This window comes from Nicotiana tabacum, chromosome 6 (genome assembly GCF_000715075.1).
Source record: "Nicotiana tabacum cultivar K326 chromosome 6, ASM71507v2, whole genome shotgun sequence".
In the NCBI taxonomy this organism is placed as follows: domain Eukaryota; kingdom Viridiplantae; phylum Streptophyta; class Magnoliopsida; order Solanales; family Solanaceae; genus Nicotiana; species Nicotiana tabacum.
Window position 1 is genome coordinate 111553800 of NC_134085.1, and position 72089 is coordinate 111625888.

General features: G+C 39.2%; 2 protein-coding genes across 2 annotated transcripts; one reads left to right on the forward strand and one right to left on the reverse strand.

Annotated features, from left to right (window-relative positions):
• The first annotated feature begins 3958 nt into the window (after window positions 1-3958).
• LOC107799323 (transcription factor MYB61-like) lies at window positions 3959-5467 on the forward strand. The gene is made up of 3 exons (XM_016622422.2): window positions 3959-4307; window positions 4481-4610; window positions 4724-5467. Exons 1-3 carry the CDS (start codon window positions 4160-4162, stop codon window positions 5250-5252), a joined length of 807 nt encoding a protein of 268 aa, XP_016477908.1. The 5' UTR covers window positions 3959-4159; the 3' UTR covers window positions 5253-5467.
• A 24468-nt stretch (window positions 5468-29935) lies between these two features.
• On the reverse strand, window positions 29936-30418 carry LOC142181990 (uncharacterized). The gene has a single exon (XM_075255744.1). It carries the CDS (start codon window positions 30416-30418, stop codon window positions 29936-29938), a length of 483 nt encoding a protein of 160 aa, XP_075111845.1.
• Between the last annotated feature and the right edge of the window lie 41671 nt (window positions 30419-72089).

Here is a 72089-nt window from a genome sequence, read left to right on the forward strand (position 1 = left end):
GAATGATATATAATTATTTTGGTATAAGTGTTTCCTCTCTGTATACAAATGTTGTATGGATGAGAAAAGTAATTTTAGGAATACACATGCCTCTTCTCACTTTTTATAATTCTCAAAGTTTCATCCCTAAGAAATATCCAACAGTGTAACGTAAAATCAGGCCATACTATTTGTGATATGAATAATCTCAACGCTAGGAAAATGTTTCTTTTCTTGGCATAAGGAAAGGAACACTACACGGTAGAAATGTGAACCGCATGCAAATCACGCAATGTGCAAATAACAGGTATTCAGATTGAGTTAAATTTTTAAATTTTTTTTTTAATTAATACAAGCTACAAGATAGTGCATAATCACCAATATCTCTTGTAAGTTCCACTCAAATTCATAAGCAAAGCCATTTAATTTCACATCTTTGAGTAGAAGAAATCAAAATGTTGTTGTTAATTCAACATTTAATTAAAATATATTGTCAATACTCTGCAAGAAGTTGAAGAAGTTCGCAAAACACGAGTTTGTTTCTTCAACTTACTGAAAGAAATCTTTTCTCTTCATTTTCAAGCAAGGTTTAGCCATTCAACAAATGAAGAATTGCATGTTTCTTCAGCCTGTTGTAACTTGGTACAATCCTTGTCTCGTGAATATGTACAGTAGAGGAACGCAAAGATGAGAGTAACATAAACAGCAAAAATACTTTGCAACAATTATCCAAAAAATAAAAAAGCCATCAAAAGTTCAAATTATAGCTAAAATATTTGCTCATCAATAGATAATCTACTAAAGTAAATTTACTAACCATAATTTTTTGTATAATACTTACATAAAGAAATAATCAGCTAAAGAATTTTGAATGAAAAGTGAATTCTTTATTTTTATAATTTTCAACTATAATATGAATTTATAAAACTTCAGAAGCCTATTGCACCACTATGTATTGTAAGCAACTGGAAGAATGGACACAATTATTTTATTTGTGGGTCTAATCCCTGCCAAGCTAAGGTTTTTCGACATATATCTGAAAATATTGGACTATATACATGTCAACATGCTTTCATTGGGTACAAGAAGCAAAGAAGAATCCCAGTAATTACTTATCTACCAATCTACAATTGCATCATCTTTTATTTTTTATTTTTAAGGTTTTTCCACCGCAAAAAAATTCAAAAGAAATTATGGAATTACTTACGTCAAAAGGATAAGTTAATTACTTGCGATTTTCCTTCAAATCTTACGTGGAGAGGATCTACAGGCACAAAATGTATACAAACAATTTGTATATCATATAAACATTTAATTATGTAGTTACTTTCCTATGTTATAAACAACTAAATCTACATCTTAAGTAAATCAAAAGAAATGAAGGTAAACACCTTTATTAATCAAATCGTCTAAATGAAGTACTCACCAATTCTTTTATTCTTATAAGATATGGCCAGTAACGAAATCTTCATATATGTAGATAATTAGTACCTCTCAAACTAATTTCAAATAATAATATCCCATCACAACTTAAAGCCTTACCATCTCAATAGCCTACTATGTCGATCAGGTGTTATAAGCCAAAAAAAAAAAAAAGATCTGCTGCACGAGATGGGAAAAAAGAAAGAGGCAAAAAAGTTGTTGAGATGAAAACTGCTAGAAGTTCCACCGTATATGCATACTTATTATACTTATAGATGAGAAAAAAGAAAGAGGAAAAAATGTTGTTGAGATGAAAACTGCTATATATATACCATAAATGATAATTACTATTTGAACTGTATCTTGGTTAAGATCCTTTCCTACTACCTTCTTATCGAAAACGTCACTGCAACATGTTATGTGTTGCATATTGCTCTTGCATCGCTAATATGAATTCATGATAGAAGGCTTTTACCAGAGCAAATTCCACAATAGAATCACTTGGTTTCACATACAAGGCAAGTTGTGACCGCATTGGAGTGTCTAATGCAACAAAAAAAAATAGTTATTTGCAGGAAAGCAATGACTCATCCTCCAAAATTCAGCAATTCAAATATTAATAAGGATTGTATTTGAGTGTGGATGATAAATGTAGTGTCGGTTACAAAAGGCATTTAAGGTGATTACCGTTTTAATTTCCATACAATTAATTGATGAATTTTTTTTCAGTTATTAGATTAGATTAATTACTAAACGAATTCATTACTTCAAATGGCTGGGAAAAATAGAAAAAACCCCCAAAAAGGAGAAAATAGATAAATAAGCTCCTTGGCTTTAGAGAGTGCCACATCACCTTTTTCATTCCCAACATTATATTTATATATAGATTGCAAGCAATTGTTTAGGAATATGATTCTCAATTCTCCGAGGGAACGGAAGTAGATTGGTTGAAGCTTCTTGGTGAACTATTTGCAATACAAAATTTATTGACTCTTCACATTGCTATTAATTCCATGAACCAAATAACCGTTGTTGGCTAAGTAGACCATCATAAATGATGGAATTGAACAATAGGTTCTATATTTGCATTAAAATTCACATTTTTAGCAATATTATCATGATTACTCTAAGCTTAGATACATTATTTCGGGAAAACCAAAAGCCTTGGTAAACCTGGCCATTTTAATGTCCCACATTAATCTGTTTTTAATTTAACTTTTCACTTTTTGTTGTTTTTATTGGAATGTAATTTTATAGTATGATAATTTTCGACCGATTTCGATCTATTTTTTTTTTCGACCGTTACGCTTTGGACGGGTTTTCTAGTAGTGATGGTCCAATCATTTTCTTTAACCCTCTAATGGATTTTTTCATGAATTTACTAATACTTGCAATTTGGTCAAATCCCAAATTAAGAGGAGACAAGTGACTAAGGTTGTGTTCAATATAGCTCGTGCTATATGATCTTAAAAAATGAAAAAGACCGTGTTGTTTGCGGTCCCTTTATAATTAACAATGATTGCGAGTGATTGCAGCACCACGATATTCTATTTTAAGAATATTAGCTGGACCTCAGAACTCAGAATAATACATTCCTTGTTTAGTTCTTTTTAGGTTTTTCTTTATTAATTTGTTGACTTTCAATTCTTTGGTTACTACTCCATATTTTTTCGAGGCATAAGTAAGAAACCTGACATTAGCTCTTGTCACTCTCAAACTCTGCATTTTCCTCGTTTGGAGTTGGATCCTTCCTTTTCTTTAACTTTTTATTTTTATTTTTTTTTATTTGACAAGCTTCTTACTGGTTGTTTCTACGTGCCAACAGAAATTTAGAATATCTAATGCAAGAGGATAAATTAAAAAACAGAAGCAAAAGGATTAGATCATTTAGATATAAGAATTTCTTATAAGTTTTCTACAAAACCGTGTGAATTTTTAACTTCCACGCATAAAATAATATAACCTGAGCACCATGGACTTCTTTAATTAACTAGTTTAGACTAAATCTAGCCCAGCATTTAAGTTTGACCACACACCCATATATGGACTTATTATTGAACTAACCACTGCTAGTTGTATCTTGTGAATTTTGGAAATACACTTCATTATTTTCCTTTTCATTTAATTTTTGTGACATAACTAAGAAAATAAATAGCAGTATCCAGTATCCTCAAATATATTTTAATTAGTTTTAGGAGAAAAAATTAATTATTGCTTTCACTTCCATGGTAGCTAATTTCCAACAATTGATCATTCAGAAGTCATTTAAGTCCATTATACTTAATCAGTGAGAATTTATACTGCTTTTGATTTAAGAATGTGACCAAATAAAATCGTAGTCACTTAAGGTGATCAGAAGCTAGCCGCCCATAACGAGTGGGGAGTATTCTTTTGACAAGTGATGTGGGAAAGCAAGAATTCATTTTCCTGTTCCCACTCTATAACTCCCTCCCTCATCTTAACAGCTCTTCCCTACTGCCAATCTTTAGAAAAATTCAACTCCAGCTCCATCAAAGAATTAATACTTATAAAATTAAACCTAAAAAGGAATAAGACGAAAAGCACTAGGGGACAAATTACTAAACCAATGTAGTGAAGACTGCAGCGAGTCCCTATAGCTATAGCTTTCTTGGAAAGAAGGCTTTTATTAAAGAATTTCATATATACAGTTGGTGGGAAATATATAAACTCAGGCTTACAAAGCAAAAACCATACAAATAGTAAAGAAGCAGGCGATCACTTGAACTTCTCAACAATCATGTCAAGTGTACCACAACAGCAGCAGGAGAGTACAAACATGGAGGAGATAAAGAAGGGAGCATGGTCTCCTGAGGAAGACCAAAAACTGAAATCTTATATCATGAGATATGGCATTTGGAATTGGAGCCATATGCCCAAATTTGCAGGTTTGATTCACTCCAAGTAATTTCCAATATGTTCTGATAATCCATTTTTTGATTTCTACGTACGCATGCACTAATTAATTAATCTACTTGTAACCGTTAATTCATTGTGTAATTTCATTAATATGTTGTACTTAGTTAATTAGTCTCGTGAACTTGGTTATACATAATTGCAGGACTTTCAAGAACGGGGAAAAGTTGTAGACTTAGATGGATGAATTATCTCCGCCCTGATGTTAAGAGAGGACCCTTTAGCATTGAAGAAAGAGGAACAGTCATCAAAACCTATCAGGAACTTGGGAATAGGTGAGACCAAGTTCTAATTTTGAGTTCTTTTTTTGTTTGTTGAAAGATTTGAAATTTTAATTAACGGAAAAGAATACTATGTAATAGAAGTACTCCTTGTGTATTATCTCTAGATGGTCAGAAATTGCTGCAAGATTGCCAGGAAGAGCTGATAACGAAGTTAAGAACTTCTTCCACACACACTTAAAGAAGCATTTGGGAGTGAAAAATGATGCCCCGTTGAAGAGTACTAGGGCAAAAAGCAATAAAAGGGTAGTGAAGAAAACCAAAGGAAATGAGAGGACAAATGGCGACAAACGATCACCTGAAGTTTCTTCATCAGACAGCAGCAGTATTATTACATTTGAAGAAAATCAAATGATGGACGTTTCTGTGAATTTATCTCAAATATATTACAACATTGTCGATCAACCAAATATTGACATGGAAATTAGGCCGGTTATATTGGAGAGCAACCCAGATGATGGTACTTATAATTCCAACTGCCAACAACTTCATGATCAGTTTGAGTACTCTCATAGCATTTCCGAATGTTGTTCCAGCTTTGACTCAATCGACCAGTTCGATATGAGTTCATTCTGGTTTGATGAACTTTGGGATGCCGAAACATATGAGTTTTTGAGAGATGTTATAACTTATTAGCACCCATATATGTCTCGCGTCTAGCACTTTTTTGCCTTTTTTTAAACAGAGCCAACAAGAAAAATGGGGATTAGACAAACTTCTAAGTCCTACTACTTGCTCTATAAATATGAAGTATAGTTGGTTAGCTAGTCGTAGTAAAAGTTAAAAGAATGTTTCAAATCCTTCCTGTTGCTTCAATATATGGTTATAGCATATTTCTGATACTCCTCCAATAGACGTAGTAAGTTAGTAACTATCTTTATTTTCTGTTAGTTCCGTCCTTGGGTGGTGGCTCCAGCCTCCAGCTGAGCTTTCAAGAATGGGAAATGTTAGTTTATATGAGTCCACCAAGAGTATCTAGTTCTCTATGAGTTTCCAGTGAGAATACTAATGAAGCAATAAGTAAATGAGATACGAGATTTTTACGTGGAAAAATCCCACTCAAGGGGACAAAAACCACGACCTACACTTGTATGCTTTCAACTTCACTAACTTGTAAACACTCTATTACAAGCCACTTTGTAATGACTCTATTACAAAGACTTCAACTCAACTAACTTGTGATACACTTATCACAAGTCACTTTGTCACTCACTAGCTACAAAGACTTTAACTTATGACTAACTCTAGTCACAACACAAACTCATAAAGTTTATGGTTTTACAAGGGGGTTCCTAAGAAACGCTTATAGCTAAGCAATTTTGGAATTACAATAAGAACAATCACAAAGTTACAACTCAACTAAGGACAACAAAATACTAGATTTAGGAACTGGTCCGTAGTAGCGTTTAACTTTGTTCTTCAAGCTCTTGAGAATTGAGTTCAGTGTTTGCAGAAGGCTTGAATGCTTGAAGTGATTCTCAAGTGTTCAAGTGATGTTTTGTTATAATGCTCTTGTTAATACACCCTTGATGACATCACTTGAATGATGTAAGCACTTGGTAGGTCAAAGGCAAGTGACTGCAAAAGTGCTGCACTTTGTGCACTGTTTCTGTGGCAATCACTTTCCAGCTGTGCACAGTTGACTTTCGTACTGCTGTCAGGGAAACACAAGGGATCAGGTCCTTGTCTTGTTTCTCCATTTTCTACACTAGCAGTAGTTCACATTAGCTGGAGTCCAGGTTGGAATCCGTTCATTTGTAATGTGTACCAAGGGTGGCAGGTTCCCTATCTGGTTCTTGATAGTATGTTTGTTAGATCATCAAAACATAAGGCAAATACATTGAAAACCCATCAATTTACCCTTTTTTGATGATGACAAACTTAGACATTGATAACATGTATTTAGAGCAGAGATAACCGGATGAAGTAACAGGAACTTCAGAAGTTCCCCCTGACTTTATGCTTCCCCCTTAATCAGTTCCCTGTTTCAATTATACTTTCCTCTTTTGGCATCATTAAAAATACACAAGTAGGCAAACAACATAAAGAAGTCTAGCCTGGCTAACTCATGCCACATATGTGCACACAACATGATAGAGAAGATAAACAGAGAATACAAGCAATGAAATAATAAAAGAGGATAGATTTTATATATAAAACATATGCCTTTGCTTAAAAAGCAAAGGCAGAATTGGACTGTTGAAAACGGGAGCAGTACTGATACATCCCAACCACATCAAAACAAAAGAAACAAAAAACATTTGCCAAGTCATAAAAAAACAATCCAGAAACTGGCCATTGAAGGGATACTTAGGGGGCACTAGGAGTAGAGGGCTTGGAAGCTGCAGCAAAAGTTTGGAGAACTAGGTCTATTCGAGCATTGACTAACTTTTGCTCATTGAACAGTTTTGCTTTCAGGTTCTCCACTTGTGCCCTGAGATAAGTATTCTCTTTTGTCAAACGAGCCACTTCCTCATTTGACTCCGGATCCCCTTGGGCCTGCTGACCTTCCAGGATAGCATTCCTAGCCTTCAACCTTCGAATCTCCTCAGTTGTACTATTTTGAGCATTAATGAGCTGTGAGATGGTTGATGTACTGCCTAACCCCCTCATTCTTCTCTATGCACTCACATTCTTCCAACGTTGTTTGGGAGAAGGTCTGCTTCTTGGTTACTACCTTGCCTTTCCCCAGCGGCACCTTGAAAAACTTAAACACTTGCGTAAGCAGAAACCCATGAAGAACATGATTACTATCCTTGAAGGTTGCTACTTTTTGCATGTGTTCGATCATGATAGCAGGCAGGTTGATAGGGTTAAAGCCATCTAGTTTCTCCATTAGAAACAGGTCAAACTTAGAGGTCATGGACCTCCTCTCAGCATGAGGCAACAAAACTTTGTTCACCAACTCGAAGAGCAACTGATAAACAAGGAGTAATGCTTCTTGTGAATTTGGTCCTCCTTTTGGTTCGCCTTATCCTTTACCACAACATTCCAAAAATTATACTGACACGCATCTTTCACACTAGACATACCATCCGTAGGAACCTTTAGAATATCCACAAGCAGACTCACGTCAAACACAATGTCCACATCGTTCACCAAGGCACAGATATGGTCGGTATCAACGGGAAAGAGGATGGCATAAAAGCTTTGAACCTCATCCTCATACACTTTGGGTGCATCCATTTGGAACAGATGCCCTCATCGTTGAAACTCAACCATTGCAAGAACTTGACGCATACTAGCCATATCAGAAATTGCTGGGTCAAAAGTGCGACCTAGTAGGACCTTTTGGTGCCTTATTCGTTCTGAAGCAGAACTAGTTTCACTTCTCAGCTTTTTCACAGAACTAGGTTCCTTAACGGTTTCAGACTTTCGTTTGCCAGACCTCACACCACTTGATTTTACCTTTCCCTTAGACTTGACTAAGACATCATCATCAGAAACGGAGAGCTCACTCACAACAATCTTGAACTTTGAATTGGGGGTTGTAACATTCTCTATGGAAGCAGATTCCTTCATTTTCTGGGACCTTCTCAATAGGGAACTAGGTTCCTCAGTTGTTTCCTCCTCAACCTCCACCACTGGAACAACCTTATCACACACTATAATATTGTCTTTCACCAGTCTCCTTCTTTTCGTCTTACTGCTTTTTCTGCTCTTTTGAAGGGTAGAGTCATAGGCTACCTTTTCTTGCAACCTGGTAGTAGGTCGCTTAGTAAAAGACTCAGGAGTGGACACTACCTTTCGCTTGACTATGAAAGCATCAAGAGCAATGTTGTCTAGATCCTCCTCATCACTAGACCTCATCTTAAGGACTTGAATGTCCAAGGGCATAGCAGCAAATGCAGGAGCAGAACTGGCTTGGGAGTGAGAACTCTGACTTGTCTCTTACGAAGAGGGGTTAGATTTCTTACGAGAGGGCCTAGTAGTTTCTGCTAGTGTAGAGCCCTCAACAACCACCATGGCTCATTTTTCCTCTATACCCTGTATCTCGTTCCTCTAAGAATTATCTCATGTAAGACACCATCAGTAGATACCACAAGATGGTCGCGACATTTTCTTCCTCAATAGGCTCCATGGCCAACACAAAATCTGAAGAAATAATGGCGGAAACCTCTACGACCTCAGGACTTTTATCATGTTCTCCACTTTTTCCTTGATCAATGGGAAACTCAGAAGATAGAGAAGAAGGGTGAACAATTTTTGGGTTTTCTGGGATAGTCAACTTAGAACTGGAGGGAGACGGGGAATCTGGGTTAGGAGTGATTTCAGAGATATGAACATGAGTGGTTACAGAAGACTCATTGGGGACGAATGACTCAATGGGGTTTTTAGTATTAGGGACGACTGAGGCAGGGATTTTTGAGTTTGTGTCAGCCATCGAAGAGATAGAGAGAAAGTTCTTTGGAGAAGTTCTAATGGAGGACTGTGGTTTGTGAAGAAAGGAGAAGGGTTTTAATGAGAGTGGATAATTATGAAGAGAGAGATAGGAACTTGTTCTGAAACGACGGTTGTGCTTGGAGAAATGCACTATTCAGAGGGAGATGGAACGATTTGAAGTGAAGGGACGTGACAACAGGGTTTGAAAAGGTGGATGACATTGCAGTTGATATTTGTACGTTTTCAAGATGTGTATTAAAGAATGCACAGAACTACTATCCTTTAGTACATGAACCAGGTTCTTGACCTTTTACTGAAAATATCAATCCTCTTTTATCATCCATGCAATGCATCTACAGCTTCTATACTCATCATGCGTATTTACCTGCAACGATATTGAAGTGAGTTAGACTTGGCCAGAAAATACTTTAGCTAGTTTTACCTGAAGGATTTTCATAGCCAATTGATGAGGAATTAGGTTCTCAATTGGGCTTCAATAGCCCCAGCTTCACCCTGTTTCTTTCAAAATGTTCCCTACTCAATGCTTTGGTGAAGATATCGGCAATTTGGTCTTCTATGTTGTAGAACTTCATACAGATCAGCCCTTTCTCTACATTGTCCCTCAGAAAATGATGTCTCACATCAATGTGCTTGGTTCTTTTGTGTTGAACTGAATTCTTGGCCATGTTGAGTGCACTGGTGTTATCACATAGAAGAGGCACACACTCAGTAAACACCCCAAAATCCTCCAGTTGTTGCTTAATCCATAGAAGTTGAGCAAACCAGGATGTTGTAGCTACATATTCTGCGTCAGCTGTTGAAAGAGCCACTGAGTTTTTCTTCTTTGTGCCCCAAGATATGAGACATGATCCTAAAAAATGAGCCGTTCCAGAAGTACTTTTCCTGTCCACAAGATAACCTGCATAGTCAGTATCAGCATACCCAATGACATTAAAACTGTCACCTGAGGGCTAATACAGGATCAGGTCCTGTGTACCCTTAAGGTATCTCAAAATTCTTTTGGAAACCTTCAAATAAGATTCCTTGGGATTTGATTGAAACCTTGCACAAAACCCCACACTAAAGACAATATCGGGTCTGCTGGCAGTGAGATAGAGAAGAGACCCAATAATGCCTCTATACATAGTTTGATTCATAAGAGATCTAGTTTCATCCATGTTCAGTCGAGTAACCGTTGCAATGGGAGTGTCTATCACTTTTGATGCTTCCATATCAAACCTCTTCAAGAGCTCCTTGATGTATTTCTGATGATAAATAAATGTACCCTTTGTGGGCTACTTCACTTGAAGACCTAAGAAGAAATTCAGCTCCCCCATCATGCTCATTTCAAACTCACTTCCCATGAGTTTTGCAAATTTTTCACACAGAGAAGAGGCAGCATTTTCTCCACTCGGCTCTTTTACTTGGCTCATCATATCTGCCTTTCTATTTTTCATGTCAATGACTGCACCAGGAACCAGTAAGGGCTCTCCATCTTGATCCTCTTCAGCGCTCTTCTCACAGGATGGATAGGACTCATCAAAGATAACATAAACATTTTTCTCAACACATTGAGTCTGCTTGTTGTATATCTTGTAAGCTTTGCTTTGAGAAGAATAACCCAGAAATATTCCTTCATCACTCTTGGCATCAAATTTACCAAGCTGATCCTTTCCATTGTTGTGAACATAGCATTTGTATCCAAATGTTCTTAGGTGAGTCAGCTTGGGTTTCCTTCCATTCAACAACTCATAGGGGGTTTTGTTCAGGAGAGATCTGATCATGCACCTGTTCACCAAGTAGCAGGCAGTGTTGACAGCTTCAGCCTAGATGTTCTTTGCAATCCCACTGTCGATCAGCATTGTTCTCGCCATTTCTTCAAGAATTTTATTCTTCCTTTACACTACTCTATTTTGTTGGGAAGTTCTTGGAGCTGATAAGTTGTGAGTAATGCTATTTCATTGCAGAACTCATCAAATTTGGCATTGTCAAATTCTATTCCATGATCTGATCTAATACATGCGACTCTAGACTCCATCTTCACCTGGATTTTCTTCATAAAAGCCACAAACATCTCAAAGGATTCATATTTAGTTCAAAGAAACAGAGTCCATGTGAATTTGGAGTAGTCATCCACTATCACAAATATTTATCTTTTTCCTCCCCTGCTTTTCACTCTCATAGGGCCACATAAATCTATATGCAGAAGATCGAGTGGCTTTAAGGTGCTTACATCCTTTTTAGACTTAAAATAGGACTTCACATGCTCTCCTCTAGCACAAGCATCACATACTTTCTGTACTTTGAACTTTGACATGGGCAAACCATGGACCAGGTCCTTCTGAGTTAATTTGTTCAGAAGATTGAAGCTTGCGTGCCCCAGTCTTCTGTGCCAAAGTTCAGCATCATCATTAATATCTTTCAGACAACTCAGATCACCACGTTGTATGGACTCGAAATCAGCAACATAGATGTTCTTGTCTCTTGGCCATAAGTACCACTTCACCAGTTACCAGATTAGTAATTGTACATGTCTTGGACAAGAACTCCACCTTGTTTCCTGTATCACAAATCTGAGAGACACTTAAGAGACTCGACTTAAGACCATTGACATAGTACACATTCTCAATAGAGTGAGTGAGTGATTTCCTGACTTTTCCAACTCCAAGAATGTACCCCTTTTTTCCATTGCCAAATGATACACTCCCTCCTTACAGGGCTTTTAGTGAAAGAAAGTCCATGGTATTCCAGTCATGTGCTTTGAATATACACTATCCATAAACCATTATTGATTGCTTCCTTTCATTGTTTCCTGCACAAGGAGATCAAGAGTTAGTTTTAGGAACCCAAGCAAGTTTGGGTCCCTTGTAGTAGGCAAAAGGATGAATAAGAACTCTCTTAGTCCATACAAGTAATATGCGCTTTTTGTGGGTGGAACCTGGTCCCTTTTTAGTAGTTACATTTTCAGCAAACACTTTGTTTTTCTAAAAGGACTGGACCTTGGCTTGGCAATTTTCCTTGAAATGCCCATTGTTGCCACAGTGGGTACACAACCAGTTATTTGGTACAGTAACATACTTGCTATGGGGGTTGTAAGGAGTTTTTTCCCTTTGGAACCCTATTCCCTGCCTATTTCCACCATTATTAACGTACATGACAGTGATAGCTTCTGAGGACCAGGTCCACTTTAGGGACTTTTCAAGATCATTTTTTATTTTTTCCAGTTCAGTCTGGAGATGTTGTTTTTCTCAGATTCAACACACAGACTAGTTCTCACAGCCTTCAACTCATTTTCAAGCCTAATGTGTTCCTCACTTACTACCTCTTTTTCTTTTCCAGAATTTTCAGGTTTTGACTTAGTCCCTAGTCCCTCTATTGTTTCCCTTAGGTCTGCAATCACTACCAAGAGATCATCTCTTTCTTCCTCAATCTCAATCACTCTTTTCATCAAGGCTTCTCTTTCTTTTCTGAAGTTTTCAATAGTTTCCTTATGGTCAACAACTACAACCACTATGTCATCTCTTTCATGTTCTATGTTAGCAATTTTTTTGGTTAAGACAAATTTTTCTTTTGCCAGCTCACAAATGGTTTCCTTCAGATCAACAACACATACTACTATATCATCTCTAGTTTGTTCAGCTTCTCCTAGCTCTAAGGTCAAGGCATCCTTATCCTCCATGAGACTATGATTGGCATCAATCAATACACTAGCTAAAGACATGAGTTTTTTAAGAGATTAGGATTTTAGATTTCTCTGAACATCCCTAAAATTTACCTCACTGTTGTCAACGTCTGATTGGGCCATCAAAGTAAATATTGAATCATATTCATTTTCCTTACTTTCAACTGCCATCATAGAGCTGTCACCTGCATCAGTTTCATCTTCAGACTCACTAGAGGAGTCTCCCCATGCTGCAAGAGCCTGTTTCACCACATTGTCAACAGATCTCTTCCTCTTGAAGTCCTTGTCAGGAACCGATTTCCTCTTAGCTGCTTTCTCAAGGTTGTACTTGGAGTACTCTTGCTTCAGAAGATGACAGTCTTTGATGAAGTGCCCAGGCTTTCTGCACTTATGGTAGAGATCATAGTTCTTTGGTTTGCTAGAGCTTCCCCTTTTCAGTATTCCTCCATTTCTCCTGACCATTTTCTGAAATCTTTTGGTTAAGTAAGACATGTCACTATCTTCCTCACTCGAGTCACTGCTATCAACTTTGAGTACCAGGTTCTTTTTTTTCTTTGGTTCTCTTCTTTCACTGTCTATCTTCCTCTTCATCTTGTAGGCCTTCAGATTTCCAACCAGCTCGTCTATGGTCAGCTTCTGCAGGTCCTTTGCTTCAGTAATAGCATTCACCTTGCTTTCCCAAGAACTGGGCAGGATACTGAAAATTTTCCTCACTAGCTTGTTCCTAGGAATTGTTTCACCAAGTGAGTGTAACTCATTTATGATGGAAGTGAATCTTGTGTGCATATCTTGAATAGATTCATCGTCCTTCATTCTAAAGAGTTCATACTCGGTAGTGAGCATATCAATCTTAGATTGCTTTACTTGAGTGATTCCCTCATGTGTTGTTTGTAGAGCTTCCCATATCTCATTTGCAGTTTCACAAGCAGAAATTCTATTGTATTCATCAGGTCCTATTCTGCATACCAAAATCTTTTTGGCACGAAAATTTTTCTCCACAGCTTTCCTGTCTGTGTCGGTGTATTCTTTTCTGGTTTTTGGCATTGGTAATGGAAGTTCTGCAAGTACCTTTGTTGTGATGTAAGAACCATCACATATGACATACCACAACTCAGAATCCTCAGCCATGATAAAATCATGCATTCTTGTCTTCCACCACCCATAGTATTGCTCATTAAACCTGGGTAGTATGTACGTAGATTGACCTTCTTCGAAATTTGGTGGAGTAGCCATACAGATCCTTCCTAGGTGTTAGCCTGATAGGAGGAATCCGCTCTAATACCAATTGTTAGTTTATATGAGTTCACCAAACTAAAGAGTACCTGGTCCTCTATGAGTTTCTACTGAGAATACTAATGAAGCAGTAAGTAAATGAGACACGAGATTTTTATGTGGAAAAATCCCACTCAAGGGGACAAAAATAATGACCTACACTTGTAGGCTTTCAACTTCACTAACTTGTAAACACTCTATTATAAGCCATTTTTTAATGACTCTATTACAAAGACTTCAACTCAACTAACTTGTGATACACTTATCACAAGCCACTTTGTCACTCACTAGTTACAAAGACTTTAACTTATGACTAACTGTAGTCACAACACAAACTCAGAAAGTTTATGGTTTTACAAGGGGGTTCCTAAGCAACACTTCTAGCTAAGCAATTTAGGAATTACAATAAGAATAATCACAAAGTTACAACTCGACTAAGGACAATAAAATACTGGATGTAGGAACTAGTTTGTAGTAGCGTTTAACTTTGTTCTTCAAGCTCTTGAGAATTGAGTTCAGTGTTTGCAGAAGGCTTGAATGCTTGAAGTGATTCTCAAGTGTTCAAGTGATGTTTTGTTGTAATGCTCTTGTTAATACACCCTTGATGACATCACTTGAATGATGTAAGCACTTGGTAGGTCAAAGGCAAGTGACTGCAAAAGTGCTGCACTTTGTGCACTGTTTTTGTGGCAGTCATTTTCCAGCTGTGCACAGTTGACTTTCGTACTGTTGTTAAGGAAACACAAGGGATCAGGTCCTTGTCTTGTTTCTCCATTTTCTACACTAGCAGCAGTTCACATTAGCTGGAGTCCAGGCTGGAATCCGTTCATTTGTAATGTGTACCAAGTGTGGCAGGTTCCCTATCTGGTTCTTGACGGTAAGTTTGTTAGATCATCAAAACATAAGGCAAAGACATTGAAAACCCATCAGGAAAAAATAATAGAAAGCTAAAGGAAAAAGAAACTAAAATCCAACAGTCTATTGGTTCCAGACAGCGCTGGCTAGAGGGTAAAGCTAATGAAGCAATGGCTTTAAGCCCCCAAATATTTTGGGCCCCATTTCTTATATTAATAAAAGGATAATTATATGGTAGTTTTTTTCCAAAACATATTGAATATTCATGATAAAAGAGTATAAGTTTTTTGTAAAAATAAAATAAAATAGTGGCATATTTAGCCAATGTGATTATGGAGACTAATAGTTAATTTGCATTCTAATATTAATATTCTTTTTTTTTTCTTTCTCATAATAAAACTTGTATTTTGTATTCTCTTTTTTTCTTCTTACTAAAATGTTTAATCTAAAAAAATTAGAGATCAAAGACATAAAAATTTGTTTGTACCGGATGTTTATAACAAGTCAATGAACGTAAGACATATGTTGACACTTGATAGTTGTTTAGTTAGGTGTAAACTTTCAGTTGCGGATGAGTTTTTAACAACGAGAGACATTGAATACATAGTTTTTTCCCATTCTTTCAAGCATTGCAGCAATAATCGATTTTTATTCTGATAATTAAGTTATCGACTTCTAGAATCAGGTTCTATTATTCTAACTATCTATTATTTTTTAAAATTTAAAATATTTATTTTTATACTTTTATGTCATAGGAATATATTTTCTTTTATTATTTATCAAAATTCACATATATCAACTATAAAGTATGAATCAAGCTAACACTATATGAATTTTTTTAAGTGTAAGCCCCCTTAAAAAATTTGGCTTTAGGCCTCCAATGTTTTTGAGCCGCCCTTGGTTCCAGAGTTGGTCACGTGGCACAATAACCTGCCAGGACTACCTCAAATTGTACTTAACAAAGGGTAGAAGTTCCTTCAGTTTAGTTTCTTGCTTGTATCCAAACTGACTATGCCATAAGCCATAAATAAAATGGGTATAAATATATTAAATACGAAAATTAAGGTTATTCCGCAATTTTTGTTCCCAAATAATGTTTACGAAATTGAGAGAAAGCATAAGGAAGAGGTTAATCCAAAAACACAATATTGTCCCCAAAAGCTATCACAATATTGTCCCCAACTAAGCAATGTGAATCGCAAGTTTTCCAATAGCTATGAATGTTCAACACCTTATTTGCCTCTCGACAAGTAGAAGTGGGCCATCTATTTAGGATTTTTATTAAGGGGAACAAAATATAAAGAAATAAATTTATAAAGAAGTCAAAGAAAATTAATATATAATATATATATATGTATTACATAGAGAAAAAAACATCTAGCTACACAATATAATTTGATGGTAAAGGAATATCCGACACCCCTCGAATGCATGTGACTCTGCCACTAGCAGTTAGCTTATAGCATCAAGTAGGAATTTGCAATCATTCAATATATGTGAATACAATGTGAGAGGTATTGGGATAAGATCTTTCAATACATGAGAATCTATTTCCACAATTGATAAAAATAGATTATGTGTAAATGACAATTCTTATCCATGGAATAAAGCAATGAGTTCTGCACGCAAGATTGATGAAGATATCGCTGGAAAATCGAGCAATCCAGGATCCCATGTCTATCCGTGCTTACCCCTCCCGCTCCATCTTTTTTGGTAGTTTGTCACTTTTGCATGCTTGGCTATTTATATATAGCGCTAAAAAAAAAAAAAATCTATCACTATATACTTATTTTACATTCTATCTTGTATATTGATGCGGATCTAAAATTTAAACTTTAAGGTATTAGAATTTCATTGATCATTTGAGTTATTGGTTTCAAAAGAATATTTATATACATTTCTTAACCGACGTATACAAGATCTTTGTCAAGTTATTACTAGGTTCAACAGAATTCGCAGCTTTTATGAATGTACATCTTTTCTTACCTACTGTAGATAATAAATTTATGTCGAAAAAATAAAATCAAAATCAAAATTATTGTAACAATCGTAGTATTTGATTTTAAATAATATGAGTGTACAATCTCTAAGAATCCTCTGATTCTTCTTTCCGATAGTAAATAAATTCAAGGACCCTTGAGCTTGATCTTGAATCTATATTTGTTGCCACGAACGATGGTCTTGTTCTTGAGCTTGAGCTTGATAGCTTGAGCTTGACCTTGATTTGTTCTTCGTTCTTGAGCTTGAACTTGATTGCTTGATCTTGGACTTGATTGCTTGGAGCTTGAAACTTGTGGAGGAATTTGCAACGTTTGATCCACGAGCTCTTTCTTGCTTCTTGTTATAACTTCTGGTGTCTTTTCTGGGTTATGAAGACCCATACTTATAGTTGTGGGAGGGAAGAGTTATGATAAGAACAAATTCTTTTCGACCAATCAAATTGAAGTGTGAAAATGCCATATTTTATTGGCCAGAATGTCACTTGCACACGTGGCACGGTTTCATTGGACCTTTAATTTGACTTGGCATGCCTTGTAATTTTGACACGTGGCACAATCCTATTGACTCTTCTTTTTGACTTGGCGTGCCACGTCATTTGACACGTCGCACCAAATTGGGCCTCTAGGAAGATGACATCTTGGGCTCAATAAAGTGGGCTTATCACTTGTAGCCTGATAATCTGGGCTAGCCCAATTAATTTAAATTTATTTATCTAACCCATATATATTAGACTTATATAATTAATTCAATTATGTTAGCCTATAATATTTAGTTGGACTAATATATTTAAAATATAGTCCATATTATTTTGGCGATTTAAATTCGATAAAATTTAAATGCTCGCACCTACATAAACACATACAGATCGTGCTTAAGCTAATGAAAATATTACTCTTACTTATGGCCTGTTTGCTTAAGTTTTTCCAATCCTGGAAGCATTTTTTTTCAAATTTTTTTTTTTCAAAGTTGAAGTGTTTGGCCAAACTTTTGAAAGAAAAGAAAAAGTGTTTTTGAGGAGAAGCATAAGTAGTTTTGAAGAAGCAGAAAAAATAATTTTTCTCCAAAGTCATTTTTTTGAAAAACACTTTTGAGAAAAATGCATTTAGAAGCAGATTTTAAAAGTTTGGCCAAATATTAATTGATGGTCAAAAATAATTTTCAAATTAATTAGCCACATACAAACTGCTTCTCACCAAAAGTACTTTATAAAAAAAAAAATACTTTAAAAAGAAATATTTCTCAAAATAAATTAGTTTTTGCAACTTAGTCAAACAGTCTATCAATATCGTCAACCAAATAGAATATTTATTACACGTGAACTGTTCAAGCCATTCCTATCAAACGTTGAATAATTTTATGGGAAATTCTATCATGCAATTATTTTTCTAATCCATCAAACAAATGTCATGACCCAGATTTTTTACCCTCGGAAGTCGTGATGGAGCCTACTTGTAGAAGCTAGGCAAGCCATGAAATTTAGATTATTCTTTACTCCTTTGTTTTAATCCTTTTAACAACTTGCATTACCAGGTGATAAACATATAAATAATAGCGGAATATGAGATTAAGCGGAAGACTTAAACAAAATAAGCCAGAATAATACGGAATTCAACATATGCCTCTACCTAGAAACTGGTGTCACAACATTTACGGACTATATATAATTACTACATACAAATGTTTGAAAGAAGGAATGATGTCTGTCTCGGATACAATGATAACAGAACAAAATAACTGATAGAAGAGACGCCGGGCCTGCGAACGCCTGCAGGACTACCTCGGAATCTCGGTGGACTGAAGGCTAGCTCCCAAGCTACTGCTGCTGACCCAATGCTGCTCCGGTATCTGCACATAAGTGCAGAGTGTAGCATCAGCACAACCAACCCCATATGCTGGTAAGTGCCTGGCCTAACCCCGACGAGGTAGTGACGAGGCCAGGACCAGACTCCAGATAAACCTGTGCAGTTATATGATATACAGCGGAAAGTAAAGCAGGAATAAACAAGTAAGGATGAGAGGGGGAAACATACTTCGGGGAATAGCAGGTAAAATAAAATATCAAGAGAACTATAAAGGAATCAAAATCCAACCACTAACAAGAATAAGGAAAACAAAGGCAGATTTCACTTTCTTTTCACGTCTTGTTGCAGGCGTGCAACCCGATCTCATGTCCTATATCTTGTGGCAGGAGTGTCACCCACTCCCATTTCATTTATCTCGTGGTAGGCGTACCACCCGCTCCCATTTTATTATATCTTGTGGTAGGCGTACCACCCGCTCCATTTCATTATATCTTGTGGTAAGCGTACCACCCGCTCCCATTTCATTATATCTTGTGGTAGGCGTACCACTCGCTCCCATTTACAAGCCAACAATAATCACAAGGCATCTCGACAAGGGTACAAGAGCAATATAACAACTTCCCGGCAAGGGAACAATGATATTTCAACAACATCCCGACAATGGAACAATAATATCAAACAAACATCCCCGCAAGGGAACAATACTATCAAAACAAACATCCCGGTGAGGGATCATTAATATCAAACAGACATTCCGGCAAGGGAACAATGGTGATAATAACATATGAAGCGCAATAAATCACAATGGAGTCATAACAATTATAATACAAGGCTCTTGGGCATGCTTGACACCAACGTATAGATACTCGTCACCATGCCTATACGTCGTACTCCACAATTAACATGTAGCAAATAAGATACAACTCCTAATCCCTCAAGCTAAGGTTAGACCAAACACTTACCTCGATGCCTCGAACACAACTCAAGTTTCAATTATAGCTTTACCCCTTGATTCCTCCGCCAATTCACTCGTATCTAGCCACAAGTTACTTAATTACATCAATAAACACTAAATGAATCAATTTGAATGCATGAAAATGAGTTTTCCAAAGTTTTACCCAAAAAGTTAAAATTGCCCCCGGACCCACATGTTCAAAACCTGAGGTTCGAACCAAAACCCGATTACACATTCCCCCACGAGCTCAAATATGTAATTTGTTTTGAAATCAGACCTCAAATCGAGGTCCAAATCCCCAATTTTTGAAAAACCTAGGTTCTACCAAAAACACCCAATTTTCCCCATGAAAATCATTGATTTGAAGTTGAAATCATGTTAAAAGATGTTAATGATTGAAGAAAACTAGTTAAGAAATGACTTACAATTGATTAGGAGAAGAAAGGTTGTTTGGAAAATCGCCTCTTATATTTTTGGGGTTTTTGGAAAATGCAAAATAACTGAAAATCTCGTCTATTTATACCCTTCTCAGACCCCCTGTGCGGACCGCACAAAATGGACTGCGGCCGCACAGGCTTTCCTGAGGTACTGCGGTCCAGTGCCCTGTGCGGACCGCATGAAATGGATTGCGGCCGCATAGGCCTCCACCGCGCGCCGCACGAAACCGACCGCAGACCGCACTGGCCTCCTTCCGCGGTTGCACACGTTTTTGTGCGGACCGCACTGGCGGGTTCAGAGACCTGCAACTTCTGGTTTTAAGTCTAAAACATCCCGAACCTACCCAAAATTCACCCGAGCCCTCGGAACTCCAAACCAAGTGCACACAAAACCTCAAAAATATCCTACGGACTTATTCGTGTAATCAAATCACCAAAATAACATCATGAACATCAAATTAAACCTCAAGATCAATGAAATTTCTCAAAACTTCTTTAAACATCAATTTTGCAATTTAAGGTCGAATCACGTCAAATGACATCTGTTTTTCACCAAATTCCACAGAAACGTCTTAAATCATATATAAGACATGTACCGGGCACCGGAACCAAAAATACGGGCCCGATACCATCATGTTCTAAGCAAATTTCATTTCAAATTTCTTTAAACAATTTCAAAAATTTATTTCTCGGGCTTGGGACCTCGAAATTCGATTTCGGGCATACGCTCAAGTCCCATATTTTTCTACGGACCCTTCGGGACCGTCAAATCACAGGTCTGAGTTTTTTTACCCAAAACGTTGACTGAAGTCAAATTTATTCATTTTACAAGTCAAAAATTATCTTTTTTCACAGATTTTCACATTTAAGCTTTCCGGCTATGCGCCCGGATTGCGCACGCAAATCGAGGTGGTGCTAAGGGAGGTTTTTAAGGCCTCAGAACGTAGAATTTTATTGCAACACAAGTGATGACCTTTTTGGTCATCACATTCTCCACCTCTAAAACAACCGTTCGTCCTCGAACGGACAGAAGAAGGAAGTACCTGAGTCGAGGAAAAGATGGGGATAACGGCTTCGCATATCGAACTCGGACTCCTAGGTTGATGCCTCAAGAGGCTGACCTCTCCACTGAATACGAACAGAAAGAAAACTCTTCGATCTCAACTGACGAACCTGCCGGTCTAGAATAGCCACCGGCTCTTCCTCATAAGATAAATCCTTGTCCAACTGGACAGTGCTGAAATCTAACACGTGGGATGGATCGTCGTGATACTTCCGAAGGATGGACACATGAGACACTGGATGCACGGCTAATAAGCTCGGCGACAAAGCAAGTCTATAAGCCACCTCTCCCACTCGATCAAGAATCTCAAACGGGCCAATGAACCTAGGGATAAGCTTGCCCTTCTTCCCAAATCGCATCACGCCCTTCATAGACGACACTCGGAGCAATACCCGCTCACCGACCATAAAAGTCACATCTCAAACCTTGCGGTCTACACAACTCTTTTGCTTGGACTGAGCTGTACGAAGCCTATCCTGAATAATCCTGACCTTGTCCAAGGCCTCCTGAACCAGATCCGTACCCAACAACTGAGCCTCTCCCGGCTCAAACCATCCAATCGGAGATTGACACTGCCTATCATATTAAACCTCATGAGGAGCCATCTGGATACTCGACTGATAGCTGTTGTTGTAGGCAAACTCTGCTAAAGGCAAGAACTGATCCCACGATCCTCCAAAGTCAATGACACAAGCTCGGAGCATATCCTCCAAAATCTGAATAGTCCGCTAGGACTGCCCATCCGTCTGAGGATGAAATGCTGTGCTCAACTCAACCCGCATGACCAACTCTCGCTGAACTGCTCTCCATAAACGCAAGGTAAACTGCGTACCTCGGTCCGAAATGATAGACACAGGCACACCATGAAGTCGAACAATCTCCCGGATATAGATCTCAGATAGCCTCTCGGATGAATAGGAGACTGCCACAGGAATGAAATGCGCTGACTTGGTCAGCCTATCAACAATGACCCATACCGCGGTTACTACCTCCGAGTCTGCGGGAGTCCAACAATGAAATCCATAGTAATCCGCTCCCACTTCCACTCGGGAAGCTCAATCCTCTGAAACAATCCACCAGGCCTCTAATGTTCATACTTAACCTGCTAACAATTCATACACCGAGCCACATATGCAACGATATCCTTTTTCATTCTATGCCACCAATAATGCTGCCGCAAATCCTGATACATCTTCGCGGTGCCCGAATGAATAGAGTACCGGGAGCTATGGGCCTCCTCTAAAATCAACTCTCAGAGCCCATCTACATTAGGCATACAAACTCGACCCTGCAATCTCAGAACTCCATCATCACCTAAGGTAACCTGCTTGGCACCTCCGTGTTGCACCGTGTCTCTAAGGACACACAAATGGGTATCATCGTATTGCCGATCACAGATACGCTCCAATAAAGAAGAACGAGCAACCGTGCAAGCTAACACCCGACTGGGCTCAGAAACATCCAACCTCACGAACTGATTGGCCAAAGCTTGAGCATCCAATGTAAGCAGTCTCTCAACGACCGGAATATAAGCAAGACTGCCCATGTTGGTTGACTTCCTACTTAAGGCATCGGCTACCACATTGGCATTTCCCGGGTGATATAAGATAGTGATATCATAATCCTTCAATAACTCCAACCACCTCCTCTGCCTCAAATTCAACTCCTTTTGGTTGAACAACTGAAGACTCTTGCGATATGTGAACACCTCACATGCCACGCCATACAAATAATGCCTCCAAATCTTCAATGCGTGAACAATGGCTGCCAACTCCAAATCATGAACCAGATAGTAGCCCTGAACCTATGGGCAAAACCAACACCGGTGTCGTAGTCAAAGCTGTCTTGAGCTTCTGAAAGCTCGCCTCACACTCGTCCAACCATCTGAACTGGGAACCCTTCTGGGTCAACCTGGTCATCGGGGTTGTGATAGATGAAAACCCCTCCACGAACCAATGATAGTAGCCTGCCAATCCCAAGAAACTCCGAATCTCTATAGCTGATGCTAGTCTAGGCCAGTTCTTGACTGCCTCAATCTTCTTCGGATCAACCTGAATACCCTCTACTGATACAACATGACCCAAAAATGCAACTGAATTCAACCAGAACTCACACTTTGAGAACTTAGCATATAACTGACTATCCCTCAAGGCCTGAAGAACCACTCTAAGATGTTGCTCGTGCTCCTCCCGGCTACGGGAATATATCAAAATATCATCAATGAAGACTATCACGAATGAATCCAAATAAGGCCTGAACACTCTGTTCATCAAATCCATAAAGGCTGCTAAGAACTTATAATGCCCGTACCGAGTGCGGAAAGTTGTCTTAGGGACATATGCCCTAATCCTTAACTGATGGTAGCCAGATCTCAAGTCAATCTTTGAAAATACCTTGGCACCCTAAAGCTGATCAAACAAATCATCAATCATCGGTAATGGATACTTATTCTTGATCGTAACCTTGTTCAACTGTTGGTAATCAATACACATCCTCATCGTCTCATCCTTCTTCTTAACAAACAACATCGGCGCACCCCAAAACGAAACACTGGGTCTAATGAAACCCTTCCCAAGAAAGTCTTGCAACTGTTCCTTCAACCCTTTCAACTCAGGCGGGGCCATACGATACGGCGGGATAGAAATGGGATGAGTGTCCGGAGCTAAATCAATGCAAAAATCAATATCATTGTCGAGTGGCATACCCGGCAGGTCTGAAGGGAATATCTCAGGGAACTCACAAATGACGGGCACAGAATCAATAGATGAAACCTCAGCACTGGAATCACGAACATATGCCAAATAGGCCAAACACCCCTTCACGACCATACGCCAAGCATTCACATGCGAGATAACACTGTGGGTAGAATGACTAGGAGTCTCTCTCCACTCTAAACGAGGTATACCTGGTAAAGCTAAGGTCACAGTCTTGGCATGATAGTCCAAGATAGCGTGGTAAGGTGATAACCAATCCATCCCCAATATAAAATCAAAATCGACCATGTCTAAAAGCAACAACTCTACATGAGTCTCAAAACCCTTAATCACCATAACACAAGAACGATGGACTCGATCGACCACAATAGAATCACCTACCGGTGTAGACACATAAACAGGAACACTCAATGAATCACTAGGCATGATCAAATACGATGCAAAATAAGATAACACATACAAGTATGTAGACCGTGGATCAAACAACACTGAAGCATCTCTATCACAAACCAGAACTGTACCTGTAATAACTGCATCTAAAGCCTCAGCCTCGGGCCTGGCTGGGAGAGCATAATATTGGTACTGGGCCCCACCACCCTGAACTACATCTCTCGGATGGCCTGCAGCTGGCTGGCCTCCACCTCTGGCACCTCTACCCCCACCTCTAGCTGGCTGGTTGGCCTGTGGAACACCTGGTTCCTGAACCATAGCACGGGAACCCTGATGCGGAGAATTGCTCGAAGCTCGAGGGAAATACCTAGCAATGTGCCTCGTGTCGCCACAAGTAAAACAAGCCCTCAGCTGCTGGGGCTGACGACCTTGGAAACTCTGAAGCGGTGGTGCATTGATAGATGCTGGTAGTGCACTGTAGGACTGTTGATCAGAATACTGTATCTGAGGACCACGACTACCTGAAGCACCGTGAGAAACCTGAAGTGTTGACTAGAAAGGCCTAGGGGGATGGCCTCTACCATATGAATCTCTACCTCAAGACGAGGTACCACTGAATCTGCCTGAATGACGGGGCCTCTTATCCGACCCATGACCACCTCCCTATGACAGAACTATCTCCACTCTCCTGGCTACATTGGCCGCCTCCTGAAAAGTAATCTCACTCCCAGCCTCCCTAGCCATCTGAAGACGAATCGGCTGAATAAGACCATCAATAAACCTCCTCACCCTCTCTCTCTCTCGGTAGGAAGGATGACAAGGGCATGGCGAGCCAAGTCGATAAATCTGGTCTCATACTGGGTAACAGTCATAGAACCCTGCTGAAGGCACTCAAACTGCCTCTAATAGGCCTCTCTCTGAGTGATGAGGAGAAACTTCTCCAGAAATAGTTGCGTAAACTGCTCCCAAGTCAAGGCTGGCGATCCGGCTGGTCTAGCTAAGCAATAATCTCTCCACCAAGTCTTGGCGGATCTATATAAGCGAAAAGTAGCAAAATCGACCCCATTGGTCTCAACTATCCCCATATTCCTGAGAACCTCGTGGCAGCTATCTAGATAATCCTGGGGATCCTCAGTAGATGCACCACTGAAAGTAGTAGTGAAAAGCTTGGTGAACCTATCCAACCTCCACAAAGCATCGGCAGACATAGCTGCTCCATCACCGGTTTGAGCTACCACACCCGGCTGAATTGCTCCAGCTGGCTGAACCGCTGGAGTCTGAATCTGGGGAGCTACCTACTCCGGAGTGTGAGTAGCAGGAGTCTGGGTTCCTCCTCCAGCCTGAGACGGCTGGTGCTACAGGAAGCAAGCCTGCTCGGGTGACACTCTCCATGAGGCCCACTAGACGGACCAGAGCATCCTGAAGAACTAGGGTAGCAATAAACCCCTCTGAGACTTGAGTTGGGCCCACCGGAACTGCTGGGGCTGGAACCTCGTCATCAAAGCCAACCTGAGGCTCCGCCAATGGTGATGTTGCTCGCGGCTAAGCTCTGCCCCTACCTCGACCTCTAGCACGGCCTCAACCTCGCCCTCTGCCCCTCGTGGGAACTGCTACTGGGGGCTCGGTCTGCTGCTCAGTGGATGAGAAAGCGCGTGTTCTCGCCATCTGCAAAAGAACAGAGTGGAAATTCAATTAGCATTGGGAAACAAACCGCACGACAAGAAGGAACGAATGTGAAGTTTTTCCTAACTCTGTACCCTCTGAAGGATAAATACAGACGTCTCCGTACCGATCCCTCAGACTCTACTGAGCATGTCCGTGAATTGTGAGATATATATAACCTAGAGTTCTGATACCAACTTGTCATGACCCGAATTTTTCGCCCTCGGGAGTCATGATGGCGCCTATTCGTAGAAGCAAGGCAAGCCATGAAATTTAGAAAATTCTTTACTCCTTTGTTTTAATCCTTTTAACAACTTGCATTACCAGGTGATAAACATGTAAATAATAGCGGAATATGAGATTAAGCGGAAGACTTAAAAAAAATAAGCCAAAATAATACGGAATTCAACATATGCCTCAATCCAGAAATTGGTGTCACAACATTCACGAACTATATATGATTACTACATACAAACGTTTGAAACAAGGAACACTGTATGTCTCGGATACAATGGTAACAAAACAAAATAACTGATAAAAGAGACGCCAGGCCTGCGAACGCCTGCAGGACTACCTCGGAATTTCGGTAGACTGAAGGCTGGGTCCCAAGCTACTGCTGCTGACCCAATGCTGCTCCGGTATCTGCACATAAGTGCAGAGTATAGCATCAGCACAACCGACCCCATATGCTAGTAAGTGCCTGGCCTAACCCCGGCGAGGTAGTGATGAGGCTAGGACCAGACTCCAGATAAACTTGTGCAGTTATATGATATACAGCAGAAAGTAAAGTAGGAATAAACAAGTAAGGATGGGAGGGGGAAACATGCTTCGGGGAATAGCAGGTAAAACAAAATATCAAGAGAACTATAAAGGAATCAAAATCAAACCACTAACAAGAATAAGGAAAAAAAAGGCAGATTTCACTTTCTTTTCACGTCTTGTTGCAGGCGTGCAACCCGATCCCATGTCCTGTATCTCCTGGCAGGCGTGCCACCCGCTCCCATTTCATTTATCTCGTGGTAGGCATACCACTCACTCCCATTTCATTATATTTTGTGGTAGGCGTACCACCCTCTCCCATTTCATTATATCTTGTGGTAGGCGTACCACCCGCTCCCATTTATAAGCCAACAATAATCACAAGGAATCCCGAAAAGGGTACAAGAGCAATATAACAACTTCCTGGCAAGGGAACAATGATATTTCAACAACATCCCGATAAGGGAACAATAATATCAAACAAACATCCCCGCAAGGGAACAATACTATCAAAATAAACATCCTGGCAAGGGATCATTAATATCAAACAAAAATATCCCGGCAAGGGAACAATGGTGATAATAACATATGAAGCGCAATAAATCTCAACTGAGTCATAACAATTATAATACAAGACTCACGGGCATGCTTGACACTAACGTATAGATACTCGTCACCATGCCTATACGTCGTACTCCATAATTAATATGTAGCAAATAAGACACAACTCCTAATCCCTCAAGCTAAGGTTAGACCAAACACTTACCTCGATGCCTCGAACACAACTCAAGTTTCAATTATAGCTTTACCTCTTGATTCCTCCGCCAATTCGCTCGTATCTAGCCACAAGTTACTTAATTACATCAATAAACGCTAAATGAATCAATTTGAATGCATGAAAATGAGTTTTCCAAAGTTTTACCCAAAAAGTTAAAATCGCCCCCGGACCCACATGTTCAAAACCCGAGGTTCGAATCAAAACCCGATTACCCATTCCCCCACGAGCTCAAATATGTAATTTGTTTTGAAATCAGACCTCAAATCGAGGTCCAAATCCCCAATTTTTGAAAAACCTAGGTTCTACCCAAAACACCCAATTTCCCCCATGAAAATCATTGATATGAAGTTGAAATCATGTTAAAAGATATTAATGATTGAAGAAAACTAGTTAAAAAATGACTTACAATTGATTTGGAGAAGAGAGGTTGTTTGAAAAATCGTATCTTATGTTTTTGGGGTTTTTGAAAAATGCAAAATAACTGAAAATCTCGTCAATTTATACCCCTCTCAGACCCTCTGTACGGACCGCATAAAATGGACTGCGACCGCACAGGCCTTCATGAGGGTACTGCGGTCTAGTGTCCTGTGCGGACCGCACGAAATGAACTGTGGCCGCACAGGCCTCCACCGCGCACCGCACGAAACCGACCGCGGACCGCACTAGCCCCCTTCCGCGGTCGCACACGTTTTTGTGTGGACCGCACTGGCGGGTTCAGAGACCTGCAACTTCTGGTTTTAAGTCTAAAACATCCCGAACCTACCCGAAACTCACCCATGCCCTTGGAACTCCAAACCAAGTGCACACAAAACCTCAAAAACATCCTACGGACTTATTCGTGTAATCAAATCACCAAAATAACATCATAAACATCAAATTAAACCTCGAGATCAATGATATTTCTCAAAACTTCTTTAAACATAAATTTTGCAATTTAAGTCTGAATCACGTCAAATGACATCCGTTTTTCACCAAATTCTACAGAAACGTCTTAAATCATATATAAGACCTGTACCGGGCGCCGAATCCAAAAATACGGGCCCGATACCATCATGTTCTAAGAAAATTTAATTTCAAATTTATGTAAACAATTTCCTTTAAAAATTTATTTCTCGGGCTTGGGACCTCGGAATTCGATTCCGGGCATACGCCCAAGTCCCATATTTTCCTATGGACCCTACGGGACCGTCAAATCACGGCTCCGGGTCCGTTTACTCAAAACGTTGACTGAAGTCAAAATTTATTTATTTTACAGTCAAAACTTATCATTTTTCACAGATTTTCACATTTAAGCTTTCCGGCTACGCGTCCGGACTGTGCACGTAAATCGAGATGGTATTAGGGGAGGTTTTTAAGAACTCGAAATGTAGAATTTCATTGCAACACAAGTAATGACCTTTTGGGTTATCAGAACAAACGACCTCTCAAATTAATGGGTAACAATTATGTCGCCATCCCATCAGTAACAAAGAAAAGAAAAGGGAAAAGAGTGACGTCTGATTGCTGATGTAACCTCGCAAAGATGAATCATTTAGAAATAAACTACATAAAAAATTCGCCTTCATTGAAGAGACCTAAGACTCTAAGAGTTGAATAAAAAGAGAAATTCAAAGACCATTTTGATAGTAGAAAGATAATTCTTGGTTAAGACAATAAACATTGTATAAAAAACTGTTTTCTTGGTTGACTAGGATCACGACACACCATGAGAGGCACTGCGTCCCTCTGTTTTTTTTTTTTTTTTTTAATTTTAAAAGAAAATACTTATATTCCTTCTCTTTTTCTCTGGTCAGTTAACACGAGGTACGAATTACTACATCGTAATATATATATATATATATATATATATATATATATATATATATATATATATATATATTAAATAAAAGAAATCGATCAATTTATTCTACCTTTATTATTTGATGACTGTTCTCCACAAAATAAATGTATACTCGAAGACTAAAGTATTGGACTTTGAATTAAAGGAGCCTTTTTGTGCACCATATCGTACCAGCCAGTAATATCAATATGTGAACAGAGTCATATATATTTGACCTTAAAAGCTATAGATACATAAGACAATGTTCATGCTAGAATTTCCACCCCAACGACTACTCGTTTACTCTTTTAATTTGTCTGAGAGAAATTGTTGAGCAGAAATATCACAGTGTAACTTTTTGACATGGTTGCTTCATTGTTTTTTGAGTTTTATATTCTATGCATGACAATGTAAAAATTATTAACGGTAACTAGCTTGTTACTACAATATGTTAATTTATATTGATAATCTTTAATTTAAAAAAAAAGGTCTTTTACATTATCAATATTTAACATAAATAATTGTTTTTATATTCATTTTACATAGTATTAGATGAGACGACTATTACTAGGAAATAGTGAAGACTTGCAATTATTCCTTAAAATTGGCCCAAATGCTCGAAAGTCTTCATTATTTTAATGTGACAAGTATAAGTTGTTTATAAGAAGATTAAAGGCTCATTCTATCCCGTGTTAGTTCTTATACGATTTTTTTTTTTTGGAAAAAGGAAAATTTCATTAATAACAGTTACGGAGGCATTACGTCACTATTAGTAATAGTACGGATAATACTAAGATTTCCAAGCACTGCTAGTGTATTACATATAGAGCTAGATACTAGTCTAGTAATAGATGCTTCGTTTTTGTCATTCTGGATCACCCTCTTTACTGTATCCGGAGGTGAGTGCAAAATAGTTGTAATAGAGCTTAGGTGTTGTTGCTTGGAGCCCAATTTACACAAAAAGTGCGCTACTTTGTTGTCTTCACGGAAGTTGTGCCAGACCACTGGATTCCCCAATTTCTTCAACAAGTACCTGCATTTCAAGATAATATTAGTATAAGCAGGAGAGATATTGTGTTGAAGCAGCTGGATTATGTCCGTTGAGTCACTGTCATTCTCCAGTGGTGCTAGTCCTTTGTCATGTGCCAATTTTAAACATCCATGAAGTGCTTGTAATTCTGCATGAGTAGAGTTGTAGGCTTTGATTTTGTTAGTAAATCCTACAATCATGTCTCCGCGACTATTTCTTATTATACCCCCAATGGCTCCCGTATTTTGGTTACTCACGGAAGCATCTATGTTTAATTTGTAGTTGTGGGGTGGTGGTGGGTGTCATTTAATGTGTACCGAAATTTTGTGTGTTGTGCATTTGTAATTGGAGGCTAGTAATTTAAACTCAATGGCTCGTGTGTTAACCATATGATAATTTAAGTTGTTTGAGTAATTGTGGAAGCAATTGTTATTTCTATTTAGCCAAAGGTGCCATATTGCAAAAGGAAAAACATCCTCCCAACTAATGAAGTTGTGATTAACCGGTACTTGAAGATCTTTGATAGCTAAAAGTCAGTGTTTGTTGTGGGGGATGGTGTTGATGTCAATGCCTGTGCTGTCCCAAAATGAGCGTGCTATAGTACATTCCATGAAGATATGAGTTATGGTTTCTTCCACCATCTTACAAATCAAGCATGTATTGTCAATTGAGACATCAATTTGGTGAAGGTAGGAGTTAGTGGGTAGCCTATCTTTAAAGCATTGCCACAGGAAAAATTTGATTTTGTTTAGGGTATGCAGTTTCCAGATCCAATCATAGTCAGTGGTCTTTTGGATGTATTGGTGAAGTAATTTGTAAACTGAGTGGGTTGTGAAGGTGCCATTTATGTTGAGCATCCAAATGGGTGTGTCTACTGCAAGGGGGTTTTGTGAAAAGGGGATGGGGATGATGTCTGTAGTAATGTTTCTGGGTAGCTCGAATGATATTTTGGACCAGTTCCACTGATTGTTTAGCCAGACCTGGTCAAGGGTCAAGTTACTATCATTTTTGTTAAGAGGACCCTGAATGATTGAGCGGATGTTTGTTTTGTTTGGGGTCCAGCAACCATAGTAGAAGTTTATGGATTTACCTTTGCCAATATCCCAAGCCAATCCTTTGTTGATGGTTTCCCATCCCTTTAGTACATTTTTCCAAATGAAGGAGGTGGTCTTGATATTAGGCTTATTGCTATTTTTTTGATTTAGAGTATCTGCCCACATTATTGATGGATTGGCAAATAGTCTCCATGCAAGTCCCGCTAGAATGACCTGGTTTTTGTGCCATGCCTTGGGTATCCCTAGGCCACCTAATTCTTTTGGAAGGGTTACAACATCCCACGAAACGTAGTGTATCTTTTTTTTAGTTGTGGTTGTCCCCCATATAAAATTACGCTGGATTTTATCAATTTGGTGAAGTACCTTTTTTGGGAGGGATATGTACTGCATATTATGGTTAGGGATAGCATTGAGGGCAGCTTTTGCAAGGGTTTCTCGTCCCGCAAGAGTGAGAAAATTTGTTTTCCAGTTAGAGAGCTTGTTTCTCATATTGTCAATTATAAATTGGAAATCAGATGGTTTGGACTTGTTATTGGTAATTGGGAAACCCAAGTACTTTCCAAATTGGCTGGTTGGGTTAACGTTAAAAATATCTATTGCATAGTCTTTTATGGCAGTTGGGAAGTTACTGGAGAAGAGAATTTTGGATTTGGTATTGTTAATTTTGTGGCCTGATTGGGAACAAAAGGTTGCTAAGGAGTGGTGAATTGTATTGATAGTTTTTCTATTTGCTTGGCCCATGAATGTCAAGTCATCTGCGTAAAAGATATGTGATATATGAGGTCCTTTTGGTCCAATTTTAATGGGGTTCCACAGGGTAAGGTCCACTTGGTGATGTATGTAAATTGAGAGTAATTCCATGGTTAAAATGAACAGATAGAGGGATAGGGGGTCCCCTTGTCTGATCCCCCTCGAGGGTTCAAAGAAGTTTTTTTGAGCATCATTTACTAAGATTGCTATTCTACTTGTGGTTATACGGTTCATGATCAGAGATGTGATTTTTGGTGGGAATTTGAAGAAAACAAGGGCCTTGTAGACAAACGACCATTCTAGCCTGTCAAAGGCTTTTTCAAGGTCGATTTTAATAATTAGTTGACCATTCATCCCTTTTCTTTTTTTGAACTGGTTTATAACTTCTTGTATAATGATGACATTATCACATGCTCGCCTACCTTTTAAGAAGCTGGCATGTCATGGGCTGATTAATTCAGAAATGAAGGGTTTGATCCTGTTAACAATTATTTTGGTGATTATTTTGTATGTGGTGTTGCAGAGACCTATTGGTCGGAAATTATTAAGGTTATTTTGCATGTTTGAATTTGGGAATGAGGCATAGTAAGGTTTGATTTATTTCCTCAGGGATTCTAGAAAGGGAGGAGATTTCTTTGCATAATCGTATGACAGAGAATCCCACAATGTTCCAGTGATGTTGATAGAATATTGCGTGCATCCCATCCGATCCTAGGGCTTTGTATGGCTTGAAGGAATATACTACAGAAATGATTTCATGGGTGGCTAGTGGCCTATCTAAGGAAGAGAGATCTATATTTGAGAAATTTGTGTGGTCACTTTTAATAGTATTCCACTCCAATAATGTAATACTGGTAGTGAATATATCTTTGAAATATTGGTGTGTGTGTTCAATAATTTTTTAGTGATCCATAATCCAATTATCCGTATTATCTTTAAAAAAGGAGATACTGTTACGCCTTCACCTATTTAGGACAGATATGTGAAAGAATTTAGTATTTGCATCGCCCTCATTGAGCCAATTCTTGCGTGATCTAATCTTCCAATGATCTTCCTCCAGTCGAAGGATGTTGTTATACTCATTAATTAGTGTGTGCTCTAAATTTTTAAGGAAAGTGCTATAGGAATAGCTTACCGAGTTTTGGATTCCCTTAATTCTAGCCAGTAACCTTTTTTTTATTAGCAAAGATATTACCAAAATTTTGAGCACTCCATTGACTGACATTATTTTTGAAATAAATTTGGGCATCATTTGAGGTTTCTATTATCCTAGCTTTTCTCAACGACTTTACTAAACTCTAGGTGGCTTAGCCAATATTTTTCGAGTCTAAATGGCTTATTTGAAATTTTCCTAGTATTAGTAAGTTTGAGCAGTAAAGGATTATGGTCTGAGTTGTCTTAGGGAGGTGAGTAACTAACACTGCGGGGTATTATTCCAACCAAGATTCGTTTACAAGGCATCGATCAAGTCTTTCTAGTATAAGACCTTGCCTCCTATTTCTGTGGTTAGACCACGTGTACCGGCAACCTTTGAATCCTAGGTCAATTAAGTTGCAGTAGTTTATACAAGACCCAAATCTAGAGGATCTATTCTTATTAATATTCATGCCTCCCCATTTCTCATTTTGATTTAAGACATCGTTAAAGTCACCACCTATTAGCCAAGGTCCTTTGAAATTATCAAAAATATTCTTTTGGCTATTCCATACCTCTAACCTATTTGATAAATAGTTACTAGCATAAATTGAACTAAAGAGCCAAGGGTTATGATCTGGTAATACCTGGATTAGAGCATGAAGTTCCTGATCAGTCTGTCTAATGCGCTCTACTGCTACCATTGTGTCTACCCACATAATGACCATACCACTAGCTCTGCCAACAACTGGTATTTCTATTGAGTCCGAGAAATTGAAATATGCCCTAAGAGTTACATGGTTGTCCATTTTTGTTTCCAGTAAGGCCACCATGCATGGGTTGTGGTTATTAATGAGTTCCCTAAAGTTGCGTCTGAAGTCTGCATTGTTTGCGCCTCTTACGTTCCAAATGATTATACTGGTAGGTGTATTCATGATAGGAGAGTGATTTTGGAGAATAGGTGCATGGTTATTTCCCTTCATGAAGAGGCTGCCCCTTAAAGTGGGGTTCAGTAGCATTGCATACTTTACTGTTGTAGTGTTGATCGATGGAGTTATCTCTATTGAGCACCTTTGAAGTGACACTGGACATTGTAGTATGTATTTCTTGTCCTCCATCTCCGGGAATAACATAAGGGCTATATCTCTTATGGTTGAGATTTCTATGAATGAGCTTCTTCTCAGAGGGTGGGGGTCACAACTTCTTCTGCTTCTTGCACTTCCTGGTCCAGATTTGGACCTTGTTCCATCGGAGGGGCCACATAGGAATGGGGCTGGGCTTGTTGAGGTGTCCAAGGGAAAAATATAGGGTTCATTTCTGTCACCTCATGTGTTGGAAAAAAGGGTAGTTCGAACATTTGGTTCATGTTCAGGAGGGGGTTGAAGTACTATGGAAGGTTCCAATGGTTGTGCATTGTGTGGTAAAGAGCAGGGGCTACTGTTGGGGCTAGGGGGTCAAGAATGTTTGCCATCCACATATGGTTCATATAATTGTCCATGGCCATTATCATCCCCTCCACCACTACTTGTGCTAGGAAGTTTGGATTTTGGATAATCACTATGACTTCCTGTCCCTCTATCAACATGGAGAAGAAGAGAGCTTGTCCTTGGAGACCCTGTTCGATCCATGAGGTAGGTTGGTGGTCCGGGTGCTATGGTTGGGTTGCATAGACTAGGTTTGGAATGTGCATGGGGTTGTTTGGATTGTTGAATATCATTGTGGGAGCTTGAAATGAGTTCCTGGGCACTTTGTGAGTTATTAGTGCCAGACGTGAACTTTTGTTTAAGGGTAATAGTAGATTTGGCATTTGTTGTTATGAAGTATTAATTTTTAATTTTTCGAATGGCTACTATAAAGATAGGGGGAATGATTGTGTATCTTTTGTTGTAGATTCAAGTTGAGTGTGATTGGTTGGATTAGGCGTGTGAGAGTATATAATGTTTGTTTGGTTAGACGTGTCCATAGGTGTGTCCATTTGGACAATGTCTACTGACAAGTGTTTGCATGTGTATTGCATGGAATCTGACTTGTCACTTGGAGATTGAGTGTTGAGTGCATGCAGGGAGTGATTAGCGTCTAAGTTGTAGCTGTCATTTGCTTCTAGATTTGGCAGCAACTTTCCATGCAAGTGTTGAGCATGGTTATTGGTGGAAGCTACATTTTGGACACGTGGCATTTAAGCTGTGGCCTTGTTTCTTGTTTATATCGAAGGGTCTTTGTGTGAGGAAGAGGAAGAGTTTTGTAGTTTCATAGGAATGTCTGTGGTGATGTCCATCCCTTCGTATTCCTCTAATTCCTGAAGGGTTTCAAATTTATTACTGAGAATCCTGGGTTGGTTAGAAATAGTAGGGTTCATTTTCCTAGTTGAGTTCATGATTGTTCGTTTTTTGGGAGAGTATATTGGGGTGTTATTAGGGGGTTGGGATTCATCAGTTTCTTTAGATCTATTGGAGAGCTTTTGAGTGTTGAGGTACTTATCTGTATCCGCTTCAAAACTTTTGACGTTAATACCTTTGTATCCGCTTTGGTTGTCTAGATGATGTGGTACTGGCTGTGCTTTACTGCTCCTTGTTGCTCTTGGTCGTGGTATGCTTGGCTGTGTTTTGCTCTTCTTGTGAAACGCCACCGTTTGCCACTGGTTTGTGGAGGTGATGGGAGTTGCCATGTTGTGCTCTACATTTGGAGATGTTGGTATAAGTGTGGTGTGAGAACAATGCTGGGTTGTATGTCCTAGTCTTCCACAGGCTTTGTAGAGGATGTGCTGCCTATCTGTATGCAAGGTTGAACTGGTTCTTCAATTGCATCTCAATTCAGAGGCGTGCATATCTTCCTCGAAGTGTTGCACTTGTACAAGCATCAATCTTCAGAAGTTTCCCTATGGTGTTACCTATTTTCCTTAGTATAATGGCATCGTAGAACTCAACAGGCAATTAGGAAAGTCGTATCCAAATGACTGACCTTTCCTAGGTGGCATTGCTTGCTATAAAGTTTGGTCCCATTTTTTGATGGATATAAAGAAGCCCATTGATAAACCATGGGCAATTTTGGAGGGCACTGGTCATATTTTCTTCCTTGCTAAATTTGACAATGAAGTAGTCGGAGCCTAGATCTATCAGTGGAAAATTTTCTGATGGTTTCCACATTTCTTGTATTTTCTTTTTTAGATATTGGTGGTGTATTAGTTTACCTAGCAGCTTAATGATCAGGGAGTGTTTCCATGGTAGATACATTCTATTTTTGTCCTCCTCTGATAGTTGGATTGTTATTATGCCTTCATGCAATTCATTTGATGATAAGAGCATGGGATCCTCTATTCTATTTTGTTCTTATCTTGCATGTTCATTTTCTAGCATATCGATATGCATCATGTATTCTGCTGCCAGTAGTTTTTCTTTGAAAGAAGTTTGAATGCTTGTAGTTGTGGTGTTAGTGTTTGTGGTTGTGGTAGTGATGTCTGGTGGTTTGGGTGTTATGTGTTGGGCTGCTGTTTCAGCTTCCTCTTTTTCCATATTTCTCAAAATTTTAACTAATTCACATACACATACTAGGAAAGTTTTGGTCCGCTAGTGTTCTTATACGAACTGAATAAGCGATATCATTCAAAATGATTTAACTGGATGACTAATGCACAACAACAAAAATAAGTGTATGACCTTAGATTAGTGGCCGTTTCGACATAAGAATTGTAAAATTCCAAAACAAAAAGTGAAAATGGTATTTGAAAATTAGAGTTGTGTTTAGACATGAATATAATTTTGGGTTGTTTTTGAAGTTTTATGAGTGAAAATTTTGAAAAACTACTTTTTGGAGTTTTTTAAATTTCAAAAAATTTCAAAATTCATCTTCAAGTGAAAATTGGAAGTTTTATGACCAAACACCGATTTTGAAAAAAAAGTGAAAATGTTTTGAAAAAAAGTGGCAAAAATTCTTATGTCTAAACGGGCTTTAACTCTAGTAATTAAAGTCAATCCTAAATTTCTTAAGCATAGATAACTTTCAACTATCGTTGTTAAAAGGCGTAATGACTTTCTGACCACTTAAACTTGTATCGGTTTGTAAAGCCGATACATGAACTTATATTTTTCCCATTTGAACACTTCAACTTGACAAATGAATACTAATAAACACATTTGACCATTGACCACGCCTATGTGGAAGTGACACAGCTGACATGGCTAAATTGTGTGCAAATCACGCTGCCAAGGCGCATGAATAGTTTTATTTTTATTAAAACAATATTAGAAATCGAATAAAATATAAATAAGAAAGTAAAAAAAAGAAAAAAAAAAGAAAAAAAAGAACTTTCTCTCTCCCCTTCTCTTTTCCCCTCCCCTCCCACCTCTCTCATCTTCCCAAGTAACTCCTCCATCCTGTAATTTTTTTTCATTTTCTATCCTGCTTTCCCTCTTCTTCCCCGTTTCTTTTTCCCTTCCTCTTCCTCATTCACTAAATGGCTCCTGCACAAGGATGGCAAGCACAAATCTAAAAATAGTCCAAATTGTTATGCGTTGATTTACTGGAAAAAGAAATGCAAGACCAGATATCCCATTCATCGGTATCATCATCATCTGGTTTTTCTAGGCCATCACTGAGCTCTTCTAGATCGGACTGGAGCTATTTTGGGGAAATCTAGGGTTTGCATGTGGGGCTTAGCGAAAAAGCCGTCAATATGAGGAGGGCAGGATTTAGAATCAAAGTCGAGTAGTTCTCGGGAAGGACTATCCCTGTCCCATTACCTTTTTATGAATCTCGTCATCGGTTAAACACCAGAGAGAACTCAAATTGGAGTATGGCGTCGTCGCCGTTGCCGCCAAAATCAGAGAGCTGACAACCTTGTCCGCCCGTACTCTAAAGTTGTCATCCATTGCTACCTTGTGAATAGTGTGTATATAACACATGCTATATACACAGGCTATCAAAGCAGAAAAGAGCAGTAGGCTATATTGTTGTTTGGATGAAGCTTTCATATAGAAGGAAGAAGATGATGGTGGTTGAAAATGGTTGAGGTTTGGAGTTGTTGGTGGACTATTGACTGTGTATGGTGGAGAAAAAAGAGAAAGAAAAAGTGTCACGACCCAAAATCCACTAAGGGTCTTGATGGCGCCAGACACCACTGTCAGGCAAGCCACCACGGAAGTATTAATAAATTCTCATTTTATCTAATTATTTTTAAATAATTTCCTTTAAACAAATAAATAATAATTAATAATCTCCACTGAATAAATAAGGATGTCTTTACAAAATTAAACTACTGAAATAAAATCCCGTGATCATCCCAGAACTAGGTGTCACAAGTGCATAAGCAATTACTAAGGAATTGAATAAAGCACAACAACTGTCCGGAATGCAAATGGGACAGAAAGTAATTACAATACACTGAAAGAGACTGTACTAGTTGCAGGTCGCCTCGAGGAATACAGCTCGCCTAAGTCTCTGTATCAACCAAAGCCGCTATGCCACTAAGCCACTAGCTACATATGAACCTATGCAACAAAAATGCATAGCAAGTGTAGTATGAGTACGAAAACAACATGTACCCAATGAGTATCCCGTCTAATCTCGAAGAAGTAGAGACGAGAGGTCGACTTCGACACGTACTAGTGATCCAATAATGTTATATCGATAATATAGTAAATCTGGGATTTTTATAAACATGATTCAATAGAATGAAGCAAGTAAGCAATTCTTTCTTTTATAGAAAATTTCCAAATTTCTCTTCATCATTTAAACATAATTTTATAAGTCGGGGAGAAGGCAACAACGACTTCAATGAGTTTCAAGGCAAGCAATACAAGCATGCTCAAATCATGCCGAGGTCGAACGGCCCGATCCAACAATATTTAAACTGTGCACTGTCGAGGGTCGAACGACGCGAACCATAGATCCATCTATTTAATCTGCCGAGGCGTTCGGCCCGCTCCAAAATAAACACATCCAGACTGACAACCAAGAAGTCCACACGGAGAAATTTTCTAAAGAAAGCCAATCCTCTTTTAACCATTTAAGAAAAATGAAGTTTAATCAGTTTAGAAATTCACTTACTAATTCAATGTAATTTAAGCAATTCAAGCTGTCAATAAGTTCACAAATAATCCAAGTATAACATGCTCTTTGGTCCTAAACTACCCGGACAATAGCATAATAGTAGCTACGCACAGACTCTCGTCACCTCGTGCGTACGTAGCCCCACAAATAGGAGCACATAACAATTTAACACACCTATGGAGACAATTCCCTCTTACAAGGTTAGAAAGGAGACTCACCTTGCTCCGAAGATCCATAACCGACATTCCACACTCTTCCGAAGACTCAAATTGATGCACAACGCTCCAAAACTAGTCAATAATTATACAAATCCATTAATATACGCTCAATTAATCATTACAATCCAATTTATAACAATTCCTAACCCCGATCGAAAAGTAGACAAAATTGCCCTCGGGCCCACGTGCCCGGATTCCGAAAATTTTCAAAGATTAAGCTTACCCATAATTTCACGAACTCAAATATATAATTTACTCTCAATTCCATACCCAAAATAGTGGTCAAATTCCAAGAATATAAATTTCTAGGTTTTTCTACCAAACCCCCAAATTTCTACCAATTTATATGCTAAAATCCTTACATAATCGATGTATTTAACTCAAGATGGATGGGATTAGCTTACCTTATCGTTGATGATGAAAAATACCGCTTGAAGCTCTCCCAAAAATCGCCCAAATCCCGATTTTTAAAACACCTCTCTGCCTCCAGCACTTTCCGCACCTGCGGTTCCTCGACCGCTTCTGCGGTTCTGCAGGTGCGGCCCCACTACTGCATCTATCCTTCCCAGGCTACCCCTTTTCCGCTTCTGCGTCTTCTCTACCGCAGGTGCGGTCCCGCATCTGCGGAAAAACGACCGCATCTGCGGTCCCTTCACTTCCAATCCAAAACTGCATCTGTGGCTCTTTTGGCCGCTTTTGCAGCTCCGCACCTGCGACCCAATTCTCGCAGGTGCGGTTATGGCAGCAACCAGCAAGTTCAGCCTTCAAGAAATTCCATTTTCGATCCGTTAACCACCCAGAATCCACCCGAGGCCCTCGAGACCCCAACCAATCATACCAACCAATCCCAAAACACATTGCAGACTTGCTCGAGGCCTCAAATCATATCAAACAACGGTAAAATCATGAATCGACCTCCAATCCAAGCTTTATGAACTTTAGAATTTCAAACTTCAACTTTCGATTTTTAAACCTATCAAATTACGTCCGATTGATCCAAAATTTTGTACAAAAGTCATATTTGATACTACAGACCTACTCCAACTTCCAGAATCGGAATCTGACCCCGATATCAAAAAGTTCACTTCCGGTCAAACTTCTCAAAAACCTTCAAATTTCTGTCTTTAGCCAAATGACTTCAAAATGACCTACGGACCTCCGAATTCACTTCCGATCGTGCTTCCAACTCCAGAATCACCATACGGAGTTATTCCCAGACTTGGAATCCCAAACGGACATCGATAACACTGAAATGCGCTTCGACCCAAACTTATGAATTTTTTTCCAAAATGCTAACTTCCACAATAGGCGCCAAAACGTTCCCGGGTTATCCAAAACCCGACCCGGACATACGCCCAAGTCCGAAATCATTATACGAACCTACTGGAACCTTCGAATCCTGATTCCGAGGTCGTTTACTCACAAATTTGATCTTAGCTAATTCTTTCAATTTAAGGCTTCTAAAATGAGAATTTTCTTTCCAAATCAACTCTAAACTTCCCGAAGTCCAATTCCGACGATGCGTACAAGTCATAATACCTGAAGTAAAGCTGTTCATGGCCTCAAATCGCTAAATAATAGGCCAAAGCTCAAAACGACCGGTCGGGTCATTACATTCTCTCCCACTTAAACATACGTTCGTCCTCGAACGTGCTAAGAACCATGCCAGAGTCGTCTGAAATCGCAGTTAAGCACCTTGTGCACCTACCCGTGCCACCACAACTCAGTTAAGCACATTGGCTCGAGCAAATCTAAAGATATTCTCTTTTATTCAAACAAATGAGCCTTAGAGCCCAGTTTCAACACTCGAAATTCTTTACCAGGCCTGCTCCTAATACAAGAACACCGTATAAATCACTACACGATGTACCAGAACATGACTGCATACCTTAGCTAAATTCACCCCTTGTACCATTTTACTCACAGGACCATAATAACAGTCTCTGGGCATAGTAGTCGAAATTCCACGAATCTGATGCTCACAACGCACCTCAGGATATACACAGTTCTTACTCTAACTCTTACAATACCGCCACGACGGAATATAGGCATAGAAATTCATAACCAACTACCGAATCAACAAATTATCGGGTTTATACTCCTGACAAGAACCCTCACCTCATTCTGAACCGAATACTGGTCTTAACTTCTTAATGTACTTTACATAATCAGATTGCACTGATCCTAAATCCAATGATTTTGTCTCACCCAGTACAAACTGCTCCGGCTACAAGACACACCGGACATGATCCAAAGTCTCATATGATGCCACAATGTGCCAATAGGCTACTAATTCGAATGCGGTACGAAAGAAAAACGAACTCCGAAAAGGAAATCTGATTACCTCACTCGCGAATCATACATGCGACGCGCGAAACATACTAAACAGTCACCCCGCTCGTGAATCATACATGCGATGCAGGATCACAGCTAATACGAGCTTTCCTCCAAAAATAGGAAACAAAACACATAAAAACAGATATGGGGAACTTTACTGAACATCACACTTTTGCGGTGCGCAACCCGATCCAAACAGCGTAACCATGGCGGCGTGCCACCCGATCCACACAACACAACCATGGCGGTGTGCCACCCGATCCACACGTAGAACTCACATAAGGAGGTGCACATCGAGCTAAATTGCTCATTACAATAAAATACCGAAATTCGGTCACGGTCATGCTAAGTGCCTAATACCATCCCTGAGGGGACATATCGCGCTATAAGCTACAAAACTCAAGCACAACTGAGGTGCGATATACGATTTGAATCTCAAGAGCCATTTTGCTCGAATAACATCATCTCAATGCGGAAACTTGACACATAAGCAATTTACCAAGCCGTCTCTCAACTCACACGGTGCAATGCATCATTGCATGGAATAGTTGACGATGAAATAACACCCCGACTACTCTCCCATAAGCAGCACATTGCTGAATTGAAGACATCTGACCTGATATAGAGCCCATATTCACATTAAATCCATCCACAGGCCTCAAGTCAATTTCTGATTGCACCAACTAGGCTAATGACCTTTCATGGGTCCATAATAACCCTTTTTTTGTAACACACACGATCAACCGTCATAACTGGAGAAACCCTCTATAGTCCACAACTCAATAAACCGAGTGCCCTCCAGGCATAAGTTCTCAAATTAATGATACCACCAAAATCTTCATACTTGGTTTAAATCTTTAATCAATCAAGTGACTACATGCCACACTTATACAATCTTCCTATGGGACACGCTCCCACAACCTACCATAGCAAACAACAGGTCCATACATCCAAAACACCGGCCGCACCAACGCTGAAAATCGATCAAGAATCCTTAACCAGGATGCAAGGCCTTTTCCGCGAAACACCAAGCTCAGGTGACGCTGAAGACAATACCAACTTACCTTAAACATCGAAACTCCTTTCCTGCTCATCCGAGCTCGTGACATCCTTGTCAACACCGAACTGCAACTTTGATCCTCACTTCAAATTCCATACTACTCGCCGCACCTAACATGCCACTATACAATAGAACACGCTTTTTATCATAACTCCGGAACCACTAATAGGTTAACACCTCCTCATATAAAAACTTTTTCAGTTAACTCACTTCAGAAGAACTATAGTAACATACAGGCGAACTCTCATAGCCGTAGAATATGCAAATCTCTAAGTAGTAGTCTAAGCCACCATAGCCCTTCCGGGATTCGCCTACACATAACAGGCCATAACCGTAGAATGCTTCTGAATAACATCAATTAAGGCGGCCGACAAGCCTCACACGTACCGCCACAATTCACATGCATAACTTGATCACACTGAAGGAACTGATCTCTACCACCAATATGCCAACTCAATTGTGGCTAACCAATCTATCTTCCTTCGATTTACCCTGATTGCCTTAGTAATAATAATAACTCCATTCAACACATAACACACTTCATCCACACTCGTCCCGAGTGACCTTGAATCACGAGACCATGCTGTCTCAAATTCCACGAACCATTTCATACCTTCCAAGTGCTACACTGCAAGCCAACACATCATAGATCATTCTGGGCCTCTTCTCGTAAGCTGTTACCAAGCTTGATTCTTACCCGTACCTATAGGCTCGAAATCATTAGGCATCACACTTTAACCTTTGAATTCACTAGGACCGTTGCTGATAGCCGCTCGCTCTGACTTGGCCCCAAATATAATCAACTCCATGAATCTAATAACACACGAAGACCCTCTCGACGAAGCACCCGGCATAATCACTTCCCTTGAAACCCGTATTTATACAAGGCATAAATCCTGAATCCTTCCCCAAGTCTAAACATAAGCCAATAAGGCCAACCATAGTACACCTTTAACCATTCCTTGCTCAAATCACCACTTATGGTCTTTTCCCGTAGCTGAAATAACCCATCGATGTGCTAATAACTGGAAACCTCGCAAGTAGTTAACCATGCAACCCAATCTTAGGCGGTGGGACTCTTCCACTTAGCTTGAAGCCACTATTACACAACTCTAGAACTCACCAGAATTCTTTATCTATTGTTGACATAACCGTACGCAATCAACCGCCAAAATTCTCGGAATCTTTCTGTAAAAACCCCCTTTTTATACTATGAATCATCAACCACATTTGCACGACCGATCTCTATGCTGAATAACCCATATAATTCTTTGTAGAAACTTCGTCAACCATGCGACCGCTAGCCTGCTCATAGGGAATAGCCCACCTGTGGAAATCACTTCCCGACATCTTCCAACGATGTAGCACGGAGTACAACCACTAAGACGTCAATAACCCATCCTGAGTCTGAGCTCACTCTCTAGCTGCACAAGTCCATTCATCCCTTGTGGACATCACTTAAATGTGCGGTAACAACCTTCCGATTCGAAGTTATGCGGTATCCTTCTTCATTTCAAGCAGCTCCTTCCCATTATATCAAATCTTCTTCCGCATAATATCCCATACTTCAGATTAACTCCATTGACCCCAATCACCAATCACTAAAATCCCCAAGTCGTTCTGAACTCTCCTTACAGTGCGTAGTCATCCTACCACCAAGCCCATATGCAACTTTGCCACTCTCCCACTTTGGGAAAACTCGCTTCTTTAATCAACTACTCAACCCGCGCTTCTTATACCTGGCCTTCCAGAAATTTTAGCCGCCGCCTGACACTTCCCACATGTCCTTCCTCATACTTTGCTACTCAATTGTTGCCTCAAATAAAATCTACCTTCGTAGAACTTGAACCCACAAGTCACTACTAACTCTAAACCTTTCCGAAGATCATCTTTCTCGAGCCATCAACATCAGAAACACTGATTCAATCCTAAAACACCGCACCCCGTGATCTCTGACCGTCGATTCTTCAATATTGTCTCGCAATATCCTGCTCCAAAGGTGAATTGTAGAAGATCATAACACTGGCGAATTTAGTACATTCAATAAGGACAACGACACCTTATTATAGAAGAAAACTCCACCACGCCCGCAATTACCAAACCTTGTTACCCCATCAACCCAAACCTGGACATTCTCAGCCCGATTGCCTTTCCCTTTTCGAGAATAAAATACTGAATCTCTAGATCATGCACTGAGTAAACCTCCCTTCAAGTCATTCACTGCCTCGACACGTAGGCAAACATCCTACCATCATATCAATACGGCAGAATAATCGTTCATAAGCATCATGGCAACTTGTGCCTATCCTCAGAGCTCTCAGAAGTACCGCTACTGAGCAGGAACAATAGAATATCCTTCCACCAGACGACGATAATAACTCAAATAACCACGCAGGGAGAAACACCCGCACCACATTCGTAGTACCATTACGATTCTTAAATTCTTGATTTACAACAAGCGATTCGCGTCGCGTAAGATTGAGTAGGAAGGAAACAAAGGCCTAAGCCTCAAGGAATCAAATCGCACGATAAGGAATCAAGAAGGGAAGTACTCCTAACAGCCTTGTAGCCTCCCGAGGATAAGTACAGACGTCTCCGTACCGATCCGCGAGACTCTACTAGACTTGCTCATGACTCGTGACACCTAAGGGAACCTAGTGCTCTGATACCATGTTGTCACGACCCAAAATCCACTAAGGGTCATGATGGCGCCGGACACCACTGTCAGGCAAGCCACCGCGGAAGTATTAATAAATTCTCATTTTATCTAATTATTTTGAAATAATTTCCTTTAAACAAATAAATAATAATTAATAATCTCCATTGAATAAATGAGGATGTCTTTACAAAATTTAACCACTCAAATAAAATCCCGTGATCATCCCAGAACCCAGTATCACAAGTGCATGCGCAATTACTAAGGAATCGAATAAAGCACAACAACTATCCGTAATGCAAATTGGACAGAAAGTAATTACAATACACTGAAAGAGAATGTACTAGCTTCGGGCCGCCTCGAGGAAGCAACTCGCCTAAGTCTCCGTAACAACCAAAGCCGCTATGCCACTAAGCCACTAGCCACGTATAAACCTATGCAACAAAAATGCACAGCAAGTGTAGTATCGGTACGAAAACAACATGTACCCAATGAGTATCCCGTCTAACTCGAAGAAGTAGAGACGAGAGGTCGACTTCGACACTTACTAGTGGTCCAATAATGTTATATCGATAATATAGTAAATCTGGGATTTTTATAAACATGATTATAATTCAATGGAATGAAGCAAGTAAGCAATTCTTTCTTTTATAGAAAATTTCCAAATTTCTCTTCATCATTTAAACATAATTTTGTAAGCCGGGGAGAAGGCAACAACGACTTCAATGAGTTTCAAGGCAAGCAATACAAGCATGCACAAATCATGCCGAGGTCGAACAGCCCGATCCAATAATATTTAAACTGTGCACTACCGAGGGTCGAATGGCGCGAACCATAGATGCATCTATTTAATCTGGCGAGGCGTTCGGCCCGCTCCAAAATAAACACATCCAGACTGACAACCAAGAAGTCCACACGGAGAAATTTTCCAAAGAAAGCCAATCCTCTTTTAACCATTTAAGAAAAATGAAGTTTAATCAGTTTAGAAATTAATTTACTAATCCAATGTGATTTAAGCAATTCAAGATGTCAATAAGTTCACAAATAATCCAATTATAACATGCTCTTGGGTCTTAAACTACCCAGACAATAGCATAATAGTAGCTACGCACGGACTCTCGTCACCTCGTGCGTACGTACCCCCCACAAATAGGAGCACATAACCAATTAACTCACCTATGGGGATAATTCCCTCTTACAAGGTTAGAAAGGAGACTCACCTCGCTCCGAAGATCCATAACCGACATTCCACACTCTTCTGAAGACTCAAATTGATGCACAACGCTCCAAAACTAGTCAATAATTATGCAAATCCATTAATATACGCTCAATTAATCATTACAATCTAATTTATAACTATTCCTAACCCCGATCGAAAAGTTGACAAAATTTCCCTCGAGCCCATGTGCCCGAATTCCGAAAATTTTCGAAGATTAAGCTTACCCATAATTCAACGAACTCAAATATATAATTTACTCTCAATTCCATACTCAAAATCATGGTCAAATTCCAAGAATATAAATTTCTAGGTCTTTCTACCAAAACCCCAAATTTCTACCAATTTACATGCTAAAATCCATACATAATCAATGTATTTAACTCAAGATGGATGGGATTAGCTTACCTTATCGTTGATGATGAAAAATCCCGCTTGAAGCTCTCCCAAAAATCACCCAAGACAAGAAAATATGAGAGAAAATGGCCAAATCCCGATTTTTAAAATACCTCTCTGCCTCCAGCACTTTCCGCACTTATGGTCCCTCGACCGTTTCTGCGGTTCTGTAGGTGCGGCCCCACTACCGCATCTGCGGTCCTTCCCAGGCTGCCCCTTTTCTGCTTCTGCGTCTTCTCCATCGCAGGTGCGGTCCCGCATCTGTGGAAAAACGACCGCATCCGCGGTCCCTTCACCTCCAATCCAAAACCGCATCTGCGGCTCTTCTGGCCGCTTCTGCGGCTCTGCACCTGCGGCCCAATTCTTTGCAGATGCGGTTATGACAACAACTAGCAAGTTCAGCCTTCCAAAAATTCCATTTTCGATCCGTTAACCACCCGGAATCCACCCGAGGCCCTCGATAACCCAACCAATCATACCAACCAGTCCCAAAACACATTACAGACTTGCTCGAGGCCTCAAATCATATCAAACAATGCTAAAATCATGAATCGACCTCCAATCCAAGCTTTATGAACTTTAGAATTTCAAACTTTAATTTTTGATGTTTAAACCTATCAAATTACGTCTGATTGACCCCAAAGTTTGTACAAAAGTCATATTTGATACTACAGACCTACTCCAACTTCCAGAATCGGAATCTGACCCCGATATCAAAAAGTTCACTTCCGGTCAAACTTCTCAAAAACCTTCAAATTTCTGTCTGTAGCCAAATGACTTCAAAATGACCTACGGACCTCCAAATTAACTTCCGATCGCGCTCCCAACTCCAGAATCACCATACGAAGCTATTCCCAGATTCGGAATCCCAAACGGACATCGATAACACTGAAATGCGCTTCGACCCAAACTTATGAAATTTCTTCCAAAATGCTAACTTCCACAATAGGCGCCAAAATGTTCCCGGGTTATCCAAAATCCGAACCGAACATACGCCCAAGTCCGAAATCATCATAAAAACCTCCTGGAACCTTCGAATCCTGATTCCGAGGTCGTTTACTCACAAATCTGATCTTATCTAATTCTTTCAATTTAAGGCTTCTAAAATGAGAATTTTCTTTCCAAATCAACTCTGAACTTCCCGAAGTCCAATTCCGATGATGCATACATGTCATAATACCTGAAGTGAAGTTGTTCATGGCCTCAAACCTCCGAAGAATGGGCCAAAGCTCAAAACAACCGGTCGGGTCGTTACAAAAAAAATTAAAAATTTTAAAGACTATTTTTTTTCTTCTAATAGTATAGGACCCACAAATCCATATGTCATATAATAAATACCAAACATGTGACATGACATTCATGTCAGAGGGATTGATGAACACATTCAACAGAAAGTGTTTATTAATATTCATTCTGTCAAGTTAAAGTATTCAAATGAGAAAAATATAAATTCATATCTCGGCTTTACAAATCGATACAAGTTTAAGTAGCCAGGAGGTCATTTCGTCTTGTTAAAATATTGATGGAAAGAAAAGGACGAAAGGGCAGCTTACATTTTGACAAGGGATGATATTGATCCCCTCAACTTGTCATGTTTTCTGGACTACACGTGTTAATTTGTTTGATTTTTTATTTTCACCTTTTTTGTTCCTCCATCTAAAAAATGGTTATAAAGTTTAGAGGCGGGTTATGTAAGTTTTTGCTGGAACTTCTCACTATTGGAATGGATGAAAAGGGTGGGCTGAAAAGAGGATGAAAGAAAAAGAAAAGAAAAAAGTGAGGAATTGAAAGAGAAAGTATGTTGATTTGGGCTTGAAACTTGGTCGAAAATGGTGTTTTCTTTGCCAAGTGCGGCCGATTAAAAAGTGAGAAATGTATATTTTTAGTCGCTTCCAAATATAATAGCGGACAATATATATATTTTTTGTATATATGTGTATTATATAAAAATATATTTTTTTGACTAGCGAATGCAATTAGATTCAGCTCAGACGACGACCATTTTTATATTTTGCCATTAAAAGTGAAAAGGTGAGGAGAGAGAGAAAATAGATGAAAATTGAATGTTTTTGTTGCTTCCCCAACTCAACAAAAAGGATATAGTAATTCTATAAAGGATTAAAAATAGTTCAATGAGATAATATACCTCCCCAAAATATAGGTGAGTAGTTAAACAAAATTGAGGGAGGTTGGTATGGAGTCTGGAACGAAATTATTATCTGTTTGGACTCAAACTACAAAAATAGGCGAAAAATAATTGAGAACCATTTTATATGTAATGTATATTTTTAATGCGCTATACTTTAACGACACGTTTGTCCATTAAGGTATAGGCATGTTTTACATGCGCTAAATTTGAATTTTTAATTGCAGGCAAAATATACATATAGCGCATATGCAGGATGCGCTATACCAGAAGTTGAAAAGACAGGTAGGTATAGCGCATCCAATATATGCACTATACCTATATAAAATATCAGTCTCGTCTCCTTCCTCGACCACACAGAAGCAGAAGGTCAAAAAAGGGTCCCCCACCCTTCCCCCATTTTGTAACCAAAAACTCTATAAGAGTCCATCCGTCCCCCGAAAATTGTGTCTTCTCCGTATTTTAGCATGCTAGCACCGTATCCAAAGCGTTATCGTATAGTGGATCTCATCTATTGCTCGTTTCGGCTTCCAAATCATCAAATTTTCATATTTCAAAAAACTTTAAATCGAGGTATTCCGACTTACTTTTTGGTAGAACTCATATATATAAAAGAAAAAATTTCACATAAGAACAAGTGGTCTCCCTAATTTTTAATTTTATAGCCAATATTTCAATTTACAACCAACTAGCCCAAAAATAATAGGCTAAGATTCAATATCCAACTCTAATAGATTCTAGAAATTACTATTTAATTTTTTAAAAAGATTGCTCAAACTTTTAAGTTAATTTTCGAATAAGTAACTATCACTCAAATATTAGTTCAACAAACCAAATCTATTTGGATAGTAAAAATTAGATTTTTAATATTCTTAAATATGTGGGTTTAAAATTCGAATTTAATTTTGTGAGAAATTTAGAGTGGGTATTATTTAAACTTGTTAGAAATAGTATAAGGAGGTTGTATATAAAATTTGAAGTCATTTAATAGAGATTTGGCCTCGTTTTGAACAAGAATTGCAACTGAAAATCGTGAAAGAAGTTTGTCTACAGACGTTTGTATAAAGGTGTATAAAAGTATATAAGACATGTTTATACACTCATATATACTATTATACAAGATTATACATAATTATACAAAAAACTGACATCGTCTTCTTCCTTGCGTCTTTTCTAAAATTTAACTCAAATCTTGCTCAAATCTACTCCAAATTACTTCAAATTTAAATATTGAACTCCTTTTGATATTTTCAATCAATTGGAACAATACCTAATTCAAACAACTAACAAACTAAAAAAATTCTATTTTCGAAAACAAAGATTTGGATGACCTTCAATGGTGGACTTCTACAATTTAATTTTCTTACATTGCAACCATGTGACACAGGGTAAGAAGCAGCAATGGCGGACGACCCCTTGAAGTGTATGTAGAAGATGTGAGAAGAAGAGAAAAAGTGAAAGCAATGATTGTGAGAACACATATTTAACTCCATAGCTTTTAGAAGCAACTGCTATAAAAACACAGATTCTGAATTTGCTAGTCCTTTCAAAATATGTACAATATGGGCTAGGTTGGGTAAAACTTAAAAATATGGGTCATTTTTTGTTATGGTGTGAAGTCATGTGTATTTTCTTGTAATTCTTTCTATATAAAATGCTTATTATTTGTTATTTACTGTGTTGTATGTTTTTGTTGTGATCGTTTTGTGATTTAATTAATGTTTTTATTTTTTATCCGGAATAGTTTATTTATCTGCTAAAAAATTAGTAAAAATATATATTGTTAATTTATGAATAATTATTGTTATATATGATTTTATTGTTGTACGTATATTAATATGTGACTTTATTGTTGTTTAGTACCCTTTAATATTATGTTATGCCCTTAACTGTTATGTAGTGCTCTTTAGCGTAGTAAAACCGATAATAAATTTTAGCTTATGGTAGTTGACTTTTTTTATGGCCATTTAGAGTAGTGTTACTTTAGTGCTCTTTAAGATTCCGCTGTATAGAATAAAAACTATGTGCTCTCCTTAACAATCTCGGATAGAGTACTCAATTATGGATTTAATGCATTAGTAGTTAATTATCAAATATTAGATATGAATCATAAAATAATCAGTTGACGTTACAAAAGAGACGATGCCGGAAAATTTAGGCAAAATATGGAAGTTAACAAACAAATTGTTACGAATGAAATAAATTCAATATTATTTACTATTAAGTTTGTAATATTTTTTATATGAATAATTATTGAATATATCTTGATTACTTATGAAATTTTAATATTTATGTGATGACCTGATAGGTTATCTTATATTTTAGAACTCAATTTTGCTCTTCGAAGCTTTAAACACCTCATTTTATCCATCCTCGATTTGCCTGTGCAGTCCGGACGTATTTCCGAAAAGCTTTTATGTATAAAATCGATAAAAATATGAAAAATTTGCCTAGAAGTCCTTTTGAGTTGACTTCGATCAATATTTTGAGTAAATGGATCCAGATTCGTATTTTGACAGTCCCGGCGGGTCCGTATCGTGATTTGGGACTTGGGCGTATTATGCCCGAAATCGAATTCGGAAGTCCCTAGCCCGAGTTATCGAACTTTATCGAATTTTAAAAGTTAAAAGCTTAATGATTTTCAAATGTTTGACCAATGTTTGACTTTTTGGATATCGGGTCCGTATTTTGGTTTCGGAACTCGGTATAGGTCCAATACCATATTTATGACTTGTCTGTGAAATTTGGTGAGAAACGGAGTTGGTTTGACGTGATTCAGACATCTGGTTGTGAAAATAGAAGTTTTAAAGTTTCCTTAAAAATTTCATTTGATTTGGTGTTCAATTTGTAGTCCTAGGTGTTATTTCGGCGATTTGATCGTGCGAACAAGTTCGTATGATATTTTTAGATGTGTGTGCACTTTTGGTTTAGAGCCCCGAGGGCTCAGGTGAGTTTCGGATAGGCTACAGAGTGAAATTTGGACTTAGAAAACTTCTGGTGTGTTCAGATTTTGTTATAGGCCTCAGACCTCGCAATTGCAAGGTCAATCTTCGCATTTGCAGCCACTGATGGACTCGCATTTGCGATCTACTCATCGCATTTGCGAAGAGTAACTAGGGAGACCAGAGTTCGCAATTGCGAACAAATCTTCGCATTTGCGAAGTGGGGCTAGGCAAGCTGTGATTGCAAAAGCGATCAATGAGTCGCATTTGCAGAAGGATCAGAGTTCGCATTTGTGAACTATTCATTGCAAATGCGATGAAAGCAAGGATGCAAAGACCATCACATTTGCGATAGGTTCTTCGCATTTGTGAATCCCAGGTCGCAAATGCAACACCTGCAACTGATCAAAACTTGACTTAGACCAGAATTTTCGGTTCATTCTTCAAATGTTTAAACTCAAGAACCCTAGAGGCGATTTCCCAAAGAATTTGTCTTCCCCAAATCATTGATAAGTGATTCTAAACTAGTTTCTTTCAATCTTCTACTATATTTCCTTAGATTTCAACCAAAAATCTTGTGTTTTCATGGTGGAAATTGGGGGGTTTTGGGTAGAATTAGGGATTTTTGTAAATTGTAAATTTAGACCTCAAATTGAGGTCATATTCCAAAAAAAATTATATAACCTGGCTCGGGGGTGAATGGGTAATCGGATTTTGGGCCGAATTTCGGGTTAGGACCAAGCGTGCCCGGGTGTTGACTTTTGTTGAATTTTTCAATAATGACCTACATTGAATCCTTTGCAATTGTGAGGAGTTCCTAAGGCTCAATTTGAATCGTTTGGTTGGTAATTTCCTAGATTTTATTAGTTCGGAGGCTTGTTTGAAAGGAAAATCCGTGGTTGAGCTTTGAGTTTGGTCGTTGGAGCGAGGTAAGTGTCATGGTTAACCTTGACTTGAGGGAATAGGACTTTTTGTCTATTTATTACGTGTTTAGATGTTGGGTACAACATATATGTGAGGTGACGAGTACTTATGCGTTGTTGTCGGGTTAAAGCGTGCGACTGGGGTTTGATTTCTCGTAATTATTGTTTTCTTTGATCATATCATCCATGTTTAGACTAGATAATGTTAAATTGATCGTTTTTATCATGTTTACGGATTTTTGGTGATAATTGAGTATTGATTTCAAAGTTGAGGTTGGTATTGTGGAATCAATGTTGAAGTAAGAATTGTTCTTGATATTCTATTTCCCCGTTGTTATTTGTTCATTGCTATAAGGTAAGAGAGAGTGTTAATACACGAAGGGTGATGCCATGCCATATTGTGAGTGTTAATGGACGAAGGGTGATGCTGTGTCGTATTGTGAGTGTTAATGAACGAAGGGTAATGCTGTGTCATATTGTGAGTGTTAATGAACGAAGGGTGTTATGAGAATGCACAAAGGGTGATGCCGTGCCATATTATGAGAATGCACGAAGGGTGATGCCGTGCCGTTTCTATTGATTTATACTGTGAGTTTGAGAGTAAAAGCACGAAGGGTGATGCCGTGCACTTTCCTTTATTGTGTTTATTTGTTTTCACTGGTTCAAGGCATATTGATAGTTTGGTTATCATTTCTACTGTGATTCTCTTGTCTTGTATCTCACTCAGCATGCCCCCCTCTCGATATTACTTGTCGAGCTCTTATTTGTTGTTACTTTGTACATATATTGTTATATGCACAAGTTTATTATGTAGATATCTTGTCATAGCCTCATCACTACTTCGTCGAGGTTAGGCTCGACACTTACGAGTACGTGGGATCGGTTGTACTCATACTACACTCTAAACTTCTTGTGCAGATTTTGGTACCGACTTTAGCTGATCGTGAGGTTAGCAACTGGACTGCTTGACAGGAGACCCAAGGTAGATCTGCTGACGTCCGCAGACCCTGGAGTCTCTTCCTAGTCTAGTTATTTTACTGTTTCTTTTCCTTCAGAACAATATATTTCCTTTCAAACTTTGCTTGTAGTAAATCATAATAGCTCGTGAGTTGTGACTCCAGATCCTAAATGTATCAGATATTATGGTTTTTATTTTTATTATGCAAACCAGTTTTAGATTTTGTTTAGCTTAATTGTTCTTGTTATTGAAATTGGCTAAAGATGGCATTAAGAATCCTCTAACATTGGCTTACCTAGCAAGTGAAATGTTAGGCGCCATCACTGTCCTGACGGTGGGAATTTCGGGTCGTGACAAGTTGGTATCAAAGTACTAGGTTTCCTAGGTCTAAAAATTCATGAGTATGCTTAGTAGAGTCTGGAGGATAGGTACAGAGACGTATGTACTTATCTTCCATAGGCTACGAAGTTTAGGAACAAATTTCACTTCTATTCTTCTCTATCATGCGATTTTGTTCTCTTATTGCTAATTGAACTCTTCTACTCTTGTTCTCTCGCAGATGGCGAGAATACGTACTGCATCTTTAGCTGAGAATCAGCCAGAGCCCCCCAGTGGGAGGTCCTATGAGGGGCAGAGGTTGAGGTGGAGGCCGAGGCCGTGCCAGAGACCGAGGCAGGGGCAGGACTTAGCCCAGAGCTCGAGCAATAGCACCAGTAATGGAGCCTCAGGTGGAGTTTGATGAGGAGGTTCCAGCCAAGACTATTCCAGTAGGACCAGCTTAGGTCTCGGAGGGGTTCATCGCCACCCTAGTGCCTCAGGATGCTTTGGTTTGTTTGGTGGGCCTTATGGAGAGTGTCGCCCAGGCTGACACTTTTCCCATGACACCAACCGTCTCTCAGGATGGAGGAGGAGCACAGACTCCTACTACTCACACCCCGAAGTAGATGGCTCCCCAGTATCAGACTCCAGTAGCTCAGCCAGTTGGGGTGGTACAGCCGGTTGTTGCGGCATAGGCCGATGGTGGATCAACTATGTCTTTTGAGAGCTTATTGAGGCTGGACAAGTGCACCAAGCTCTTTCTAGTTCACTACAGTGGTGCACCTTCTGAGGACCCATAGGATTATCTTGACCGCTGCCATGAGGTGCTGCGGAACATGGGGATAGTGGAGGCCAATGGGGTCGATTTTGTTGTGTTTCAGATAACGGGTTCCGCTAAGAGATGGTTGAATGATTTTATATTGACCATACTAGCTGTGTCACTTGCTTTTACTTGAGACATGTTCTCTCAGATATTTCTTGAGAAGTTCCTTCACGTCACACTGAGAGAGGATTATCGCAAGTAGTCCAAGCGTCTTCAGTAGGGCAGTATCATCATCACTCAGTATGAGACTCGTTTTGTAGACCTAGACCGACATGCTATCCTTCTGCTTTATATCAATAGAGAGAGAGAGAGAGAGAGAGATAGGGTGAGGAGGTTTATTGAGGATCTTGCGCAGCCTATCAGGTTGCATTTGGCCAAAGAGACTGGGAGTGAGATTTCTTTTTCAGACGACTGCCAATTTTGCCAGGCAAATCGGGATGGTTCTAGCTCAGGGGAGTGGTCAGGGGTCAGACAAGAGGTCTCATCACTCCGGTGGATGTAGTGGAGCCTCATCTGGAGGACGGGGTACTTTTGGTAGAGGCCATCCTCCTAGGCCATTTCATTCAGCACTCCAGGCATCCGACGATGCCTCAGGTGGTCATGGCCCTCATATGCATGATTCCGACCAGCTAGCCTACAGTGCACCACCAGCTCCTATTAGTGCACCTCCGCTCTAGAGTTTTCAGGGTGGCTATTCCAGTCGACAGGGTCAGTTTCAAGGGCAACGGTCACAACAATCGAGATACTATTATACTTGTGGTGATCCGAGGCACATTGCTAGATTTTACCCTCATGCATCGAGCAGTTCTCAGCATCAGGGTTCTCATGCCATGGTCCCGGCACCGGGTGCTTAACTGCCTGCTCAGCCAGCTAGAGGTAGGGGTCAGGCAGCCAGAGGTGGTGGTCAGGCCGTTAGAGGTGGAGGCTAGCCAGCTAGGGGCCATCCTAGAGATGTAGTTCAAAGTGGTGGGGCCTAGCCCTGATGCTATGCTTTTCCAACTAGGCATGAGGCTGAATCTTCTGATGCCGTCATCACATGTACGATTTCAGTTTGCAGTAGAGATGTTTCAGTTATATTTGATAAGGGTTCTACTTATTCTTATGTGTCATCTTATTAGTCTTCATATTTGGTTGTGCCTTGTGATTCTTTAAGTGCTCCTATGTATGTGTCCACAACTGTAGGGGATGCTATTGTGGTAGATCGCGTTTATCGTTCACGTGTTGTTACCATTGGGAGTCATGAGACTAGTGTAGACCTCCTACTTCTCGATATGGTAGTTTTTGATGTTATCTTGGGCATGGATTGGCTGTCACCTTATCACGCTATATTGGATTGTCACGCCAAGACGGTGACCTTAGCTTTGCCAGGGTTGCCTCGATTAGAGTGCAGAGGGACTCTTAGACATTCTACCAGCAGGGTTATCTCTTATATGAAGGCTCGACGTATGGTCGAGAAGAGGTATCTAGCTTATTTGGCTTATGTCCGCAATTCTAGTGCGGAGGTTCCTTCCATGGATTCTGTACCAGTTGTCCTAGAGCTTCCAAAGGTATTTCCTGTAGACCTGCCGGGGATGCCACCTGATAGGGACATTGACTTTTGTATTGACTTGGTTCCGAGCACTCAGCCCATTTCTATTCCGCCATACCATATGGCCCCGCTAGAGTTGAAAGAATTGAAGGAGTAGTTGCAAGATTTGCTTGATAAGGGCTTCATTAGACCTAGTGTCTCTCCCTGGGGTGCGCCCATGTTGTTTGTGAAGAAGAAAGATAGATCAATGAGAATGTGCATAGACTACCGACAGTTGAACAAAGTCACCATCAAGAACACGTATCCATTACCGAGGATTGATGGCTTATTTGATCAACTTCAAGGTGCCAAGGTATTTTCAAAGATCGATTTGAGGTCTGACTACCATCAGTTGAGGATTAGGCATCCGATGTCCCTAAGACAGCTTTTCGGACTCGATATGGGCATTATGAGTTTCTGGTGATGTCATTTGTGATAAATGCTCCAGCGACATTTATGGATTTGATGAACTGGTGTTCAAGCCTTATTTGGATTCTTTTGTGATTGTGTTTATTGATGATATCTTGATCTACTCACGCAATCGAGAGGAGAAAGAGAAACATCTTCGGATCGTACTTCAGACTCTGAGAGACAACCAGTTATACGCTAAGTTTTCAAAGTGCGAGTTTTGGTTGGATTCAGTCGCTTTATTGGGTCATGTTGTATCAGCAGAGGGCATTCTAGTAGACCCTAAGAAGACTGAGGCAGTTCAGAACTGGCCTAGGCCCACTTCAGCCATGGAGATTCGGAGTTTCTTGGGTTTAGCGGGTTATTACCGTCGGTTTGTGGAGGGGTTCTCATCTATGGCAGCCCCGTTGACCAGGTTGATCGTTGTTGGTGTTGCCCACAGGTTCAGGATCTTATACGGTATATTGTGATGCATCTCATATTGGACTGGGTACAGTATTGATGCAAGATGGCAAGGTAATTGCTTATGCTTCACGGCACCTGAAGGTTCACGAGAAGAATTACCCTGTTCATGACCTTGAGCTGGCAACAATCGTTCATCTGCTGAAGATTTGGAGGCACTATCTTTTGCGGCATACCATGCGAGGTATTCACAGATCATCGGCTCTTGCAGTATTTGTTCAACAAAAAGGAGCTCAATTTGAGGCAGAAGAGGTGGTTGGAGCTGTTGAAAGACTATGATATCACCATCCTGTATCATCTCGGGAAGGACAATATGGTGGACGATGCTTTGAGTACAAAGTCAGCGAGTATAGGCAGCCTTGCATACATTCCAGTCGATGAGAGACTGCTTGAATTAGATGTTCAGGCCTTGGCCAATCAGTTTGTGAGGTTGGATGTTTCTGAGCCCAGCCGTGTTCTAGCTTGTACAGTCATTCAGTATTCCTTGTTTGAGCACATCAGAGATCGGCAGTATAATGACCCTCATTTGCTTGTCCTTAGGGACACAGTGCGACACGGTGGTGCCAAGCAGGTTACTGTTGGAGATGATGGAGTTTTGAGGATGCAGGGTCATGTTTGTGTGCCTAATTTGGATGGACTTCGTGAGTTGATTCTTGAGAAGGCCCATAGTTCCCGGTATCTATTCATCCAGGCGCCACCAAGATGTATCAGGACCTGCGACAGCATTATTGGTGGAGGTGGATGAAGAAAGATATAGTTGCACATGTAGCTCGGTGTCTAAATTGTCAGCAGGTAAAGTGTGAGCATCAGAGACCTGGTGGTTTTCTTCAGAAGTTAGAGATTCCTGAGAGGAAGTGGGAGCGTATTAATATGGATTTCATTGTTAGACTCCCACAAACTCAGAGGAAGTTCGATGCACTTTAGGTCGTTGTAGACAGGCTGACTAAGTCAGCGCATTTCATTCTTATTGCAATTACTTATTCTTCAGAGCGGTTGGTAGAGATTTATATCCGCGAGATCGTTCGTCTTCACAGTGTGTCCGTGTCTATCATTTCTGATCGAGGTACGCAATTCACCTCGCACTTCTGGAGGGCAATACAGCATGAGTTAGGCACGCAGGTTGAGCTGAGCATAGCATTTCATCCTCAGATGCACAGACAGTCCGAGCGCACTATTCAGATATTGGAGGATATGCTCCGCGCTTGTGTTATAGACTTCGAAGGTTCTTGGGATAAGTTCTGCTACTTGCGGAGTTTTCCTACAACAACAATTAGCAGTCGAGCATTTAGATGGCTCCTTATGAGGCATTATACGGTAGACGGTGTCGATCGCCAATTGGATGGTTCGAGCCGGGGGAGGCTCGGTTGTTGGGTACAGATTTGGTACAGGATGCCTTAGATAAGGTAAAGATTATCCAGGATCAGATAAGGAAAAGATTATCCAGGATCAACTTCGCACAGCTCAGTCCAGGAAGAAGAGCTATGCTGATCGTAGAGTTCGTGATGTTGCATTCATGGTCGGAGAGAGAGTGTTGCTCTGGGTATCACCCATGAAGGGTGTGATGAGGTTCGAAAAGAAAGGCAAGTTGAGCCCTAGGTATATCGGACCTTTTGAGATTCTTGAGCGAGTGGGAGAGTGTGATGACCCAAAAGGTCACCACTTGTTTTATTAGTAAATTCTGTGATCCGAGGCCTTATAACCTCCTTTTTATCTCACCTCGATTTGCGTGGGCAGCCCATGCGTGTATCCGGAAAGCCATTATGTGAAAATCTGTGAAAAATGATAAATTATGCTTTTAAAATGAATTTAAGTTGATTTCGATCAATATTTTGGGTAAATGGACCCGGACCCGTGATTTGATGGTTCCGGAGGGTCCCTAGGAAAATATAGGACTTGGGCGTATGCCCGGAATCGAATTCCGAGGTCCCAAGCCCGAGAAATGAATTTTTGAAGAAAATTGTTTAATTGAAATTTTAAGAGTTTTTGGAAACTTGAATGTATTGGAATTTGATTGTATCAGTCCCGTATTTTGGTTCTGGAGCCCGGTACAGGTCTTATATGGTATTTAAGTTGAGCCTGTAAAATTTGAAAAGAAACGGACTTGATATGACGTGAATCGGAACATCGGTTGTTAAAAATGGAACTTAAGAGTTCATCAGATTTTTCTTTGATTTTGGTGCTAAATTCATGATTATTGATGTTATTTTGATGGTTTGATCACACGAGCAAGTCCATATGATATTTTTGGACTTGCGTGTTGTTTGGTGTCACACCTCCTTTTTACCACCCGAGAGGGGATATAAGGGAGTTTTTCTAATTAAAGTGATATTATTCGATATGAGATTATTTTATTTAATCAGAGTTGCCACTTGGGATAATTTATTTAGTGTCCCAAGTCACCGGTTTATTTTAAAATCCCATATCGAGAAAATTTTAGTTTTTAAAGTCTGTGAACTAGAAATTCTTGATAAGGAATTCTTTTAGCCCGGGAGAAAGTGTTAGGCATTCCCGGGTTCCATGGTTCTAGCACGGTCACTTAAACTATTAAAATTGGGCTACTATCCGATTTATTACATTTTTAACCTATTGTGCATTTTTAGTTTATCTATCATTTTTGATTATTTTAAAACGCTTTTAGGAAGATCCAACGTTATTTAAAACATGCCTTGAACCATGCCACATGAAATGCACCCGCGGTTCGCGATACACTCTATTTAACATTGTTGAAAATTAGAATCGGGTCACATGAAATGCACCCGCGGTTCGCGATACACTCTATTTAACATTGTTGGAAATTAGAATCGGGTCACATGAAATGCACACCCGGATTTGATAATTAAAAGAAAGTCAATTTAAAGAACGTGCCTAAAGCAACTACGAAGATTAAATTTTTAACAACAACATTTGTGAGGGCCATGGAGGATTTAATTTATTTATGGCATACCTCAAACATTTTTTATAAATGTTAGTTCTTGAATCTAATCTTATGAGGGCCATGGATTATAAATTTTGTTTGGCATGACACGCCTCAGTTTATTTCAGAGGGTTTTATTATTCGAAGTTGTTATGATCGGGTCACATGAAATGCACTCGAATTTTGGAATTAGGCGTCGTAACTATGTCACGGTAACCGTACCCATAGTCACAATGGTTTATTTATTAATCGCGTCAAAACAAGCTACGTTGTTCAAAATTGTTCATGTTCCTTAGTCATGTAAAGTCATTTGGTTATGACAAATAAGTATGTATGACTCATATAATATCTGAGATGGATCCAAAGCCAATCGATAAGAGAATTACTAGTGTCAGTTAATACGTTTACATTTGAGGATTGCAAATCTAGAAGACCGTACCCTGACTTAGTTATTCAAATGCTTTATGGAATCTTTACCAACTCACATGCCTTATATTTTTTACAAAAAAATCAACTATATTGTTCAATAACTGGACGACAATGTTATAGCTCAACACATAGGAGTAAATAATCGAGCGGTGAGCTTCTATTAGTTTTAGCACTCATAATCTATTACTATTAAAACTATGCACTTAAGTCAACACTATTTCAAGTCTACTATTATGATAATGAAACAAAATAAATGGCACTGTCAGATTTGATTCAAGCTACTGATATCAGAAATAAGGCTATAGCAGTGTAATTAATTAATTCTCATGTCATTATAAAATGATGATTGACTCAATGGCTTCAGTGGTGCTTAAAGTATTTCATTCAGGACTTTCAACACAAGCAAATCTAGATGACATTTAATCCACCATCCTAGATTCATAAATAAAGAAAGACTTTCCTAAATTATTCAAATTCATCAATAGCCTATCAACCAACTCAAAATCGCAGCGGAGAAAAACATATTCAACATCAAAACACCAACCAAGAACAAGAGAAGAGCAACAGAACTTAAACGTTAGCAAACAACACTTAATCAGTGTGAGAACCAGCATATATTCAACAAAAAATTCACCCATGATTCAAAATAAGAGAATAAGCATAGGATTTACATATCTAAAGCAAAGAAACAAAAGATATGACCAAATAAAGGTCTGGAAATTAGAAGGTGGAGCTCAGCTACTAAAACAACAAAAATCAGCGGCTTCAAAGCTTTCAACAGCTCTATGGTTAGCTATTTTCGTGTGTAAGCCGTGCGTGAGAGGTGAGGAGGAAGAAAGCTGGGGTTTCTACAAAAGGAGATGTTTTTTCATCTCTGGTGTGAGTGAGCGAAAAAAAGAAGAAGAAGAAGGAGGGGCCTCTGGTTTTCGCTAGAATGAGGAAGAAGATGCTAGGAACGACGCCCTCTGTTCTTGAGGTGGGGGAAGGTCTTCTAATTTTGTCCAAGCCTCTCTGTGGGTTTTGAAATGAAGATGGAGAAGAAGAAGCTTTAGGGGATGCGCCGTTCTTGTGTCTGTATAGGGGTCTCCTCCTTTAGGTCTAGCTTATGCCTGTTTTAATCAGAGGGGATCCGGGTCGGGTAGGTTAGTTTGTTGGGTTTGATCCGGTTTTGGGCTGGGGCTGTAGAGAGGGGAGTGTTTGGGCTGAGGGGAATTAATTGTGTATATGGGGAAATTTTGGGCCGAATTGGGTGTTTAAAGATGACCCAATTTTAATTCTTTTCCAATTATTTCTTTTATTTCAAATTTTCTCCTTTTCTTTTAATTAATAAATCCTATAATTAAATCCTAAATTATCCAAAAGTGTGAAATTAAAATAATTATCTAATTACCAAAATTATAAAAGCTACTTAATCCTAAATTAAAAGAGAAAAATCAATAACTTTAAAAAAAGGGAAAATGTAGAAATGGGCTATTTTTGTAATTTTTATTTTTAATAAAGCAAATAATTAATTAATTAATCCTAAAATGTATAAATAAATCTAAATGCAATGCATGGTATTTTTTGGCATTTTTTTCTTAATAACATCAAACGTGCACATAAATGCAAACAATTAATAAAAATTCAAAATTCCTAAAAATGGCAAATAATTAAGAAAAATCTATTTTCTTGGGATTTTATAGGAATATTTCGTATAGGAAAAAAATCACGTGCTCACAGATGCCCCTCTTTGCTCGGAAACACGAAGGATTTTTGGGCAAAGATAGCAATTACGAGTAATTTTTGCCCGTTTTGGGAAACTCCATGAGAAGCATCTTTTGAAAAAATCTGACCGAACCTTGCTTCGGAGATAGCCTACATATCCCTGGCTATAAAGGAATCATGTCAGTGTAGTTCTGGAAGTTCTGATAGCTGGGACTATCGGGAAGCTGTGATTTCACTGCTGTTTATGCTTGTTGAGCTCCTTATTATACCAAAATGAAAAAAATAAAAAGCTCAACTAGCTAATCCTATCAACTACGAGTTACAAGATTCCTATCTATAAATCTGCTAAAGCTCGATCTTGAGTCTTGACTGGTATTTCCTGCAGACTCCGATCTGAATCTTGATGCTCATTAGCTGCAAACGCTGATTCATTTTTCAGCTTTTGGATCAAGGCGGGATATGCGAAGCTTATGACTTCAATCATATCTTGAGCAGTCCACATCTTTCTCTGCTTCTGCACTTTGAGTTCACTTCTTTTCCTTTTTCTTCTTTTTCTTTATTCTGGATTGAGACTCATTCTTTGGTCGTCTCGAACCTTGTGCCTCGAGGTAAAACCTGATCAGACACCAAAACAAATAAACGAACAAAAATTTTCCGTCCTAGTTTTCACTAGAAAAACTTCGTGAGTTATTGTAACAAAATTCTAAACTACTTCTTTATTGAAAGCAATAAAATCAAGATTGTGTATCCTTGAGAAAAAGGGATTGGGGAGTGGAGCCCTATATCTATACTAAAAGTTAACTAGGGATTGGAGACCCTATGTTGGCAAAAGGCAACTAAGGAGTAGAAACCCTATGTCTAAAACAAACTCAACTAGGGAATGGAGACCCTATGTTGGCAAAAGGCGACTAGGGAGTGGAGACCCTATGTCTAAAATAATCTCAACTAGAGAGTGGAGACCCTATGTTGGCAAAAGGTGACTAGGAAGTGGAGACCCTATGTCTAAAATAATCTCAACTAGGGAGTGAAGACCCTATGTTGGCAAAAGGCGACTAGGGAGTGGAAACTAGGGAGTGGAGACCCTATGTCTAAAGTAATCTCAACTAGGGAGTGGTGACCCTATGTTGACGAAAGGCGACTAGGGTGTGGAGACCCTATGTCTAAAATGATCTTAACTAGGGAATGGAGACCCTATGTTGGCAAAAGGCGACTAGGGAGTGGAGACTCTATGTCTAAAATGATCTCAACTAGGGAGTGGAGACCCTATGTCTAAAATAATCTCAACTAGGGAGTGAAAACCCTATGTTGGCAAAAGGTGACTATGGAGTGGAGACCCTAAGTCTAAAATCTCAACTAGGAAGTTGATACCCTATGTTGGCAAAAGGCGACTAGGGAGTGGAGACCCTATGTCTAAAATAATCTCAACTAGGGAGTGGAGATCCTATGTTGGCAAAAGGCGACTAGGGAGTGGAGACCCTATGTCTAAAAATAATCTCAACTAGGGAGTGGAGACCCTATATTGGCAAAAGGCGACTAGGGGAGTGGAGACCATATGTCTAAAACAAACTCAACTAGGGAGTGGAGACCCTATGTTGGCAAAAGGCGACTAGGGAGTGGAGACCCTATGACTAAAGTAATCTCAACTAGGGAGTGGAGATCCTATGTTGGCAAAAGGCGACTAGGGGGTGGAGACCCTATGTCCAAAAAAAAACTCAACTAGGGAGTGGAGACCCTATGTTGGAAAAGCGTAAAAGTAGAGATTGGGGGTCCTAAGCTACCATTTGTTTTTTGAATTTTCTTCTTATCTTATTCTTTTTTTTGTTTTTAAGAAAATGAGTAAAAATGAAGGAAAGAATTCAGAGGAGACTTCCCGTTTGGATAGATTATTGCTGCAAAGCTGTTTCTAGCCCTTGCGCTATTTCTCCTTGATTGCACCTGTTTCTTGCAAGGTTGCTTTCGATGGCACCTGTTTCATGTTTTCAAATAAAGAAAAATTATTAGTTTGAAATGGTGGTTGGTTTTGTGGTCTTGATTGTTTCAGTCACTTGATCTCGACCCGACTTCTTTGATGAAGATCTCAATTGCAACTTCTCATTTACTGGGGACCGATTTCATTTCAGGCCCTGGAGAACCTCTGATTTTTTCCAGACTTTGCCATGACGGTTGATCGGTGGAACTCAACCTTTTTGACTTTATTTTGCCTTCGTAGGCCTTTCCTTTCTGATTTTCTTTTCTTTTTTTTTCTTCGGAGTATGGGGGAACTTTTGGCTCCTCAAACTTGATGCAATGGCTAGTCGCATGGGACTTACCTTTTTCAACTTTATTTCGCCTTCGTAGGCCTTTTATTTCTGTCTTCTTTCTTCCAACTTCAATTTCAAAGCATTTGGGGTTCATTGGCTTTTCAAACCTTTGCCGAGACAGTTAGCCACATGGGACTTACCCTTTTCAACTTCATTTGCTTTTATAGGCCTTTAACTTTGATTTTCTTTCTTTTCAGGAGTTTCTTTATTTCAAAGCATCGGCCATCATGGCCAGTTGACTCGATGCACCTGCCGAGGCTGGGTATCTTCTTGAATATTGGCTCATATCAAACAAAAGCCCAGTAAATCAATCTTGATATCTTTTCTTTGTCTTTGTTTCGTAATAGAGTTAGACCGAAAGGGGTTCAAAGAAAAATAAATAATGAAATGGACAATGAATTTAGATGAGAGGTATCCCTTTCAGGGAGAAGAAAGAAGGATTATCTGGAGTGCATGCGGACTTCAATGAACATGTCATGCCTTTTTGACTGGATGCCTAATCTGTGTAAACCGTCCGACTCTCAGAAATTCATCACAACTTTTGCCTCAAAATCGAGAAACCTTGCCAGGACTCTGTCGATGCCGATGGCTGTGAGGATCTTCTTTTCGATCAGTGGCGCCCTTTGCGGGTTTTCACTAGCTGACCACTCTCATTTCTTTTCTCACCATCGCCTTGTAGTGCTCTTGCGAGTTTTCACCAACAAGACTCTCTCATTTTCAATTTCTCTGCTTACTATCGCCTTATGGTGCCTGTGTGGGTTTTCACCAATAAGACTCTCTTATTTTATTTCTCTCATTTTGACTGTATCAAATCCAAGTAATTGTATTCTTCAGTCCTTAAACATTCTCACAGATCGATCGGAAGGACTTGAAAGGATTTGGGTAAAAATAATTTGGACTGAATTACAACTTTGGAACCTTTTGGGTGGGATCATCGCCGAACCATTATAATATCTGCCCCAGTTTTACCTTTTGAGGGACTTTGTATTTTTATTTTGGTGTGACTGAACCCCAAAGAGAGGCTGCCTACGTATCCTTTCAGAATCAAGTGGAACGTAGTTCATGAAAATTTTGTTTTTTTGATTTTCTTTTGTTTTTCTATTTTGCTTTGTTTTCTCTTTCTTTTTCCTTTCTTTTTTCCACTTGTTTTTCATTTCATTTTCTCTATCTTTTCTTCCCCCCTTTTCTTTTGTTTTTCTTTTCTTTTTTCATTTTTCAATTTTTTTTAATAACACTTTTAGGTTCCAAAGAGGGTAATCAAAGAAGAGTAACCAACTCAAATGGGTTTGCAAAGGGTTAAGTGTTTGGATAGTGAGAATAAAAGCTTTCGTCATTCCAACCGGAGAATATTAGAACTATATGGAGGATCCAACATAGTACCTTTTGGCTGCATTTGCATTGACAGTTATTTCAAGGACATTTCCTTCGATGTGTCCCAAATACAATGCACTCTTTTGGCAGTACTCTTATTTCAATGTATGGACTTTTCCAATCCAGGAACCAATTTTCCTTCAGTTGTTCCAACTCTTTGTTTTATTTCCTTAAACTTGATATTCATTGCGATCTAATCCTTGATTCATTATTTCGAGGTCTGACAGCTTTCAGGATCTGGGCATGAAGTCCGCAAGCATGTCATGTTATTGAAATCTGCATTTAACCGAACTAAAAAGAAAATAAGAAAGAAAAATGACAAGATTAAGAAAAGAGACATTCCTTGAGAATGAAATATTAATTTCATTTGATTTTTGATTTTTTTCTTTTTTTCAATTTTTTGAAGATAAAAGGGTTTACATCAGAAAGTAAGACAATAAGGTAAAACATCTGGATCACACCCTGAGATAATCCGGATGCAGAAAGGATTGCAAGACTGGCTATTAAGACTCCCGTCTGATGGAGAACTTTCATGCTTGGCGACCATTTTTTAGCTTTTCTTTTGTCTCGGCAATGGTTGCAACGACTTTCAGTGCTAGATCAAATTCCTTAGCTTCACAAATCATTTCGACCATTGGCCCGATGTTGTGGGCAGGCAACAGATTGTTCATCACATCAGGAGCTTATTCATCCCGAAACGATTCTTTGAGCTTCAATCAAATCTTCAATTGCCCTTTTGAGGGTCCAACAGTCCTCCGTACTGTGTCCCACTGCTCCAGAGTAGTATTCACTTCTAACGTCAGCTCGGTGCAAGGGGGACTCGTGGTTTGGCTGGTTCGGGGCCACTGGCTGCAATAGATCTAGCCTAATTAGCTTTTGGAAAAAGCTTGAATACGATTCAATAATAGGGGTGAACTGATTCTTTCTGAAAGGCTATCTTAGGCGAGGATTGTATTGGGGATCATTTGGTTGAGGATTATATGGAGCTTGGTAAGGATGGACATTTCTGGGAGGTGGAGCTCCATTTTGTGTATGATGTTGTGGCTGTGTGTAAGATTGCGTGTTCATCATCGCATAGGGAGGCGGTGCCAGAGTGGGACCATAAGAGGCACACATGACTAGCTGAATGACCTGCTGGCCCCTTTCGAGTTTGAAACCATCATGGCTCCCTCCTTACTCCCATTTCTATTCATCAAACCCTCCGAACCATTTTGAACATCTGATGATGTGGATTTAAAAGCAACATGACTCAAGATTCGGCCCGTTTTTAGACTATTTTCAACCATTTCTCCAATTTTGATAGCCTCAGCAAACGGCTTTCCCATAGAGGACATCATGTTTTGGAAGTAGTCCGCCTCTTGGGCCTGTAGAAAGACCATGGCCATTTCACTTTCATCTATTGGAGGCTTTACCCTGGCAGCTTGCTCATGCCATTTGACAGCATATTCGCGGAAGCTTTCTATGGTTTTCTTTTTCAATTTGGACAAGGAGTTTCTGTCGGGCGCGATATCCACATTATATTGGAACCGGCGGACAAAATCGCGAGCCATATCGTTACACACATACCAATGAGTAATTTCTTGATCTATATACCACTCAGAAGCGATTCCAGTGAGGCTTTCCCCAAAATAGGCCATTAGCAGCTCCTCTTTTCCACCAACACCCCTTAACTGGTTACTGTATCATTTCAGATGAGCGACCGGGTCTGCGTGCTCGTCGTACTTTTCAAATTTTGGCATCTCAAAGCCAACTGACAAGTGGACATGGGGAAACATACAAAGGTTAGAGTATGAGACACTCTTCTGGCACTCAAACCTTGCATATTTTTAGGGCTTTGTTCCAGGCTCTTTATCTTTCGATCCATCTCCTCTTGCTCGGAATTTTTAACAACCTTTTCTTGCTCCCCCGAGAGATCATATTGCGGAGGTTGAATGAAAGAGTATGGGGTCACATATGTTATTTCTGATTGAAGCTGTGGACCCTGAAAAGTGAACATTGGAGGCTCAACATACGACCATGGTAAAGTTGGTTGTGCTCTGGTGTAGACTGGAGCTGCAGAGAACAATATTGGAGGTGCTCTAGAAACTGGCGTCTGGGGGCAAACCACAGAAGGCATGCTAGGAACATTGGACATCATTAGAGGGTGCCCGCACGGGATGAGCGGGTTGGGCACTGGGGAGTTTGTAACCTCACCTGACCTGGGGATCAACTCAGTGAACCCAGAGATTGCACTTGGCGGTTCCCTACCATTAGACCATGCGTCCCACATTTCCAATATGCGGAGACGCAACATCTTATTCTCTTCAGCAGCTACTGATTCTAGCTGCAGAATAGCCGATGCCGGGCAATCCTCAGGATCGATGATTTGTAGATTGCTTGCGGAGGCCATCTGTGCCTTTAGATCTTGTAAAGGAGGGGAGGCCAGACTACCAACAAAACCAACCACCAAAACCTAGCTAGTTTTCACACCCAACAACGTTGTTAGTTTTGAAACATTTAACATATATGAAATCACATATTGGGATGCAATACACCTAACCGTTAAATGCTTCTACCGTGTGTTTGAACGGTTGCATGTTTCATCCCGGCCTTAACTAGCCCTTTTCACTCTGTACCTCCTTTCTTCATTTCTGCCTCTCTTAATCACTCTTGATTTTTTTTATTTTATTTTCGTCACTCTTTTATTTTTTGGCACTCTTTTCTTCTTTTTTGTTTTGTTTTGTTTTTGTCACTCTTTTATTTTGTCACTCCCTTTTTCACTCAATTTTTCTTTCTCTTTTTTACAGTTTATTTTTCACTCAGTTAATTTTATGGCTATGATCGAATCCGATGAGGATTGCCTACGTATCATGACGCCACATGAATCAGATCTTGCGTAGTTCGGAAAGATCGAAAATGGAGTAAATAAACTAACTTCTTTTTTTTGTTGGATATTTTGAAAGAAATATTTTAAAAGAAGAAAGGAATTTTTTTTTTTTTGATTTTGGATTTTGGATTTTTCTTTTATTTTTGGAAGAAAGACTTCTAAAAATTTATTTTCTTTTGATATGAGCTTTGGAATTTTATAAGTAAAAAGAAAATATTTTTTTTGTTTGAATTTTCATTTGTTTTCTCTTTTTCTAAAGAAAAAAGAAAATATTTTTTGATTTTGAATGTTACCTCTTATTTTCGAAAGAGGGACTTTTAAGAAAATGTTTTGGATTTCTGAGTTTTTATTTATTTACAAAAAGCATGTCTAAAGAAAAGAGAAAATATTTTTGGACTTCAATTTTTCAAATTTTTTTTTTGAAAGAAAGACTTTTTAAACAAGGAAAAGATTTTTTTTCATTTATTTTGTGAATTTTTTGAGAAAAATACTTCAAAATAAAGGAAACCCGTATTTTGGATTTTGATCTTTTTTGATTCTTTTCTGTATGAAAGACTTTAGAAAGAAGGAAACTACTTTTTTGAGTTTTTTAAAAAACTTTTTTTTTTGAATTTTCTAAGGAAAGATTTCTAAAGAAGGAACTAATGGAAAATATTTTTGGATTTTTTGAAAATTGGGGACGGAACCGATGAGGTTTGCCTACGTATCTCACATCTGGTGAGAATCAGATCCGCGTAGTTCGGTCAGTTTTGACGGAACAAGGGAATCATGGCGCTTGAAAGTTTTGGCTTATTTTGAAATGACTTTTCTTTTTCAGAATTTCGGCAGAGTTTCAGAATTTTCTAAATACCTACCTCTCCTTTTTTTTTGATTTTCTTTCCCTATTCTAGAAGCCAGTTAACATGCAAGCCGAAACGAACAGATGCGCAAGTAGCATGTAAGTTGCATCAGGATAGTCTTTTTAATTTGTGTACACCTGTCCTAGACGGACCCAACCCCTGTGTTGAGTCCCTTAAATCAGATGCACGTGATGCAAACAAACGTTCCTACTAGGGATCCAACATGAGGCTATGTTATACTAGGTTTAAAAACCTGGGTTTTATTTGTTCTAGACCTGGCTTACCTGAGCGGACAGCTCGAGCCGAGGAGGGGCAGCGTACCGGGAATACAGAAGCTTCACCGGCTTTGCAACTTGTCCGAACCTCGTTCTAAAATTGGGATATGACTCTAACAGAAAAGAAGTCACATGAAGTGCACACTTCCTAGATGATTTAGAAGACTCAGAGAGAAGAAGGTCTCGTAACAATTTATATACAATTCAAACAATATCAAAGCGGTACAAAACAACATTTATCACATAAGGCTCAAACATGTAAAAAATAGATAATAAATAAAGCCAAGTATAACAGTTATTCTAAGCTCGAATTCTTGAACCCTGAACCAGAAGTTCTGGTTTATGTTCCCCAGCAGAGTCGCCAGAGCTGTCACACCTCCTTTTTACCACCCGATAGGGGATATAAGAGAGTTATTCCAATTAAAGTGACATTATTCGATATGGGATTATTTTGTTTAATTAGAGTAGTCACTTGGGATAATTTATTTGGTGTCCCAAGTCACCAGTTTATTTGAAAATCCCAAATTGAGGAATTTTTATTTTTTAAAGTCTGCAAACTAGAAATTCTAGATAAGGAATTCTCTTAACCCGGGAGAAGGTGTTAGGCATTCTCGGGTTCTGTGGTTCTAGCACGGTCTCTTAAACTATTAAAATTGGCCTATTATCCGATTTATTACATGTTTTAACCTATTGTGTATTTTTAGCTTATTAACCGCTTTTTATTATTTTAAAACGCTTTTAGGAAGATTCAACGTTATTTAAAATATGCCTTGAACCACGCCACATGAAATGCACTCGCGGTTCGCGACACGCTCTATTTAACATTGTTGGAAATTAGAATCGGGTCACCTGAAATGCACACCCGGATTTGATAATTAAAAGAAAGTCAATTTAAAGAATGTGCTTAAAGCAACTACGAAGATTCAATTATCAATAGCAACATTTGTGGGGGCCATGGAGGATTTAATTTATTTATGGCACACCTCAATCCTTTTCTATAAGTGTTAGTTCTTGAATCTAATCGTATGAGGGCCATGGATTATAAATTTTGTTTGGTATGACACGCCTCAATTTATTTCAGAGGGTTTTATTATTCGAAGTTGTTATGATCGGGTCACATGAAATACGCACCCGAATTTTGGAATTAGGAGTCATAACTATGTCACGGGAACCGTATCCATAGTCACAATGATTTATTTATTAATCACACCTAAAGCAAGCTACGATGTTTAAAATTGTTCATGTTCCTTAGTCATGTAAAGTCATTGGTCATGACAAATAAGTATGTATGACGCATATAACATCTGAGATGGATCCAAAGCCAATCGATAAGAGAATTGTTAGTGTCAGTTAATACGTTTACATTTGAGGATTGCAAATTTAGAAGACCGTACCCTAACTTAGTTATTCAAATGCTTTATGGAATCTTTACCAACTCACATGCCTTATATTTTTTACCAAATATCAACTATATTGTTCAATAACTGGACTACAATGTTATAGCTCAACACATATGAGTAAATAATCGAGCGGTGAGATTCTATTAGTTTTAGCACTCATAATCCATTACTACTAAAACTATGCACTTAAGTCAACACTATTTCAAGTCTACTAATATGATAATGAAACAAAATAGATGGCACTGTCAGATTTGATTCAAGCTACTGAGAACAGAAACAAGGCTATAGCAGTATAATTAATTAATCCTCATGTTATTATAAAAATGATGATTGACTCAATGGCTTCAATGATGCTTAAA

Bases quoted from the DNA above. Each gene is read 5' to 3' on its own strand.
- LOC107799323 (XM_016622422.2), top strand. From the start codon at position 4,160: ATGTCAAGTGTACCACAACAGCAGCAGGAGAGTACAAACATGGAGGAG. The intron at 4,308-4,480 runs GTTTGATTCACT...ACATAATTGCAG, and splicing joins CCATATGCCCAAATTTGCAG to GACTTTCAAGAACGGGGAAA. The intron at 4,611-4,723 runs GTGAGACCAAGT...TATTATCTCTAG, and splicing joins TATCAGGAACTTGGGAATAG to ATGGTCAGAAATTGCTGCAA.
- LOC142181990 (XM_075255744.1), bottom strand. From the start codon at position 30,418: ATGATTGTAGGATTTACTAACAAAATCAAAGCCTACAACTCTACTCAT.